Consider the following 72,089-nt stretch of genomic DNA (forward strand, 5'->3'; position numbering starts at 1 on the left):
TTAGGTAATAGCCAACAGATGTGAATTTTATTCACAGCTCATGTGAGAAGTGACAAATAAAGAGAAGAGAGCACTAAACCGTTTATGCATCCCAGCAAGCTTGTTATAGACACTTTGAATGCAGTTATTGAAGGAAACAGACCAGCAGGCAAGGATTGACTGGCTTTTCTATTACTGTGTCTGTGTGGGAGATAACTTGTATCATTGATCGTAGTGTAAGACTGGTTAGGTTTAGGTTACTGCTGTGCCATGGTAGTGTGAGGATATTTACGGGGTGATAAATATTAAAATAATATTTTCATAAAAATGATCAAAAAATAATTTAATAATTTTTATTATATAAAAAAAGTATATCTTGGCACTGTTTCCCTGATTCATGATTTAAAGCTGAGAATTGCCCATTATTTTAATTCTCCTAGATCCTAGAGTAAGTTCCATTAGAAGATTTTACTTAACACATTAATCACCAATTATAAAAATATAATTTATTGTAATAATAATATTAATAATAATAATGTAACATGAGTGACAATAATCAGTGAATATTTAGGTATTACATAAGTATACAATATAGCAGTGGTTTAACAAAATATAGACGGCTAAAAGCAAGTTATCCACAAGATTTACGACCGGACATTTCACTTAGAAATCAACCTAACACAGAACACAGCATTTCACAGCAGCACAGAGTAAAGCAATAAAAACTTTGTCTGACAGTCAAATCACACCGAATTAACTCTTTCACTGCTATCTACAATCCTCATAGGCAAGATATTCTATTATATTGCGACTTTACAACTACAATAATTCTCATACCATTCACCATTCCTATGTCCATCCAATAAGAATAATTCTAACCAGGTTTACGTTTGCAGAATTTTAACTTTTCTAATCAAGATTTGTTATCCTTAATATCAGAACAAGTCAATACCTCTGGATAAAAATTTGGTATGCTAACATTTGGCTAATTTACCATTAATATATTGTTATCTTTATTCCACCTGCAGGAATTGAATTTTTATAACCTTATATTCCTTAGCTAATTATGATTTCTAATAATTGAAATCTGACCAATATTTATCCAGAGATATATTCCTGCTATTAGTAAAATTGTATTAATTTCATTAAATAAAACCAGCATAATTACCAGTTAGGTTGTAGATTTTATATCAGATGTGTAGATATGTCCCAGGAATTTTGAATGCAATTATAATGTATAGAGAATTGTATGGGAATAGAAAAGTTTTCCAGAGTTCTTAAGTTGTGTTAGTTGGAAACAAACAAACTAAAAATTAGGTGTGTCCAGCTTTGGCTCCAGATGTCAGCCCTTAGATGTTAGGTGTGATTTTGAGTGAGTCTAAGAGTGATTATTAAGTGTCAGAGTGTTTTAGAGTGAGTGTATTGAGTCCAGTCCAAGAGTCAGAGTGTAAGTATGAATCCCAGAGTCCCTCTCTCCCCTTTGTCCTTACTTTTTAAAGGAGAAAATTCTCTGCACGTCACTAGTTGATAGGACCAATAGGGAACTGTGGGCGTGTCTTCCCTACAGACTATCATGTAGATTTTGGTCAGTAGATGGCGCAATTACATCACTGAAAATTCTTGTCAGGGGGTCCATTTACCTTTTTGCATAATGGATTAACTAAATGTCGTGATGCGTTTGACATCATTTTCATTATCTCTTATGATATACATCACAGAAGCTGTCATCTTCAAAGTGTTTGGTTCACTCTTACCCAGACTTGTGACACGTTCTAACCTTAATTTCACCCTTCCTTACAATGGAACTAGTTTTTTTAGAAAGTAAAATTAATTACTTAGTGTTATCTGTCATTAGTGTCTGTCTGGTTTTCTTGTGTGAAACTGTAGTTAAGATTACACATATTCCGCTAATATTAGTAAATAGCATGACATTTCTTAATTGATATTATATCCATGAATATTCTATATTATTAACTTTATATATATATATATATATATATATATATATTTATATATGATTAATATAATATAGTAAATTATGTGTGGATATTGTGTGTGTGTGTATACATATATATATATATATATATATACATATATATATATATATATATATGTATATTTGTCTCTGGGTTGGTGCATTCAACCCCCCTGCTGTAGACATCATGCCTTATCTCTACTAAATATTTAGATACGTCGCAGTCCTTAGCTCAGACGTGAATAAATAGCGTTACAGAAAGAGACTTACTTCCTCCCAGTTTACAGACCGCACGGGCTGAGAAGAGACAGGATGCAGGCAGCTGAGCGAGAAGGAGGAGGAGAGAGAGCTCTGCAGCTTAAGACTCCCATCAGGATCAGCCAGCCCCAGGTAGTCACCTCCCTGCAACCAAAAGGTACTGAATCAGGGGGGGTGCTTAAAGGACCACTCTAGTGCCAGGAAAACATACTCGTTTTCCTGGCACTAGAGTGCCCTGAGGGTGCCCCCACCCTCAGGGTCCCACTCCCGCCCGGCTCTGGAAAGGGGTAAAAACGTACCTTTTTCCAGCGGTGGGCGGAGAGCTCTCCTCCTCCGATCCTCCTCTTCTCCTCCCCGTCGGCTGAATGCGCACGCGCGGCAAGAGCTGCGCGCGCATTCAGCCGGTCACATAGGAAAGCATTCATAATGCTTTCCTATGGACGCTTGCGTGCTCTCACTGTGATTTTCACAGTGAGAATCACGCAAGCGCCTCTAGCGGCTGTCGGTGAGACAGCCACTAGAGGAAATAGGGGAAGGCTTAACCCATTCACAAACATAGCAGTTTCTCTGAAACTGCTATGTTTATGAAAAAATGGGTTAACCCTAGAAGGACCTGGCACCCAGACCACTTCATTAAGCTGAAGTGGTCTGGGTGCCTAGAGTGGTCCTTTAACATTATGGAAGCTGCAATTTGTGTGTTTACCAGTGTGTATGTTTAGGTATGTATGTATCTGTGAGTGTCAGTGTGTATCTGTGAGTGTCAGTGTGTATCTGTGAGTGTCAGTGTGTATCTGTGTGTGTCAGTGTGCATCTGTGAGTGTCAATGTGTATCTGTGAGTGTCAATGTGTATCTGTGAGTGTCAGTGTGCATCTGTGAGTGTCAGTGTGCATCTGTGAGTGTCAGTGTGGGGTGCTTAACATTATGGAAGCTGCAATTTGTGTGTTTACCAGTGTGTATGTTTAGGTATGTATGTATCTGTGAGTGTCGGTGTGTATCTGTGAGTGTCAGGTGGTTGCAATAGGGCTAGCTGCGGCTGATAGGAATGGGCTGCCGCTCTGTTCAGACTCCCCCTCCTCCTGTTCACCGGGAGGAAGTGAACTTTAATTACTTTCTTTGCTTTCAACCTTTGGGTCAACATACATCTGTGAGCAAATATTTTCCCACATCAAGATCATTTTGAATCCGCATCGAAGATATCTCACAACTGCTCATTCAGAAATCTACGTGAAACTTAAAGTTACACAGTATGTTCCTGACATAGAGGAACTAAGCAAGGGCAGGGATCTCACAAGTTTGTTCTGTAAAAAAATGGAAACATTTTGTTGTTGTATGTTCTTTGTTATTACGTTTTTTAAAATTTTCTCAACAAGTTTAAATGTAATTAGAAATTACATTAAAAAGAAAAAGAGGGGGGGGGGCGTGGCTACCAGCGATACCGAGCGGACGTCTCTGAGCAGAGCTCCGCTCAGGCCGGGGAAATATACCCAACATAAAGCGACAAAAAGGCAGAGAATCAGCCCAAGCAAAGGATATCCCCCCACAGAGACAATGGGGCGCAAGAATAAGAAAGCTCAAGGACCGGCCGGTCCCCGCCAGCCAGATATTAGAAGCTCCTTCGAGCGGCCGACAAACATACAGGCCACGAAAATGGCGCCAGACTCGCGCCGCACACACGCGGCATCTGAGGCCTCGCAAGACGAAGAGGACTCCGTACCTTCCCCCCGGTCGGAAACACCATCTTACCTACCTGAATCGGAGGAAGATGAAACACCCTCCACAAAAGGGGACATTAAAAGACTCCTCACAGAAATGAGAAAAATATGGGGAGCAGACCTCAAGCGAGTCCAGACAGAAGTGGGGGAGGTGAGCCGAAAAGTCCAAGCACTGGAAAACCGTGAGTCAGCCAGGGAAATTGTCCTAGAGGCCAGAGACACACACCTAAAACTACTCACCTCTCAAGTGCAACAACTGAAACGCTCGGTGGCCACAATAGAGGCAAGGCACCGGAAAAATAACCTCCGCTTCAGGGGGATCCCTGAATCAGTGACTGATGAGCAGCTCCTTCCCTATGCCCACAAGCTGATAGCAAGTATGGGAGTGAGGGGTGATGCAGACAGGCAGCGGTTCTCCTCTGCAATCCGGGTGCGGAAATCGGCGGCAGCCCCAAGCGGAGCACCCAGGCACGTCATCATGGTGACACTGGATATAACCACAAGGTCAGATATAATGGCACGTTCCAGAGAAATGGGGGTAATTACAAATGAAGGACACAGGGTGGCAATATTCCCTGACATACCATTCACCGTTCTCGCAGAGAAGAGAAAGCTAGCACCTATAGCCAGGAAAATGAGAGACTCAGGAATAAGATACCGCTGGGGGTTGGAGGGTTCCCTCCTAACCGAAATAGAGGGAGACAGTATGATCCTGACATCAGAGGATGACCAAGAGCCCTTTCTGCAAAAGTTGAGGATGGCACCAACACAGGGAGTCCCCTCACCCACCAAGAGACCCGAAACAACAGAGGGTCCGACTGAGAACGACCGTACGCAGAGCAAGCCAACCAGCTTCAAAGTGAAGAGACTAATCCCAACACACAAACCCACAGAACCAGAACCACAACCATCATCAATGAAGAAAAACCAAACAAAAACGGTCACCAACAGAGACTCCCTATGGTGAACAAACCTGACCTGCTGGCCCACCAAAGATCGCCCGCTGATCCCGAGGAAAACCACAGAGGCAAATATGATGTCTATCGGGTGCCCCGCTAAGTACTGGACAGACACCCATAAGGGACAATCATAACAGAGACCTGCATAACCCTCAGACTTCCTATATACACCCCAAATTAACCTACCTAAATACACTGCATTACTAACAAATGACATCACTAACTATACTACATAAGTGTATAAATAGCATTACTACACATATAGCATCGCTAGACATGCTGCACTCTCAAACATACCGCATAACTTGCCACAAATTTATTATAGAGTTGCCAAATATGTTACATATCTACATAGACAGCAGCACTTCACAAGTCACAGTGTTAGACATACTACAGTGCTAGATAGATGGTGCTACAAAGATGATGCATAAGCACACTACTGCACTACTAATATATTGTACTACTGAATACATTGCATCACTATGTTAACTACATAACCGCATATACTGCATAAATGTACAAGTTGATATCTTCAAAATAAAAAAAATACAAATTGAAAAAAAAAAGAGAAATGAATACGATTAGTTGTTGTTAAAACTGACCTTTATTTGATGTTATCATTAATAAAACATTTAACATTCTTAACCATGCATTCTTCTGACTATATTGCCGGCACACCAAGGGACGTCAAAGTTTTACTTCGGCACACCACTACCTAAAGGTTGCCTACCCCTGGTCTAGGGCAACTCCATCAGATTTTGGAAGAGTAGGCCATTTTTGACTTTTTGCATCATCCTCAACACTTTTAATGCTGAATATCCTAAAGCCTCTAAGCACTCTTATACAATGAGATATGAAAAGAATACCATTTCTGTAATGAAGGCTGTTCCAGTCTGGTTGTTCCCTGTGTTAGCTGACTCTGAGAGTGGAAGGGAACCTTTCAGTATTCCGTTGAATTGATTACAGTCCAGATATAATAATAGACATCAGAGTGATTTTTATTTCTTTCAGTGGGTCCTTTGTATCAACTGTCAGTTCTTATTCCTTTTGCTGGGAGAGTTCTGCCTGTTGGTAAAAAGCAGAATATTAGCTGATACTCTAAGCCAATGAGCTAAGCCGTGCACTGCATATTCTAGCTGAGGAGCACTAACAGGAGTCCCTTTTTAGGAACTTTTGGCTCTCCAACATTAATCGTAGAGACAGAGAAAGGTGCCTGTGGACCCCATGTAAGTCAAAAATAGCTGCATTTTTTTTTGTTTTGTTTGTAATTTATTTTCTCTTCTGTGTCTTATCACATATGTTAATATTATCATCAGCACGGTATTTTACCGACGGGTTCTGAACTCTACTCGATGCTGTGTTTACTAGACTTGTGCACCGTGGAGAAGTTTATTGATTCTATGAAATTCCTATGATTGCACCACACGAGGCCCTAGCCAGGGCCGGTTTAACATAGGGGCTGATGGAGCTGCAGCTCCAGGCCCAGGCCCATGGAATAGGCCCATTTTTACACACTACTCTTAGGTTTGCCACCTGACTGGTATTTTACTGGCACAGCCGGTATTTGAGGCTGCCTGGCCGTGCCGGTATTGTAGTAATACCAGCAATACAAATGCAGGTATTTTTCTCAGAATAAATGGAGATTACGCTGCAATACCAGCACCGGCCAGTAGGGGTCACTGTGTGTGGAGAGAGGCAGGTATAGGAAGTTACAGCATATCCCTTCCTCTCTCTACTACTCACTGATCCATGAGGGAGCAGCAACACAGCACAGAGTCCAGACAACAGCTCTACAGTAAGTGAGGGATGGGGGGAAAGATAGTAGGGAAACATGGGGACACTGAGACACTAGGGGACACATGGGGACACTCAGACACTAGGGGACACCCAGACACTAGGACATATGGGGACACAGACACTGGGAGACCTGGGAACACAGACACTTGGGGACACTGGGACTGTAGGAGACACTGGGACACATGGGGATGCTGAGACACATGGGGACGCTGTGAGACATAGGGACATTGGGAGACACAGACATTGGGACACGGAGACACTATGTCCCAATTTCTCCCAGTGTCCCCATGTCCCCCAGCCAGTGTCCCTAGTGTCTCAGTGTCCCCAAGTCACCCAGTGTCTGTGTCCCATGTCTCTCAGTGTGCCTAGTGTCCCTATATGTCCCAGTGTCCCCATGTCTATGTCCACAACTGTCCCCATGTCTCCCAGTGTCCCCAAGTGTCTGTCTCCCAGCCAGTGTCCCCTAGTCTCCCAGTGTCCCCTAGTCTCCCAGTGTCTGTGTTCCCATGTCTCTGTGTCCCTAGTGTCTTAGTGTCCCCATGTCTCCCAGTGTCTGTGTTCCTAGTGTCTCAGTGTGCCTAGTGTCCCCATGTCTCCCAGTGTCCCTATTTGTCCCAGTGTCCCCATGTCTATGTCCACAACTGTCCCCATGTCTCCCAGTGTCCCCAGGTGTCTGTCTTCCAGCCAGTGTCCCCTAGTCTCCCAGTGTCTGTGTCCCCATTTCTCCCAGTTTCCCTAAATGTCTCAGTATCCCCATGTCTCCCAGTGTCCCCATGTCTGTGTGTTCCCAGGTCTCTCAGTGTCCCCATGTCTCTCAGTATCCCCGGGTCTCACTGTGTCCCCAGTATCCTAGTGACATGGGGACACACTGAGACATTGGGACACTGGGGGAGACTAGGGGACTGAGCGACATGGGGACACTGACACTGTGATACATAGGGACACTGAGACACTGGGTGACTTGCGAGACTGAGACACTGGGAGACAGGGAGACATTGGGAGCAATCCATCTATACAGCAGAATTAAACTGTGAGTAGTTTGTTGGTGATTTTACAGAATTTTCTCTGATGTCACTCCTTGTGATTATACAAATGATTAAGGCTGGTATTTTTTCCCAAGAAAGGTGGCAACCCTAACTACTCTTCACATACTCTTGCTTAAAGGAGCACTACAGGGTCAGGAACACAATCATGTATTTCTGACCCTATTATGTTAAAACCACCACCACCCTGGCCCCTTCTTTCCTCCCTAAGTATAGTAAAATATAACTTGTATTCAAGTCTGCAGCTGCTGGCTCTGCCTCTGAACTGACTGTTTGCTGACATCATCAGAAGTGGTGGTCTGAGCAAATTACAATACTTGCCCATAGGATTGGCTGAGACTGTTAACTAGGCAGATCAGGGGCAGAGCCAGCACAAGTCCAACATAGCCCTGGCCAATCAGCATCTCCTCATGAAGATAAATTGAATCAATGCATCTCTATGAGGAAAGTTCAGTGTCTGCATGCAGAAGGTGGAGACACTGAATGGCAGTGCTGCACACTAGGCAGTACTGCCCCAGGAAGCACCTCTAGGACCATCTAAGGAGTGGCCAGTGGAGTTATTTTCTCTGAAAAGACAGTGTTTACTGCAAAAGGCCTGAATGGAATGATTCTACTTACCAGAACAAATACAATAAGCTGTAGTTGTTCTGGTGACTACAGTGTCCCTTTAAGTTTGGAAGCTTAAGAGGGATGTATGGGAACAAAACCTGTGTGGACTGGCTGACAATAAAATTAGTTTAGGTAATGCTGTTGGTCTCTCTAACACTGTGGTATGTCCCCTCCTTTCTTCTACACTCACTACATACACATTATCTCTGTCTCAGACTGTATACCAGGAACTTCTGCCTGCTAGTAAGAAGATAAGGAGACAGGTGGACCAGCGAGTGCTAGGGGACAGTCCTTAGAAAGCATGGAGTGAGCGCATCATAAGACGCATTTATGTCAAGCTCAGAATGCTGCCTGCATAGTATGCCCTTAGTTGGCCAGCCTGCAGGATTGGCGGGCAGCCTGACATGCATTCATGCCAGGCTGTCCTTCAAATTCTTTGGACAGACATGCCCCCTTTTTGGGCATGTTCTCCCCTTTTGGCAGGTCTGGTGACGTGATTCGCACCAGTGGCCCACCCTTTTACCCCGCCCATTGACTTCCTGCTTCACTGGACACTGCTGTTAGGGGGTATGGATTTATTTGAAAGATGAAAGCATAAATTGTTTTCTTATAGCTGCATCCTATGAGTTTCCCTCCAACACCATCTCCATCAGATACATGACGCTTGAGAGGTATGACCGTTTTAGTGTTTTTGGTCGATAAGATTCTGTAAATAGGCCCATCATAATTGTCAGCACCAGGCCCACTGGGCTCTTAATCCGGCCCTGGCCCTAGCTGACATCAGGAAGGGGAGTGGAAGCAAAGCTCCTAGTGCTCCCTTCCAGGTAAGTTAAAACCTTTTGTTTTTTTGCAGGTTAGAGGGGGTAACCATTGGCGGATCCAGGGGGGGGGCAACGGGGCAATTGCCCCCCCCGAGATTCTCCCCTGCCGGCTAGTGCAGGGCTGGCATTGCCCAAGTGCCAGCCCTGCAATGTGCCTGCGGACCGGGGAGGGAGATCACTGATCTCCCTCCCCGGTCTGCAGGCACATTACTGACAGCCGACCGGAAGGGGAGGGAGAGAGGACCCGGGAGCTGTTACCAGCAGCTCCTCCGGGTCCTCCTCTCGCGAGATTTGGAGCGTTGCCGCGGTTACCACGGCAACGCTCCAAATCTCGCGAGAGTGAACTCTAGCCCTGGAGCGCGGGCTAGAGTTCACTGGAACCACTGGACCACCAGGGATTCCCCACTGGGACCACCAGGGATCCAGAAATGTCCCCCCTCCTCCTCAATAAAGGTAAGAAGGGAGGGGGGACATAAATATATTTTATTAAATACATTTTTTTTATTTTTTATTAAAAAGCCCTCCTCCCCTCCCCCCCATACACACTGCCCCCATACCCACTGCCCCACATACACTGCCCCACATACACACTGCCCCCATACACTGCCCCACATACACTGCCCCCATACACACTGCCCCACATACACACTGCCCCCATACACTGCCCCACATACACTGCCCCACATACACTGCCCCCACATACACTGCCCCACATACACTGCCCCCATACACACTGCCCCCATACACTGCCCCACATACACTGCCCCACATACACTGCCCCCATACACACTGCCCCCATACACACTGCCCCACATACACTGCCCCACATACACTGCCCCACATACACTGCCCCCATACACACTGCCCCCATACACACTGCCCCCATACACACTGCCCAACATACACTGCCCCCATACACACTGCCCAACATACACTGCCCCCATACACACACTGACCCCATACACACACTACACACACTGACCCCATAAACACACTACACACACTGACCCCATACACACACTGACCCCATACACACACTACACACACTGACCCCATACACACACTGACCCCATACACACAAACACTGTCCCCATACACACACTGTCCCCATACACACACTGTCCCCATACACACACTGTCCCCATACACACACTGACCCCATACACACACTGACCCCATACACACACTGACCCCATACACACAGTACACACACTGACCCCATACACACACTACACACACTGACCCCATACACACACTGACCCCATACACACACTACACACACTGACCCCATACACACACTGACCCCATACACACACTACACACACTGACCCCATACACACACTGACCCCATACACACACTGACCCCACACACACACTGACCCCATACATACACACACTGACCCCATACACACAAACACTGACCCCATACACACAAACACTGACCCCATACACACAAACACTGACCCCATACACACAAACACTGCCCCCATACACACACTGTCCCCATATACACACTGTCCCCATACACACACACTGTCCCCATATAAACACTGTCCCCATACACACACTGCCCCACAAACACTGTCCCATACACACACTTCCCCCTTACACACACTGACCCCATACACACACTGCCCCACAAACACTGCCCCATACACACACTTCCCCCTTACACACACTGACCCACAAACACTGCCCCACATACAAACACTACACACACTGACCCCATACACACACTGACCCCATACACACACTGCCCAACATACACTGCCCCCATACACACACTACACACACTGACCCCATACACACACTGACCCCATACACACTGCCCAACATACACTGCCCCCATACACACACTGACCCCATACACACACTACACACACTGACCCCATACACACACTACACACACTGACCCCATACACACACTACACACACTGACCCCATACACACACTACACACACTGACCCCATACACACTGACCCCATACACACACTGACCCCATACACACACTGACCCCATACACACACTGACCCCATACACACACTGACCCCATACACGCACTGACCCCATACACACAAACACTGCCCCCATACACACAAACACTGCCCCCATACACACACTGTCCCCATACACACACTGACCCCATACACGCACTGACCCCATACACACAAACACTGCCCCCATACACACACTGTCCCCATACACACACTGTCCCCATACACACACTGACCCCATACACACACTACACACACTGACCCCATACACACACTACACACACTGACCCCATACACACACTGACCCCATACACACACTACACACACTGACCCCATACACACACTGACCCCATACACACAAACACTGCCCCCATACACACACTGTCCCCATACACACACTGACCCCATACACACACTGACCCCATACACACACGTACCCCATACACACAGTACACACACTGACCCCATACACACACTACACACACTGACCCCATACACACACTACACACACTGACCCCATACACACACTACACACACTGACCCCATACACACACTGACCCCATACACACACTGACCCCACACACACACTGACCCCATACATACACACACTGACCCCATACACACAAACACTGCCCCCATACACACACTGTCCCCATATACACACTGTCCCCATATACACACTGTCCCCATACACACACACTGTCCCCATACACACACACTGTCCCCATACACACACTGCCCCACAAACACTGTCCCATTTACACACTTCCCCCTTACACACACTGACCCCATACACACACTGACCCACAAACACTGCCCCACATACAAACACTACACACACTGACCCCATACACACACTGCCCCCCATACACACACTGCCCCACAAACACTGCCCCCCATACACACACTGCCCCACAAACACTGCCCCCCATACACACACTGCCCCACAAACACTGTCCCCATACACACACTGCCCCACAAACACTGTCCCCATACAACACTGTCCCACAAACACTGTCCCCATACACATACTGCCCCGCACACACTGCACACCTATACACACACAGTGCCCTACACACACTGCTGCCCCCCCATACACACATTGCCCCAAACACACACACAGTGCCCCCCATACACACACTGCCCCACACATACATACAGTGCCCCCATACACACACTGCCCCCTAACACACACACTGCCACCCTTACGCACTCACACTCACTTCACCGCTCACACACACACTGCACCTTTCACACACACTTCACCCCTAACACACACCACTTCTCCTATGCCCTATATCCCAGCAGACCCCAGGTAAGTTGTCAAACTGTTCTTAAACGGTTCTTGACTACTTACTCTGGGGTGGGATCTTGGCACTACTGGCACCATAACTACTACACTGAGCTGTAGTGGTTATTGTGCTAGGATTATTATTTTTAAATAATCTACAAGTGCCCCTCCCGAGATCAGGCTCTGGATCCGCCACTGGGGTAAACCTAATTAATATTGTCCAGTAGGGCATTTTACACAGAAAAGGTTCTCCACTTGAGATCATTATAAAATACAATTTGTTAGTTCAAACTATTTACATTTTTGTAGTTTTTTTTTTGTTAAACATTATATTTAATACAATGTTAGGACTGATGTGTTTTAAGTGTAGTGAGATTGTATGTGAGATTCTGTATGTCTCTGTAAGTAATAGGGAGGGGAAACGACCCGGTAGGGATGAATTTTAATGTCTTAAGGGTCTAAAATTGTATGAGGTATTAAAATATGAGATTGGGTGGGCCTCTTGTTGCATATTCAATTGAACTTTGATAGCCATTGATCCAGTATATATAGTTTTGTTTTTGGTGAATTTAATATAGTAAAACTGATTTATTTTTCTATTTGAATTTGGTAGAGCAGTTGGGCTTTTGCTTTGTTTATCCCCTTTTTTATAAAATCAACAGCAGATACAGGTATGTGTGACAGTTAAGACCTGATTTTCTTAAAGGGACACTATAGTCACCTGAACAACTTTAGCTTAATGAAGCAGTTTTGGTGTATAGAACATGCCCCTGCAGCCTGACTGCTCAATCCTCTGCCATTTAGGAGTTAAATCCCTTTGTTTATGAACCCTAGTCACACCTCCCTGCATGTGACTTGCACAGCCTTCCATAAACACTTCCTGTAAAGAGAGCCCTATTTAGGCCTTCCTTATTGCAAGTTCTGTTTAATTAACATTTTCTTATCCCCTGCTATGTTAATAGCTTGCTAGACCCTGGAAGAGCCTCCTGTATGTGATTAAAGTTCAATTTAGAGATTGAGATACAATTATTTAAGGTAAATTACATCTGTTTGAAAGTGAAACCAGTTTTTTTCATGCAGGCTCTGTCAATCATAGCCAGGGAAGGTGTGGCTAGGGCTGCATAAACAGAAACAAAGTGATTTAACTCCTAAATGACAGTGAATTGAACAGTGAAATTGCAGGGGAATGATCTATACACTAAAACTGCTTTATTTAGCTAAAGTAATTTAGGTGACTATAGTGTTCCTTTAACCCCTTAAGGACACATGACATGTGTGACATGTCATGATTCCCTTTTATTCCATAAGTTTGGTCCTTAAGGGGTTAAAGCTTTTTTTTTTCTTTCTTCAACCTATATTATTAAATGTCACTATATATCTATAAAATACTAGACTGGAGTTTCACATGGAGATTTATCAACAGGAAAATCAGTCTGCACCTAATGAAATGCCAACACAGAATAATAATTACAATTCTTTGATGACCCATAGTTTTTTTTTTTTATTTGTGGACATGTGCGACTTACATTAATGTTCATGTTTTTTTGTAACTATCCACACGGTGAAACAGATGCAGATAGCGCCTGTAACTATTAAGGCCACTCGAGATGCATTGGCAACTGTCCAATGAAACGGTCTATAAATTGTTACTTCGGGTTCTGAAACAAGAGTTTAAACAACGATATTTAAAATTACAATCATGTATATATTGTGTTGAAAAATTCTGCAGCACTGTAGAATAGGTAAATCAAGACAAACTATTCTAAAAAAAAAAAAACATTTGATATTTGGGACCAGAAGATGAAGTAGGCCCTGTCTAAATGAGCTTACAATCTAAAAGGATGGGAGATAAATACACTCGGGCCTATGGATTATACATGGACCATGGAACTTTAATTTGATTGGCTCTATTCACCATCCTTATGTGAAAGATAAAGGTGTCCGGGGAAAACCTACAACCTGCCTAGGGCCCAGTTGAATACTAAACTTTTTGAGTATGGGATTCATGAGGGAAATTAAATGACAAAATAATTTTATAAAACAGGGAGAGAACATAGAAACATATAATGTGACGGCAGATAAGAATCATTCGGCCCATCTAGTCTGCCCAATTTTTAAAAATACTTTTATAAGTCCCTGGCCGTATCTTATAGTTATTATAGCCTTATGCCTATCCCACGCATGCTTAAACTCCTTCACTGTGTTACCACTTCAGCTGGAAGACTATTCCATGCATCCACTACCTTCTCTGTAAAGTAAAGCTTCCTGAAATTATTTTTAAACCTTTGCCCCTCTAATTTAAGACTATGTCCTCTTATATAGTCTCCTCCTTTACTGTGTTGATTCCCTTTATGAATTTAAATGTTTCTATCATATCCGAAGGGCCGGATTAACATAGGGCTGATGGAGCTGCAGCTCCAGGCCCAAGCCATGGAAAAGTCCCATTGATTTAAAAAAACAAACAAAAAAAAAACACACTACTCTTAGGGTTGCCAGGTATTTCTCAGGTATTTCTTAAGGTTGCCAGGTATTTCTCAGAAGTATTTCTCAGGTATTTGAGGCTGCCTAGCCGGTGCCGGTATTACAGTAATGCTGGCAATACAAATGTCAGTCTCAGTATAAACAGAGATTACTCTGCAATATCAGCGCTGGCCAGTAGAGGTTGATGTGTGTGTGTGTGTGTGTGTGTGTGTGTGTGGAGAGAGGCAGGGATAAGAAGCATCTCCATCCCTGCCTGTCTCTACTCACTGATCTGCGGGGGAGCAGCTCTGCACAGAGAGTGAAGACAGCAGCTCTGAGCCTGCAGAGACAGCCAACAGCTCAGGTAAGTGAGGGATGGGGGTAAGGCTGCAGGGAGACATGAGGACACAGACACTAGGGAACACTGGGAGACACTAGGGGACACTGAGAGAAATGGGAACACTGAGACACTAGGGGGCACTGAGACACTAGGGGACACTGGGAGATGTGGGAATATTTATGGGATGATAATATTAAACAGTCGAGAATTGCCCACTATTTCAATTCTCTTAGATCTTAGAGATCGTTATCATGTAAGTGAAATGTATTCCATACAAATAAAATCACAATTTGTTATAAAAATATATATCATTTATTGTGACAAATAAAATAATAATAATATTAGGCAGCATGCATGATATTAATCAGTGAATATTTAGTATAACATAAGTATGCAATACAATGGCAATGTTTAAACACGTTCCAATGGCTAACAGCATCAACTGTCAAGACTTTAGATATTTATGAGGGTACTTCACAGACAGATAGCTAAACTTCCAGCGAAAAGCCATAAAACCTTGGCTAACAGTTATATCAACTGAGTAACCCTTTCAATGCTGGCTAGATCCTCCTAGGCATAATATAACAATTAAAATAACATTCAAACCAGCTCATTAATCATTTCCTGGAACCATCCAATAAGAATAATCTACCATATTCTATAAGCCGAATTTTAATTTGCCTAAAAAGATATCTTATCTTAATTAGAGCAAATCAATACACCTGGATAAAAACAGCGGTATTCTAACACGTGATAATATCACATTAATATATAATTATTCTTAATTCCACCTGCAGAATGGAATGTTTATAACTATATATTCTTTAGTTAACTAAGATTTCTAAATTTTGAAATCTGACCGTGATTTATCCAGTCATATATCATGCTATTAGATTTTTATTTTATTTTTTTCTATTTTTATCAGGACGTTGTAATTTTTTTTTTTTTTTTTAATTCTTTATTTTTGATGTGCAAGAGATAATAAGCATACTTGTAATGCCACAACGGCGGTTACAGGCATTTGAATACAAGCATAGTAAAACAGTGATGTGGCATTTAAAGAAAAAGCACAATTTTATAGAATTTATAATGCAAGCTGAGTAGAAGCTAAGTAAGTATGTCCAACGTGGTGGGTCACGTTAAGGACCGCAAGCTTGAGACATTAAACATATGTTGCTTCTTAATTATGTAAGGGTTTGCTTTACAAGGAGGTCAGGTTCGCTTAATTATACAAGAAGAAACAATGAGAACCGATTGAACAGAAACTTAGTATGAGTATTCAGTCTAGCTAGACTATTCCTTAGGCTCAGATAAAAGGACATGTCACATTTTGTGTCAGCTGTTCACTAAGTGCTGCTGCTGGATTGTGGAAGATTGACAGGGTGAAACATTAACTTTGTTTGTACGCCATGGGTGTTATACCCCTGGGTGCTAAGTAAAATAATATACATGACATTAATGTGTTATAACAATACAGAAAATGTATTAATGTGTTATACTGCTAGACAGAATGCAGGATGGAGTTAAACAATATAATATAATATATCCACTGGGGAGCTAGGCTAGTAAGATGATTGCTTATAGTGGAGTAGCACCTCTGTATTCCCCACACCCTGAGTGTGAAGCCTGACCCCATGGGACCTGTGAGATACAGTTTAGCCGATGCCTATCTGTGGCAGGTTATTGTCCTTGGATGGTATGAGTCCATTCTGGTGACAGGTACTGACCCGCTTGTGATCGCAGTAGCCATCATGAGGCTGCAGATTCCCATGCTGGGTGTGTGGCTGCCACTTGTGACGATCTTGTCTGGGGTGCAGCTCCCTTTTGGTTCGATGTCCAGGTGAGTGCTGTATGCTCTCTTCAGTCCCCCTCTCCGGCTTTAGGTAGGTCGGGCAATTCTGCGTGTGTGGCAAGCATGCGGTTGGCTGATCGCCACGTGGCCGGTCCCTATCTCTACGGCTCCGGGCTGTAAGGGGAGCCGGTGCCCTTTGTCCGTGGATCCCCCATCTCCCATCGGCGGGATCGTAAGCCCCCGGGGCTTCCGGGTAATGGCTTACCCCTCGGGTCAGTGGACTGTGGCATGGAGGAGTCTCCGGTTGGGCCCCCGGCCCGGAAGAGTGACATGTAGCGGTGGCTGCTGTACTCACAGTTGCCATTTCGGGAGGGGTGTGAGTGGATCTCCGCTTGGCGAGGCGGTCCCAGAAGGCCTGGCAGATCGCCTCGAACCTTGCATCGAAGGCCTCTATCCAGCTCTGTCCCATCAGGCTGGTTTGGTCGCTTTGGGGTTTCAAAGTGGCGGCCATCTTAGATGAGCCGCGTGGCTTACAGGATTCTGTTTTTCAGGCTTTATGGAGCCGGCTTAGCTGGCCCTGTGGGGACCGGGATAACCCCCACCGGTCCAAAGGGGGGGATAACGGAGCTCGGAGCGGTGTGTTGTGCGCCTCCCGGCAGGAGATCGGCCGCGTCTCACCACCGGTGGTCCGCCAGCTGCAGTAGGCCTCAGATGTGCTGTCCCGCGGTCCGTCCGACCCAGGCTCCCCACTGTTTGCTTGATTGTGGGATGTTGGTTTTAGAGTTGAAAAACCTGGTTTGCTTTTTGTTTTTGCCAGATTTATGCTGTTTTCATGTGTTTGTGGCTCATATAGTGAGGAGCTACAGGCAAACACGTCCAGCCATGTTGGAGATCAGGCCCCGCCCCCCGCTATTAGATTTTTTATTAATTTAGATCAATTAAATAAAACCAGCATAATCACCAGTTAAAGGACCACTCTAGTGCCAGGAAAACATACTCGTTTTCCTGGCACTAGAGTGCCCTGAGGGTGCCCCCACCCTCAGGGACCCCCTCCCGCCCGGCTCTGGAAAGGGGAAAGGGGTTAAATCTTACCTTTTTCCAGCGCTGGGCGGAGAGATCTCCTCCTGCTCTCCTCCTCCGATCCTCCTCTTCTCCTCCCCGTCGGCTGAATGCGCACGCGCGGCAAGAGCTGCGCGCGCATTCAGCCGGTCACATAGGAAAGCATTCATAATGCTTTCCTATGGACGCTTGCGTGCTCTCACTGTGATTTTCACAGTGAGAATCACGCAAGCGCCTCTAGCGGCTGTCAATGAGACAGCCACTAGAGGACATAGGGGGAAGGCTTAACCCATTCATAAACATAGCAGTTTCTCTGAAACTGCTATGTTTATGAAAAAATGGGTTAACCCTAGAAGGACCTGGCACCCAGACCACCTCATTAAGCTGAAGTGGTCTGGGTGCCTAGAGTGGTCCTTTAAGTAGATGTTCTCATCAGATGCTCTTAGGTAACTAAGTGTCAAGGAGTGTTTCTTGAGTTGTGTCCAAGAGAGTTTGAATGTTCGTCCCAGAGTGAATATCTGTCCTGGATTTCTTTGAATGTCCGAATCTGAAAACCCAAACGAACTCTCTCTTCCCTTTGTCCTAACTTTTAAAGGGCCAGACTCTCTGTACGTCATTAGTTGATAAGGCCAATAGGAAACTGAAGGTGTGGTCAACCTGCAGATTGCAATTTAGGTATTTGGTCCATAGAGGGTAGTATCGCCTCACTAAACCTTCCTATCCAGGAAACAGTTAACTTTTCCTGATGACGATTTTGACGTCATTTGGCTTATCTAAAATGACTACCATAACTTAAATTTGCTGTCAGTTCAAAGCGTTTGCCTCAGTCTTTGTGGCAACGACTTTGATCGTAATTTCTAGGATTGACATGTCTAAACTCAATTTCACCACTTACTTACAATGGGACCTTGTAAAATTTAGAAAGTAAAATTAATTACTAAGTCTTCTCTGCCAGTAGTGTCTGTGTTTAAAATTATTTCTATTCCATTAACATTTAAACAGAGCATTCCATCCCCCTGCTTCATTGCTTATCACTTGGCTTGCTTATATAATGCATTCCTTAGCTCAGACTAGTGGCTGAAAGCAAGAAAATGTATGTGTAAAGGATCCTGCTATCCGTGCAGCACTGATCCTTGTAGCGTCTCCCGAAATCCAAGCTGAAAAGAGTCATTATAGCTCCCAATTCCCCAAACATGAGTCGAGACTTCATGAAGGGGTAAAACAAATGTGTTTATTGATAGCCAAAATCAGCCCTTTTATGATGGTCTCCCAGCAAGGGAACTCCCACATGGGACCTTGTGGAAGACTAACAAAATATGCAGAACCAATCAGTATACAGTACAATTCTTATACACACCCACAGGAAGAGTGTAACCCCTCCTCTGTATCCTGGAGATAATTAGCTTAAGTGGTTGCAGAGAACCTAATTATCTCTGGGCAGAGAGAAACATGTGCTTTTTACCTTTTAAGAAAACTGTATTAAAATCAATAACTCATGTTTCGCTGAACGAAGTCCCCATGTTCCACACACCCCCAGATAGCTTGGATCTGAGCGCATATTATAGGCGAATAGCACTCAGATCCCACGAACACAGTTCTCAAAAACGTCGACTGAAGCTGCCCCATGCCTTACTCCCCTAATATATAGGCTGCCCCCACCATGCCATACTCCCCTAATATATAGGCTGCCCCCCATACCATACTCCCCTAATATATAGGCTGCCCCCCATCCCTTACTCCCATAATATATAGGCTGCCCCCCATCCCTCACTACCCTAATCTATAGGCTGCCCCCCCATGCCTTACTCACCTAATCTATAGGCTGCCCCCCCATGCCTTACTCCCCTAATCTCAAGGCACCCCTTCATGTAACAATGCCTTTAGCTTCACATCTGGGAGCTGTACACCAAATGTCTTTACAAAATATTAGAAGACCCCTGTGACGGAATGCTTGCCACCCCAACTGGGTGCCTCCGTCAAAAGATGCTACTAGTGCTTGCCAAGGACCATCAGCACCGCACTCGACACCACAACCACAGCCAACCACACGAACTGCCGCAGCTTGGTCTGGAGTTTCGCCGACCTCCACCCACTCAGGACCCAAGACCAGGGTTCAGCTTCCAGTGGGTAGACCTCTCTTAGATCCAGAGAGCAGGAACCAGGAACAAGAACAAGAGCGTACTCTGGGGAGTATTGTGATATAGCAATGCCCAGAGTGTAGGCAATTCTCCAATCCCCCAAACATGAGCCGAAACTTCATGAAGGTACAAGATTATCTGTTTAATCAGCACCAAAGGGCTTTCTTTTATGCAAGTTTTCAGGCCAGAGGCACACCCCCATGACCTGGTGGTAAACTGTGACAAAAGGGACACAAACCAATGGGAACACTAATTAACAAAATACCACTCCCACATACACAGTAAAATCCCTCCCCTCTATCCTGGAGATAATTGGCTTAAGGAGCTGCAGTAAACCCAATTATCTCTAGGTACAGAAAATATCTCCATTTTACACTAACAGTAAGATACATAAAAATACATAATTCCTATTACATTACACAGAACCCCCAGCTCGGATCTGAGCGCCCAATATAGGTGAACGGTGCTTAGATGCCACAAACAGAGTAAATTTGCCATGGGGTTAAAGTTTTGCAAGGGCTGATGAGAGATTGAGGAGGGACAAAGCAGCCAGTTTAAACTGATCTGGCAGTGTCCCTGGGACAACGCCCTGCTGGAGAACAATGGGATAGGTATTAAAGGGGAATGGGAAGAGGCACATTCACCCCTGGAATCAAAGGGGCAGAAGCAGTCTTTTAAAAGTCACAATATGCCCACATATAGTTTTTAAAGGGCCGTACACCCCAGGGCCATAGTCATGAGGCAATCAGGCTCCTCCAAAACCCAGTGACAAAAGGCAGTTTGTCACAACCCCAAATGTGACAAAGCTGCTCTAACTTAAAGCAACAAAGTGAACTGTTAGTGTTGGAGTTTTACCTTGATGTTGGCAGGTGAGCTTACACTTTACATTGGAATGTGTTACTTTACTGTGCGTTAAGGTTTGGGCTGGCATGCATGTGACTATTTGTTTATATGATTACCTTTATTGCAGTATTCTTCTAGGTTCACAGTTTTGGAGATGGTACTGACTGGGTTCTGTGCAGTACAAGTGTAGCTGGCATTTGTATCAGAAACATAAAGGAGTCCATCAGTCACATTTATTTTACTGCTGCTTTGGCTGTTCCAGGTAATGGTCACATCAGATACATCAATTTTACATAAGAATGTGTTTACACAGGTCCCATTTCTAGCAATGTAGTCAATCTCAATATCCTTATCTTCTAATTTTCCTGGAACAGATATATAAAATGTTTTTAACTATTAATTTACTGGACAGTAAACTTAAAGACCATATCTAAAACGAATGTATATGTATGGTTTAATTCTTAGATTTTTTTTTTCTTGGAGAATGAAATACGGCAGATCCATAGAAACTTTAAACAAAGTGTAAAGCCATTGCTGATGCAGTCACAGACTCTGAGCACCATAACTCACCAACCACAGTTCTTTGAAATCATTGATTTGCCCAACGGATGCCACCTTCAGTTACACTATTAACACCACAAGACATATATACCCGCTCTTAATATAAATAAAAACAGATGTTAAGAAGAATGTAGAATTGGTGTTGTGAGGATCTGAACCTCGTCACTGGTTCTTGGAGGAGCCTGCTGGCCAGCCTCTTACCCTGTGACTATGGCCCCTACAATAGACCTGGCTAAAATACTTTAAAAGGCTCTGTTCATGTGAAGTATGTACTTTTGTACTCCAAACAGAGAGACCGACCGTTAACACTAATTCTCTGGAACTGTTTTGGGCATGGGACCATGTGCACGGTCGATCAAAAATAAGACTTCCTGGAAATTCCTGAACCCCTGAACTGATCTGGGTGATTTTTGGATATGTTGGTTACCCAGATCAGGGCTATCAGGGGATGTAACATTCCCCTGAGTATAATCACTAGCTCTTATAAGAGCCTTTTCTGCTACGCTCTCTGGACTAGGAGAGGTCTACCCACTGGAAGCTGGATCCCAGACTTGGGTCCAGGATGGGTGGAGGATGGCGAGAACCCCAACCAAGCTGCGTCGGTTCGTGGGGTTTACAGTGGTTATGGTGTCTGGTCTAGTGGTTGGAGTCCTCGCAAGTACTAGGAAGCAGCGATTGACGGAGGTACCCGTTCGAGGTGCCAGGCGGTCCATCACAGAGGTTATTCTGAGAGGCCATAAGCTTTCCTGAAGAGGCACTTGATTGAGGTGGGTAGAGTCTAATGATGGTAGGCAGGCTATTCCAAAGGAAAGGAGCCGCCCGCGAGAAGTCCTACATGCATGAATTGGCTGTACGGGTGCGAGCAGCAGACAGGAAAAGGTCATGGGCAGAGCCGAGAGAGACGGAGAAGGGGCATACCGAGGGGTGTATCTATCACGAGGCAAACAAGGCATGTAAATATGTGTATAGTACTATTAGTTTTGTGTTGTAGTTGGTCTCTTTTGTCCCATGAGACTTTTTAATGATAAGCACTTTTATTAAAAGTTATATTTTATCTTATTAATATTTTTCTTTAGTATTCTGTTGCTATACCAGACATTGCATCCTCCCCTCCTTTCTTCTTTTTTTTGTTCTCTATTTTACTACAGGGGTTATCCCTCATCTAGGAGGCATTAATTATATCTTTCTCTCTTCCTTCTCTATTTTTCATAGTGTATTGAAATAAACAATCAATGTTTCGACCCTCCTGGGTCTTTATCAAGATCGATCTTGATAAAGACCCAGGAGGGTCGAAACGTTGATTGTTTATTTAAATACCCTTTAAAAAAATAATGTTTCAATGCTTTCTTATGGGGATTTCAGTGACGCTGGAGGTCCTCACATAGCGTGAGGACGTCCAGCGATGTTATAACTCACTTTTCGTGTTCTATGAACATGGAAGTGTCCTCTAGTGGCTGTCTAGTAGACAACCACTAGAGGAGGAGTTAACCCTGCAAGGTAATTATTGCAGTTTATAAAAACTGCAATAATTACCTTGCAGGGTTAAGGGTAGTGGGAGTTTGCACCCAGACCACTCCAATGGGCAGAAGTGGTCTGGGTACCTGGAGTGTCCCTTTAAAGTTGATTGCTAGTTTTATGGAACTTACACGATTGCATATGAGATTGAAAATCACGAATCGCTGGATTTTTTTATATTATTTTACTTTATCCTTAAAGTGGTGGACCCATCCGAAAAGAGTCCCCTCTGCCCAAATTACTGGCAGGTCAGCCTGGTGTGAAGACATGTCAGGCTGCCTATCTCTCATTTAAGCTAGACCACTGAGGGAAAACCCTGCAGGGAGATCTGATCTACTGCCCTCTGCAGTGTTCTAGTGCCTTATCAAAAGGGTAAGCACATCTAATGATACACTTGTTCTATCCATGTTGGGGACAGTTCCCTGTGTCCTCAAAAGCAGTACAACAGGGAACTAAATTGAGACAACGGGACACGACCTGAAATTTGGGACTGTCTCACCAAAATTGGGACAGTTGGGAGGTGTGGCAAGATTTGAAAAATAAAATTTAATGTGGAAATCCTAACCTCTTCATCCTGTTCCCTGTCAATCATTGTTATAAGTTATGTCCCTTGTACCTGGCAGGCAGTATAGAGAAAGCATACAAAGAAACCATATCTCTATGTCTCCTCTTCATTAGCAATGTTAGCCAGGCTTTGTCTTGTCTGAACTGGATTAATATGTCATTCGCTAAATCTTTAACAAAAATGTAAAAGAAAACAGAGCATCTCAAACAAAGGTTAACACAAATGATTTTCAATGGTTTTTTTTTTTTCTTCAGTGGTGTAAATGCCAGAGAAATGTCAGGTTCCCTTCAAGCTGCAGTGGTTTTGGTGGTTTGGGTGTCCATTTAGTCTGCACGAATATACAAAACCTGTGTCCTTCAGTGTCCTCTCAGTGAGGATGGTCAGTCCCAGAGCAAACAATAAAATCAATACATTCCTATAATCCAAGCGTTTATTCTCCTTATTGAGCTCTATAAACAACAAAGTGTCCACATTACACTAATACATTAATTGTCTCAGCAATTAGGACTACGGTGTGGACACGTTGTTGTTATAAAAGCCCTCAGGGGGCGAATAAAAGCTTGGATTGTATTGCTTGCTTTAAATCATTGTTGGACTGTCCTGTTTGAACAGGGGCCCACATTATGTAGATGGCATTCGCTCAGCAACAGATTCTTCAGTTATAACATTGCTCCAGTCTCCAACTTTCATACAATGTGAGACAAAATCAATCCTACAAAATCAGTTCATGAGTTATTCCAGTGTCTTTGTGTTGGGGAAGTCAGTGGTGCTGACGGTAACTGGTTTATTGAGAGCATTTTCCTGGGTTTCAGATATACGAGGTTCCTGTTATAATTCAGCCCCTGGAATAGCCCTGACCCAACCAAGTGATAAGAACTGCTGTTACAAGCATTCAACTGACTACTACAGCTAGGAATAAGGGAGATATATCACATGCAGTAATTTCTGTGATATCAGCGTATTAATGAGTTACAGTAACTTACTGAATACTCGGAGATCGTACCGTTGATCACACTGTTTGTTTCCTGGGTCTGTGAGTATATTCGCTCTGTATTCTCCCTGGTCTTCACTGGTTAGTTTAGTAAAGTGTAAAGACCCATCAGCCGTTCCATACAGTCTGCCTTTATGCCGGTTATATCGAATGTCTATATGTCCACCTGGTTTTGTTGTAGCAAAATGATTTCCACCACTAACAAACACCCAACTGATGTCTTTAATTCCAGTCAGATTCACGGGTAGAATGACATCTCCTCCCACTGCGCCAATAACTGTCCTTTTATCTCCACATAGCACTGTGCACAAAACACCTAATAAAATAAAACAGTTTGTATTTAAATTGTTATACATCATTGCAATATATTGGTTTTACTAGATTTTGTCAGTCACAACAATAACCAATAACTAAAGAAAAAGGCAAATATCTCTATAATAACCATGGATAAGATACATTTATTAACTTTTTGTGTAATTTCTGAATGTGAACCACTTATAACTGATGGCGTATTCACTAAACTGTGTATTGTGATGGCGTGAAAACCATATTTGCAGGATGCAAGTCAAAGTAGCCGTGCTGGGAATATATAACGGAGTTTGGGATTTTTACTAATTCTTCGTACATTTAGTAAAGTCAGTTTTCAGTTTACGACCATTCATTCGATTCTTTATGAATAGCTGAAATGATTACCTGATTGGACCCATATGCATTATATAACTAAATCCGGATTATTTTGCATATTACGTGAAGATTTAGTTCTATCAAACGTCATATCAAACCTTTCTAGTCTCCCAGCTGAAATTCTTGTATTATATTGCCTTACAGCATGCCCTTATTGTATTGCAATGTAACAGATTATTGTATATAGATTGCAATATGTCCGGGCAGGTGAGCTCACACTTTAATGGCCATTGCAGTGATACTGAAAACAATGTATTTAAATATACATAGGGATTTGGGATAGTGGTAACTTCTTTTTTTTTTTGTGTGTAAATTACTGAGGATCCTAACATTACTAACAAAAATTCAATAAACATCAAAGTATAAGTTAAACACAACATAATTTATAACATAATGTATAATTGTCCCTTGTAGCACCCAGGATTAATCTACCATCGGTCTAACTCAATCTTCCTCCCCCTGTCTCTCACTCTCTTTCTGTTTCACTATAAATGTATAAATATTATCTGATGCTCAGTATGGATTATTTTCTAAAACGAATGCTAACCCATAATACACTTAACACTTAGCTCATTAAAAACCCACCTGTTTGTAGAGAAAACAACAGCAAACCCCAGTAATATAAGCACATCATATTGTAAGCAATTCATATCTTCTCACTGCTGTGAATCGTTTACTTCCCTACTCTCTGTGCTGTCCTGTATGACGGAAGAGGGAGCCGCAGTTTATCCTTAACCCCTTAACGCCTGCATGACAGTCACGCATTAAAATCCCAGCTGGTACCAAGGAGCCCCAGTATCTTTGGATACCTGAGAGTCCCCTCTGTCAGCTGAGGCCACAATTAGCACCCCCAGTCCCAGACTGACAGACCTGCTATGTGTAGGGCTAAAAGGGAGTACTGCACATGGTTCTTTAAATTCAAGTTTATACTGCAGGTGAGCGATCATCGTCAGCTACGGTGATTTTGATGTCACTATTGACATCGGCAGAGGAATAGGGGCAGGATTAGGAGTTGGATTAAATGTAGGGTTAGTGGTTAGATCAGGGGAAAATATATACATGGGGGTATCATTGTAATTGAGAACAGTAGCAGAATACAAATATGATGTTTGCAGGAGTGGGACAGGCGTCTGAAAAAACACACAAAAACATTTTGGCCAAGCTCTGTGATAAAATGGTTAAATTAAAAGTGTCAAAATGCTATTAGTTAAGTAGCGTGGGTAGCAGATTCGGATTCTGTCACTACTATAAAAGTTGTTATCTCAGCATGCCAAATTTTGCAATCTTTTAGCTTTAATCACATAGTTCACTTCTTGCAGTATTTGTTTTATAACTTAGAATATAAATTATTTAAATCATAGACATATTGGCCAATTTAACAATCAGGACATTAGTTTTCTTTAGTTTCACTTGTTGTGTAGAAATTATCTCGTGTAACACCGAGGAGTATTTTTCATTTAGATATTTTTACTTTATCATGTTTTATCCATGTTTATATTATGTCATAGAAGAGAAAGAATCAATATATCACTATAGTGTAACATCCAGGGACTAAATCAACTTATATAATGCTTATAGCCAGCAGCATACATATGGTACGATACAGTAAAATAAGTAAATGCTTATAGAGGTATCTCAATATCTCAGCCAACTGGGGGTTTCCTCAGGCTGACCAGGAGAAGGTTGGCAAATGGAATAGAGGATAATTTCCCCCTGGGCTATTAGCATTGGAGGGCTGGCAAGGGGATGTGGTCTGTGGCTTCTCATCATTCTACTGAGTACAATATCAGACGGTGCATTGAGATGCCTGTTTGCACGCTACTGTGGAGTTGCAGGCTGGAATTGTGCTTGGTCTTTGCTCTAGCACTGTGTAAGTGTGCACATTGGCTGGTGACCTGCAATGCATATTACCCAGTGCACTATAGTATTAGGGCTAGACAAGGCTGCCAGACTGAAGTATTTACTAATGATAGATTCATTTAAAAAAATGTCTGTCATTGGCAATAATGGAGTCACAGGAAACCGAATGTGCGCCTCTAAGGCATGGGCAGATCTGTGTGAATGCTCAGTCGTGTTGTACAGGTCAGAACTATGAAGGTTGGAGACATTACACCTTACAACTACAGAAGCCTTCATTTGGAATGTATATTGTATGTTCTGCGGAGTATGACCATCCGCTCTCAGATCTGAGCTTCAAGGACAAAAAAAAAAAAGGCCATTAATTTGTACTTGCCCCATAGGCCAAACCTTGTCCGCCCTCCCTGAAGTTATTACTGAACACAGGTAATTATTTCTACATAATAGAAACGTGATGAAACTGTTAACTAAAATCTCCCTTCCTCTGCACACAGTCAAGAGGAAACCGTGGTTTATGGCCGAACATACACTTGTAGCCACCAATGGGGAGACAATACAGACTCTGAATAAGGACACTCTTTATGATATTTCTTGGCTACATAATCCTAACATCTATTACTATGCAAAGAATATTTTTGCACAAAGCCACTCTTTCATTTGACCAATAATTGTAGAAACGTGCTTACAAGTAATTTAAAGGGACACTATAGCGTTAGGAATACAAAGCTGGAATACAGTGCTCCTATTCTTAGCTAGGTACAGGCCCCTCAACTTTTTAAAATAAAACAAGGGATTTTTAAAATTCTCTGCACTGCTCACCACTCTGCCTCCCATAACGTCATCACGGAGGCATGGTCTCCTCTGCGATGGTCCAAATAAATACTCCTCATAGAAACATTGGGGACCTGATGTACATGTGTGGCGAGTGTTGTGCACGCATCCAAGCTTCCCCATAGGAAGGAATTGCAATCTATTCTTTACTATGAGCTTTTGTATCATGTGACCAAGTTTTACTCAGTCACTGAAGCAGAAGGGTATCTACTGTCAGGAAGAAAGTCACTAGAGGTGTATTTAATCCTATAACATAAACATCTAAAAAACTGAAATATTTTACATTGCAGAGTTACAATGACAGGACCCCACTACACCCAGTCCACTTTATTTAAATTAAGTAGTCTGGGTGTCTTTAGTGTACAACACCACTATTTTAACTCTTAAAACACGATCTGGACTATATACTACAGGCCCACTGACGTAGCAGTTTGCACGTATCTTGCCGATACATTCACACAGAACTCATACATGTAATTAAAAGAGGAAAACCTCTAGGCAAGCTCTACAAATTCAGTTTTTAACTCTTCCACCCCTGCCAGAGTCCCCATAGTCCATAAACCTTTCTCATGTTCAAACCTCAGCCCCATTACAGTGCTGCACCTAAAATGGAATCGACAATGAAAGATTTTAAATTATTTTAATTAGAGTGGCAATCCCCATCAATGCACATGGCTTTACCACACCTCATAAAAGTAGACTTCCAGGCAGCAGTAGCATTTATTTTTCAGGAGAAACACTTTTGCAACAAAAACCCACCTACCTTTAAATCCAATAAAATATCCAATTGCCTTTTATACCCTCTCTAGCTCTAAATCTTGCGTGCTGTCCATCCTGTGTTGAAAGCTTAAACACTCCTATAATGGAAGGTAAGATCCTAATAGCCAGAGGCGGCTCTCTAATTAGGTGATTTAGGCGACCGACGAGGGCCTCGCGCTGGCTGGGGCCTCACGGCCGCCTAAATCGCCATAGGGCAGACTTACATGTCGGGCTACTCGGTCCATGATCGAGGATCCGACATCAGGAGGTGTCCCAGCCGATTGCCCTTTATGCCGCCGGGTGCGAGGCCCCTTCAGTCTGCCCAGAGAGCCAGCCTTCAGTCGGCAGCTCTGCTGGGTGTGAGATGCAGACTGAAGTGTCTCGCGATCCCCAGTGACTTCTCACGTGGTCTGCACACCCGGGAGAGCTGCAGAACGGATAGGAAGCCCACCGGACCACCAGGTTGTCAGGAGACTGGACCAGCAGGCAAAGAAAAGGTATTACTATTACCCCTCCTTCCCGCACACTGCCATGTCCTCCCTCCCTGACACTGCCGCTTGTCACCCCCCACTCTGGCCCTTGTCGCCTCCTTACTAGGCCCTTGTCACCCCCTCACTAAGCCTCATGTCACCCCTCTCTCAGCTCCCTATCACCCTCCCTGACAGAGCCACCTGTATTTAATTTTTCAAGATTCTTTTGTTTCAGGTATTGTACCGGAGGATTGGAGGAAGGCAGATGTTGTTCCTATATTTAAAAAAGATTTAAAATCCTTGCCTGGAAATTATAGACCTGTGAGATTAACTTCTGTAACTGGGAAAATATTTGAAGGGATAATATTCAGGAATTCATTGGAAAGAACTTTGTTATTAGCAATAATCAACATGGTTTTATGAAACATAGGTTATGTCAAACTAACCTAATTGCATTCTACGAAGAAGTAAGTAGAAGTATAGATCAGGGTGTTGCAGTGGATGTGATCTACTTGGATTTTGCCAAGGCATTTTAGACAGTTCCTCACAATAGGTTAGTCTTCAAACTAAAAGAAATTGGTCTAGATGAATATTCTTGTTCTTGGGTAGAACAATGGCTTAAGGATAGAGTACAACGTGTTGTCAATAATGGTAAATTATCAGGCTGGACAAAAGTGGTAAGTGGTGTCCCTCAGGGTTCTGTTTTGGGACCGCTTCTATTTAACATATTTATAAATGATCTTGAAATAGGCATTGAAAGCCATGTTTTGCCAGGATTTGGATAGATTGGGGAAGTGGGCACTAAAATGGCAGATGAAATGTAATTTAGAGAAATGCAAAGTTATGCACTTTGGGTTCAAGAATGCACAAGCAACTTACACCCTAAATGGTAGTGAATTAGGGATAACAACACATGAGAAGGATTTGGAAATTGTTATAGACAACAAAAATTAGGCAGCAATATGCAATGTCAATCTGCAGTTGCTAAGGCCAGTAAGGTTTTGTCATGTATAAATAAATTCTCGGGATGAAAATAGATATTGCCTCTTTATAAATCGCTGGTAAGACCACATCTTGAATATGCTGTGCAATTGTGGGCACCTGTTCTAAAGAAGGATATCATGACACTAGAAAAAGTGCCGAGACGAGTTACAAAATTAATAAAAGGAATGGAGAATTTTAGTTACGAAGAAAGGTCAAAAAATGTAAATCTATTTAGTTTGGGAAAATGGCACCTCAAAGGAGAAGTGATACAATTATACAAATATATACAGGGCCAGTACAAAACCATTATCTTGAAATCTATTCATAAACAGGGCTATACATAGGACACAAGGTCACACATTTAGGAGGGAAGAAATTAGATTTCATCTAAGGCAAAGAAAAGGTTTTTTTTTACAGTAAGAGCAATAGTAAATCCATCATTTTTTGCAAGAATTAATTATATACTTTAAAAAAAATATGCATTTTATGAACGTAAAGATAGAAACATAGAAACATAGAATGTGACGGCAGAGAAGAACTATTCGGCCCATCTAGTCTGCCCAATTTTCTAAATACTTTCATTAGTCCCTGGCCTTATCTTATAGTTAGGATAGCCTTATGCCTATCCCATGCATGCTTAAACTCCTTTACTGTGTTAACCTCTACCACTTCAGCTGGAAGGCTATTCCATGTGATGTAGATTAATTTAGAAATAAACAAATATGTTTAAATGTCTATCTGTTCCTGTCCAAATCTGAGATGATTAAATTGCGTATACGCAGAAGTAAGCTCACACTGACACATGGAGTTCAGGTTAAAAGCACTTCAGAAAATTTAATGCCATCTAGTTGGAAAACAGTTATGCAGACCTTTTTAAAGGCAAAATGACATCATCATTGAATATCAGATAATAACAAATAAACATCATTAATTGGATTAAATGTTATGTGACTATATCAGTGTCCACCCATCAATTTTATTAATTGGCTCAGGGGTTTGAGTGACTAGCTAGGTGTCCTCCCACTGGGAGGTGGTATTGTTCTGGACAAGGGTGTGGACAGAAGGCTCAGGCGCCATTTTTCCCAGCATGAGTTTTACTCGGTGGAAAGGGGGGCTTGAGCGTCATTTTACACAGTCAGTGATGTCAATCTTGTGGTCAGGTGCAAGGTTCTTTTATGAATAGAACATTTCATTAGTACAGTGTTCTCATGGCCTTGGCTCTGGCCTTGGTTATACTTTGTTGCATGTTACAGGAGATTCAATAATTCCGGAGTCAGCTATGTCTTTATAGAAAATACAGTCTCTGTTCATTGTATTAAATGTACTGGGAAATTCTGTCATGTAATGTAGTTTAAGATGGAGAATCTGTCAGGTAATGAGGACAAAATGGAGGGTTTGTCACAGTGTGAGGTTAAAATGGAGTTAGTACAATAATTCAGTACAAGTTCAATAAAGATTTTTAATAATTCTACATCAGTCCCCCCTATGAAATGTTAAATTCTAAAAGATAAACTTTATTGGTTAGTCTCAGAAGACAGGTTAGCCCAAAGGCACAAAACCCTATGAAGTAACGGTTCTTGAAGTCTTCTTAGTTCTTCAGAGGGACATCATAAATAGACAAGCTTACATTACCATATGGACCTGTGTTATCTGGAATATAGGCACAACAAGTCATGGTGACAGGTAAACGTTGTTGGTTGCAATAGATATAATAAATGCAAATCAAAATATTATGATTATTAGCAGTGACGGTTGGGAAAATGGACTCAAACTTTCCTTTTACTGCAAAATCATCTGGTACCCCCCTTGGCACACCTATGGCATCAATATATATATATATATATGTGTCAAACTTTCCCTTTAGAGGGGTGCTCCTCTTTATGTTCTGAAGCATGAATGTGGTGTGTCAAGAGTACCTTGTCATGTATTATGTGTATGGACATAATAACCTTGGCTAGGGCGCATTTGCTTATGCATTGTAGTATTAAACCTGTCCCACGCTACATCAGCGTAGGTGGACTCGGATCATTTAGTCAATATTAATATCACCACAAACTCAGGATGGGCAAATAATCCTGAGGGAGCTTGGCGTTTGGATCTCTTTAGCTTCACGAGGTCTCCTTTTGGGGTCCTCGGCTTTCCATCGATGGCAGGTGGTCAGGCATTATTATGGCCATCAAACACCTACTTGTTGGTATCTTTTTTTTCTTTAGAGTCAAAAGTGTATCAAAATCAACAAATGTTACTTCTCATGTTGCAGAGAGAGAGAGAGTCTTGAATCTGGAACGATGAATCCACTGAGTGATCTCTGCAACTTTCACAATGCACTATTGGGTATATGGTCTTGGTTGCCACATTGATGACCGGCTAGGCTTCTGGCCATCCTGACAAAATGTCTATTATAACTAGTGCATATTTGACCCAGTAGCTCTTTGTCACCTGGATTCTGAAAGGGATATTGAGAGTTAGCTAGGTGCTTAGGAGTATTTAGGGATCAAAGAGTTCATGAGGGTCTTGGATAGGTATAAAGTTCCATGGGCTCACTGCCCAGTACATGTTTTTGGGTAAACAGAGCTTGAGAGTGTTGGAGTACAGCCCGTCTTCAAGGGTTGCCCCTTTCTGTTTTTCCAGCTTTGTATTTCTTCAGGGTCAGCAGCTGCTTGTCATTCTTTCAGAAGCTTGAGATCTGTAGGTAGGATCTACATGGTGAGTATAGAAGTTTCTTTAGAGGACACCATTCTGTCCACTTCCCTTGGTGCACTTGTGGCTTGGTTGGCAGCTTTTAGTCAGCTGAGTGGTGCTTCTTATTTTCCAGATTGATCCAAAATAATGTGCTGCACCCAGGGCATATCTTGAGTCAGTGTAGGTATTGGCATGTCTTCCTTCAGGCATTTTGTATGCCACTGAGAAGGCTGTCAATTCAGCGTCTTGAGCAGATGTGGGTGAGGAAAGTGAAGATGCTTGACGTACCTGATCTTCTGTAGCAACAGCAAATCCAGTATGGTACCTTTCCTCTTTATCCGCAAACAGAGTGGAGTCAGGATCTGGTAAAGCTACTGCATGCTCTGTTGAAAGGTGTCTTGTTTCTTCTTTCATCTGTTCAAAACAACCATGAGGAGCAGTAGAAGAGGTTTCCTCACCTATTTCTGTGTGAGATTGGGGGGTATTTGTCTTTCTGCTGACCCCCCTCTGTAGAGAGTTGTGAATTGATTGTTCATGTTTTGTTCTAATGAGTCAGGTTCCTTTCATGAGATTTCTGGGGACTTAGTGAAGAAAAAAACATGAGGGACAGCCACCTCCCTTACAGGTGTCTTACTTCCATGGGAATCTGGGTCAAGACCGCACTATTTCCTTGAGAGTGCCCAAAACAGTTCTTTCATGTCTGAATAATTTTTCGTTAGTGTGGTATTCCCCCCTGGGAAGTGGCGGAAGAGTGGCCAGAGCAACTTTCCTTCAAAATATAATGTTGTCAGGTAGAGGCAGAGTTGTCTATGGGTGGAGGAAATTGGTAAGGAATAAGAAGGGAGGAAGCATATAAAGGATATAGATATGGTGGTGCGGATATGGAAGAAAGAGAAGTGGATAGAGTGAGAGGGGAAGAAGGTGGAGTAGGAGGAGGAGAAGGTGGAGTAGAGGGAGGAGTAGAAAGAGGAGAGAGGAGTAAGAGCAGGAAGAAGGAGTAGGAGGAGGAGAAGGTGGAGTAGAGGGAGGAGTAGGAGGAGGAGAAGGAGGAATAGAGGAGAAGTAGGAGGAGAGAGGAGAAGGTGGAGTAGAAGGAGAAAGTGGAGTAGAGGGAGGAGTAGGAGGAGAAGAAGGAGAAATAGAGGGAGGAGTAAGAGGAGGAGAAGGAGAAATAGAGGGAGGAGTAAGAGCAGGAGGAAGGAGTAGGAGGAGTAGAGGAGAAGTAGGAGGAAAGAGCAGAGGGAGGAGTAGGAGGAGGAGTAGAGGAGAAGTAGGAGGAGAGAGGAGAAGGTGGAGTAGAGGGAGGAGTAGGAGGAGAAAGTGGAGTAGAGGGAGGAGTAGGAAGAGGAGGGGGGAGTAAGAGCAGGAAGAAGGATTAGGAGGAGGAGAAGGTGGAGTAAAGGGAGGAGTAGGAGGAAGAGAAGGTGGAGTAGAGGGAGGAGTAGGGGGAGGAGAAGAGGAGAAGTAGGAGGAGAGAGGAGAAGGTGGAGTAGAGGGAGGAGTAGTAGGAGAAAGTGGGGGACTGTAGATGAAGGGGAGGGATCGGTGGGAGGAGTAAGCGGGGGTGGGCAGGTAAGGGAGCAGACAGGTGATGTAGCAATGGAGGATACATCTGAAATCAAGACTAGGTAGAAATGCAATGGAGGCTGTAAATAGCCCATGTACAACAACTATTAACTGGCCCTATGCTTTCCCTAGAGAAAAATAATAAAAGGCTAACATGCTCATCTTGTCTCCACAAGCCTCGAACGTTTCACTCCGTGGGTGTCCCGCAGCGGCTAGCCCACCACATCTCCCACACCAGACTTGTGCCCGTGGAGACAGACGCTATCCCTGACTCTCGTTCTTTATTTTATTAATTTATATCTAACATCTCAAAATGTAATTCCTACTTATATCACAAATATACATTATCACAATTTTTATGTCTCGCAAACGGGATAAAATTTATTCTACTCTTTACTGATAATGTATTTTTAAAACATGCAAAATAGACAAATAACATTGTTTCCTGCAAAATAAATGGAAAAGATAATGGAGATTTTGTTAAGCTTATAAATGGCTATACATTAATCCACATTTCTTGTTCTCCAGTTCCTGGCTGTTAATGGCAATGTACAATGTAATAGAGCAGCAGAAAATGCTAGCAGAATGCTTGGTTGCATAGGGAGAGGTATTAGCAGTAGGAAGAGAGAAATGCTCATGCCATTGTACAGAACACTGGTGAGACCTCACTTAGAGTACTGGATACAGTACTGGAGACCATATCTTCAGAAGGATATGGATACCTTAGAGAGAGTTCAAAGAAGGGCTACTAAACTGGTTCATGGATTGCAGGGTAAAATTCACCAGGAAAGGTTAAAGGATCTTGACAGGTATAGCTTGGTGAAAAGACGAGACAGGGGAAATATGATAAAAGCATTTTAAATACATACAGGGAAACAACACAGTAAAAGTGGAGACTACATTTAAAAGAAGGAAAACTACCATAACAAGAGGACATAGTCTCAAAAATAGAGGGACCAAGGTTTAAAAATAATATCAGGAAGCATTACATTACTGAGAGGGTAGTGGATGCATGGAATAGCCTTCCAACTGTAGTGGTAGAGGTTAACTCAGTAGAAGTGTTTTAAGCATGCGTGGGATAGGCATAAGGCTAAGCACTTGCTGCTAGGAACAGATCTAGAATTAATATACTATAATGCCCAAAGTCTCAATTCCTATGCATATGCAATAATAAAATATCTGGGCTTACAACAAAAATTATGTTAGTCAGTCTTTAAACTTGGCTTATTCATTTGTTAATAGTTATGCTTATAATGTTAACTGGTCAAGAAATCTTTGTTTATTAGAAACTTTTTATAGTAAATGTTCTTTAAGATAACCCCTCTTCCAGCATGTTATCAATTTTTTTTTTTTTTTTTACAAAGTTCAAACACACTTGTTCACAGACACTTTCCTGATATAGGGAAACTAATAGTAGGATAATTTTAGTAATTGTAACTTTTTATTCATAATATGTGGGAATTAAGGAAGACAGCATGTCTTAGGATAGGATGAGCGTGGTAGAAGTGGATCTCGAAGTGACACTATATATGGGCGTATATATGACCTCACTAAGGGCAGAGTGAGGGCAGGAGCCTGGGCTGACGTGTCTCTTTAAGGACAACCTTCTTTTGTTCTAGGGGCCATTTTCTTTTAGGGCATTTCAGCTGACAAATGAAAGCATTATACATTTAACAGCCCGTGAAGCTTTGGAATAACATGGTGCAAAAAATAAACTCACGGGATGCAACCAACCTCCCCCATCATTCACCAGCTATTAATCACTCAACACGTCCAAATACATATACCACGCCACGGAACCTGCTGGCGTCGCACAAATGGCAGCAGCAACAACACACAAACCCTAGAAACCTCCTATACGACACATCACTCCTATGTAAGTAGTAAAATACACAATTAGAATATTTCCGAGCAAAAATTCCATTGCTAAGTCTTATCAGTAATAACTCTACGAAACACAAATCTGAATCTGCAAGCACGCAACCCCCCCTCACAGAAAGCAAGAGAGAGAGGAAGGCGGGTGAAGTGGGGGAGAGAGACTGCCAGCAGAATCTCTTTAACCATGTCAATGCTGTACAGTAACAAGACAGAAGGATAGCCACGTTACAGGTATTGCAAAAGCAAAGAGACACAAAAGCACAACATTTAATAATACTCTCAGTGAAACTCAATACAAAACCCCCACCCTCTACCAGGGTAATGGCTAACACAAAATACAAAAACAATTATTATAATATACATATATTCCTATCCCTTTGTGATTTAGTTCTTCCTCAGCCCAACCTTCCTGCTGAATAGCATTGCTACTCTGTCAGTAATCTACGCCAGCTTTCTGGTTGTAATCTACCACATGTAGGCACAGCAATTTTACACACTTTAGCAATCTCTATCTTCAACTAGATCACACGCGCTAGCCAGCCCTTATTGGGCTTTTCTAACCCTGTTCCATTCCCCTCCTATACAGGCGTCCCAGATATAGGGGAAAAAGGTTTTAAACAGTGTCTACAATGGTGGACTTCTCACTCGAGAGGGGTGGGTCCCCCCAAGTGCGTCTTCCCAAAACGTAGACTAGTCACTGAATCCGCCTACCCGAGGTGGTAGACACGGATTGGAGCGAGGTGAGAAGTGTGTGACCAATCACTTCTCTGTCAAGAGGAATAGGAGTGGATAGAATAATAATAATATAGGAAGTATAGAAAGGGGAAAAGGCAAGGAAAAAATCCTTCGAGACAGACACAGGAGTTTGAATGACTCCTAATTAAACAAACAAAACAATAATTCAATTGAAATACAGTGCATGCATCACAGTTCAAATAAAATCAACAGTAAACCTTTCCTTTACTCGTGTGCTTACTCCAAAGTCACCTCCCTCAACCCCGTAGTGTCCCCGCTCGAAGAACGACTTCCTTAAGTCTCACTACCAAAGGCCACGGAAAACAACTGACACCGGTCCGAGATCCGTTAGCCTCCCTCGTTACAGCAGCCCACTGAAAGTGGACACCTCTATCCTCACTCTCGTAGTGCCCCTATGAAACCCACTCATAAGTCCCACTACCCCGTGGTGATGAAGACAGCAATGCCTGCCCGAATCCACACACCACAAATAAAAATTGGAATGGCTCCAGCCTAGCGCTCAAAGCTGGAGGGTACCACCTCTCTGCAAGCAGAGTTACGTGCACAATGAAGCTAGCTAGGCTATCAAGGTGACACAAAGAAGGATCCCCAGGAAACTATGAGTCTACACAATCTCCACAGACCCAACTCGCCTCTTTTTCCATACAGCCACAGCCACGAGGCTCCTAAAAGAGGTAAACAGGCAAAGAAGATCCCCAGGAAAACTTCCACAGGTCAACCCCCCTTTTTCCCTACAGCCACAGACACGTGGCCCCTAAAAGGAGTAAAACAGGCAACAGGACTCCAGGCAAATCCCCCGGGTCCACCCCCCTTTAACCTAAAAAGGGGTAAACAAACAAACAGAAGACCCCAGGCAAGACCCCCGCAGGTCCACCCCCCTTTATCCCAAAAAGGGGAAAACAAACAAACAGAAGACCCAGGCAAGTCCCCTCAGGTCCACCCCCCTTTATCCCAAAAAGGGGAAAACAAGCAAACAGACACTCAACCCGGGCACTTAAGCTAAAATAGGCCAATACAAACACACCCAGGCAACAGATAGACTAAATGCAGGTAAACAAGTGAGTAACGAGACACCGGGCAAGATATTACCTGTCTTTGATGTCCTCCCGGGAAGCAGTCACAGACACGTGGACGGGTCAATCAAAGGGGCCGGAACATACCGGTGGCTCTGCAGAAGTCTCTACCGTGTACCTGGAGGTGATCAGTCTCCTTTCCTACCCCCAGGATTCCCCCGTCCAACAGTATCTTCCTTAGGACGGCTAGCCGGCCAGACATAGCCCGATGCCCCACGTTCTGGGCGCCAAATTGATGTAGATTAATTTAGAAATAAACAAATATGTTTAAATGTCTATCTGTTCCTGTCCAAATCTGAGATGATTAAATTGCGTATACGCAGAAGTAAGCTCACACTGACACATGGAGTTCAGGTTAAAAGCACTTCAGAAAATTTAATGCCATCTAGTTGGAAAACAGTTATGCAGACCTTTTTAAAGGCAAAATGACATCATCATTGAATATCAGATAATAACAAATAAACATCATTAATTGGATTAAATGTTATGTGACTATATCAGTGTCCACCCATCAATTTTATTAATTGGCTCAGGGGTTTGAGTGACTAGCTAGGTGTCCTCCCACCGGGAGGTGGTATTGTTCTGGACAAGGGTGTGGACAGAAGGCTCAGGCGCCATTTTTCCCAGCATGAGTTTTACTCGGTGGAAAGGGGGGCTTGAGCGTCATTTTACACAGTCAGTGATGTCAATCTTGTGGTCAGGTGCAAGGTTCTTTTTTGAATAGAACATTTCATTAGTACAGTGTTCTCATGGCCTTGGCTCTGGCCTTGGTTATACTTTGTTGCATGTTACAGGAGATTCAATAATTCCGGAGTCAGCTATGTCTTTATAGAAAATACAGTCTCTGTTCATTGTATTAAATGTACTGGGAAATTCTGTCATGTAATGTAGTTTAAGATGGAGAATCTGTCAGGTAATGAGGACAAAATGGAGGGTTTGTCACAGTGTGAGGTTAAAATGGAGTTAGTACAATAATTCAGTACAAGTTCAATAAAGATTTTTAAAAATTCTACATCACATGCATCCACTAACCTCTCAGTAAAGTAATACTTCCTGATATTATTTTAAACCTTTGTCCCTCTAATTTAAGACTATGTCCTCTTGTTGTGGTAGTTTTTCTTCTTTTAAATATAGTCTCCTCCTTTACTATGATTCCCTTTATGTATTTAAATGTTTCTATCATATCCCCCTTGTCTCGTCTTTCCTCCAAGCTATACATGTTAAGATCCTTTAACCTTTCCTGGTAAGTTTTATCCTGCAATCCATGAACCAGTTTAGTAGCCCTTCTCTGAACTCTCTCTAAGGTATCAATATCCTTCTGAAGATACGGTCTCCAGTACTGCGTACAATACTCCAAGTGAGGTCTCACCAGTGTTCTGTACAATGGCATGAGCACTTCCCTCTTTCTACTGCTAATACCTCTCCCTATACAACCAATCATTCTACTAGCATTTCCTGCTTCTCTATTACATTGTCTGCCTACCTTTAATTCATCAGAAATAATCACCCCTAAACCCCTTTCCTCAGATGTTGAGGTTAGGACTCTATCAAATATTCTGCACTCTGCCCTTGGGTTTTTACGGCCAAGATGCATTTTCTTGCACTTATCCACATTAAATGTCAGTTGCCACAACTCTGACCATTTTTCTAGTTTACCTAAATCATTTGCCATTTGGCTTATCCCTCCTGGAACATCAACCATGTTACATATCTTAGTATCATCAGCAAAAAGACATACCTTACCATCAAGACCTTCTGCAATATCACTAATAAAAATATTAAAGAGAATGGGTCCAAGTACAGATCCCTGAGGTACCCCACTGGTGACAAGCCCAAGCTTCGAATATACTCCATTAACTACAATCCTCTGTTGCCTGTCACTCAGCCACTGCCTTACCCATTCAACAATATTGGAATCCAAACTTAAAGATTGCAGTTTATTGATAAGCCTTCTATGTGCAACAGTGTCAAAAGCCTTACTGAAATCGAGGTAAGCAATGTCTACTGCACCACCCTGATCTATAATTTTAGTTACCCAATCAAAAAAAATCAATAAGATTAGTTTGGCATGATCTCCCTGAAGTAAACCCATGTTGTCTCTGATCTTGAAATCCATGTGTTTTTAGATGTTCAACAATCCTATCCTTTAACATGGTTTCCATCACTTTCCCCACTACTGAAGTAAGGCTATAGTTGCCCGACTCCTCCCTATTACCTTTCTTGTGAATGGGCACAACATTCACTAACTTCCAATCTTCTGGGACTACTCCTGTTAACAATGATTGGTTAAATAAATCTGTTAATGGTTTTGCTAGTACACCACTAAGCTCTTTTAATAGCTTTGGGTGTATTCCATCAGGTCCCATTGACTTATTTGTCTTTACTTTTGACAGTTGAAATAGAACCTCTTCCTCTGTAAACTCACGTGTAATAAATTACTCATTTATCCTTTTTCTTAACTGAGGTCCCTTTCCTTGATTTTCATCTGTAAATACCGAACAAAAATATTCATTGAGGCAGTCAGCTAGACCTTTATCCTCATCTACATACCTTCCTTCTTTTGTTTTTAATCTAACTAATGCTTGTTTTACTTTTCTTTTCTCATTTATGTATCTAAAAAAAGTTTTGTCCCCCTTTTTTACTGACTGTGTATTTTCTCTTCTGTGTGTGATTTGGAAGCTCTTATAACTTGCTTAGCCTCTATCTGCCTAATCTTATAGATCATTCGGTCTTCCTCACTCTGTTTTTTTTTATAATTACTAAATGCTAACTTTTTGTTTTTTACTATTTTGGCCACATCTGCTGAGTACCACAGTGGTTTCTTGAATGTTTTGCTTTTACTGACAAGCCTAATGCAATTTTCTGTTGCCTTCAGTAGTGCAACTTTTAAATAATCCCATTTCTCTTGGACTCCATTTAAATTGCTCCAGTCTGATAATGACTCCTTTACACATAGTCTAATTTTAGAAAAGTCCTTTTTTCTAAAGTCTAAAACTTTTGGTTTTTGTGTGGTGTGACTCCGTCACAGTTCTTATATTAAACCATACTGACTGATGATCACTGGATCCTAAACGTTCACCTACAGTAATATCTGATACCAAATCTCCATTTGTTAACACTAAATCTAGTATGGTCACTTTACGAGTTGGCTCTTCAACGACTTGTTTTACAGACAATCCCAGTAGGGAGTTTAGAATATGTGTGCTCCTGGCACAAGCAGCTATTTTTGTTTTCCAATTCACATCAGGAAGATTAAAGTCACCCATGATGATAACTTCCCCCTTCATTGTTATTTTAGCTATTTCTTCAACTAGTAGATGATCTAACTCTTCAATTTGTCCTGGGGGCCTATAAATCACACCTGCACGAGTTACTGTGTGATTACCAAATTCTAACGTAACCCAAACGGACTCTATGTTCGGGACAATTGGATTGATGTTTTATCACCTTTTTGCCCCCCCTCCTAGTTTAAATACTTCCTAGCAAAACCTCTGAACTGCTCACTGAAAACATTTGTTCCCTTTTGAGAAAGATGCAAACCATCTTTTTTGTACAGTTTATTTCCATTCCAAACAGAGCTACCATGAGAAATAAAGCCAAATCCTTGCTCCCGACACCATTCACCAAGCCACAAGTTAAAGTCCCTAATACGCATCCACCTGTCATTCTGAGTGTTATGCACAGGCAGAACTTCAGAGAATGACAGTGTGGAAGCAACCTGCCGTATATCATTGGCAAAAACACTAAAAACTTCCTTAACCTCTGAAACCTCATTGCAAGCCAAGTAATTTGTCCCTAGATGGACAAGTACATCCAATTCCCCTTCCTGCTTGGCTTGCTTAACAATATTACAGATACGTCTCCTGTCTCTGTGAGCAGTAGCTCCGGGAAGACACCTCACAAGACCACCATTGTCCATCTCCACACCTCTTATGATGGAATCCCCCAACAACAACTGCTTTCTATTAGGCCTCACCATAGTCTCCAAGCATGTCTCCATAACACCACTAGCCTCAGTGCCTCTCTCCACAACACCACTAGCCTCAGTACCTCTCTCCACAACACCACTAGCCTCAGTGCCTCTCTGCACAACACCACTAGCCTCAGTGCCTCTCTGCACAACACCACTAGCCTCAGTGCCTCTCTGCACAACACCACTAGCCTCAGTGCCTCTCTGCACAACACCACTAGCCTCAGTGCCTCTCTGCACAACACCACTAGCCTCAGTGCCTCTCTGCACAACACCACTAGCCTCAGTGCCTCTCTGCACAACACCACTAGCCTCAGTGCCTCTCTGCACAACACCACTAGCCTCAGTGCCTCTCTCCACAACACCACTAGCCTCAGTTCCTCTCTCCATAACACCACTAGCCTCAGTGCCTCTCTGCACAACACCACTAGCCTCAGTGCCTCTCTGCACAACACCACTAGCCTCAGTGCCTCTCTGCACAACACCACTAGCCTCAGTGCCTCTCTGCACAACACCACTAGCCTCAGTGCCTCTCTGCACAACACCACTAGCCTCAGTGCCTCTCTGCACAACACCACTAGCCTCAGTGCCTCTCTGCACAACACCACTAACCTCAGTGCCTCTCTCCACAACACCACTAGCCTCAGTTCCTCTCTGCACAACACCACTAGCCTCAGTTCCTCTCTGCACAACACCACTAGCCTCAGTGCCTCTCTGCACAACACCACTAGCCTCAGTGCCTCTCTGCACAACACCACTAGCCTCAGTACCTCTCTGCACAACACCACTAGCCTCAGTGCCTCTCTGCACAACACCACTAGCCTCAGTGCCTCTCTCCACAACACCACTAGCCTCAGTACCTCTCTGCACAACACCACTAGCCTCAGTGCCTCTCTGCACAACACCACTAGCCTCAGTGCCTCTCTCCACAACACCACTAGCCTCAGTGCCTCTCTGCACAACACCACTAGCCTCAGTGCCTCTCTGCACAACACCACTAGCCTCAGTGCCTCTCTGCACAACACCACTAGCCTCAGTGCCTCTCTGCACAACACCACTAGCCTCAGTGCCTCTCTCCACAACACCACTAGCCTCAGTGCCTCTCTGCACAACACCACTATTCTCAGTACCTGCGCCTGTCTCCGTGACACCATTACACTCTGAAAGTGCAGAAAATGAATTATGAAGAGCAACAGACTGTGCAATATGCCTTTTATCCACAACTCTAAGTCTACCAGATCCTACAGTAATCCATCTGCCATTCCTAGTATGTCTCTGCGGCAGTGGCTTGGCAGCAGTTCCAGCCTGAGTTTGTTTACCAGATAATTTACAAATCTCAGACTTCAAAAATACAATCTCCAGCCGAAATTAGCTTTAATCTCCAAAACCCGCTGCCAGTGCTGTTACAGTAGCCAGTTCATTGTGGGCATTTTCCTGGCATCTGAAGAGTATTATCATGGATAAGACTCAGTTGAATAGCATGCTCGGTGCCCAGGAATCAAGAACAAGACATTCAGCACAGTATCCACATTAGGAATAGCGAGCACATGTCACATGCCAATCACTACACCTGGAATTGATTAGACATAATCGTCAGCTCCAATATTTACCAACTCAGCTGAGTTGAACTCAAATTATCTACTTTCTTATCAACAATCCCAGGTACGGAATAATTGCATCAGAAATCTCATGTAGTGAAAATCTGGGGTAAAATTAATTTTATCCTGCTGTCTGCAAGCTGGTAATGGTTATAATAATTTCTGCATATTAATTTGCTGATACTTACTGAATACTCTGAGAATATACAGTTGATTACACTGTTTGTTTCCTGTGAATATATTTGCTGTGTAATCTCCCTGGTCTTCACTGGTTAGTTTAGCAAAGTTTAAAGACCCATCAGCCGTTCCATACAATCTGCTCTTATTGCTCTTATTTCGAATGCTTATATCTCCACCTGGTTTAGTTGTCGCAAAATGAATTTTAGATGACACCCAACTGACGTCTATGATTCCAGTCTGATTGACGGGAAGAATTAAATCTCCTCCCACTGCGCCAATAACTGTCCTTTTAACTCCACATAACTCGTCTTCACCCAAAATTACCTAATAAACATGAAAGTAGTTATAATAGATTTAAAAAGTTCCATATCATTGTAAATATCACTCTTTTTCTGCGTTTACCAGTGTCATGTATAACAAGAGACTACATAAATAGACAGATATTTCTAATAATCATTTAATGAAAATATTTTATTACACTATCAATCTTTTCTTTTTTTTTTTTTTTTTACTCTTTGGGTAGTCTAAACTGTGTATTTTTTTTTTTTTTTATATTCTTTATTTTTGTTGTGCCGGGAAATACAAGCAATTGTTGAACGCCACAATAGCAATATCAAGTACATGAAAAACATATCAGGAAAGATTTGCCTGGCATTCCTGTATTCAGCACATTTTTGTGTGATATATAAACAATCTAAATCAGTATGTAGTGTAAAATGTTCAGGATAGATATACATGCTGACCTGGTAAAACAATAGGGTAGTATGGCTAATTTTAAGCAAATTTAAACAAGCTGAGAACATCCACCTGGCACAGGCAGCCTCTGCCTGAAAAGTATTAGGCTAGCTAATAGCAAGGCATGAAATTTAGCATGTCTAGAGGTCTAATAGCATATGAATTGGCTAAAGTAAACAACAGTGGAACTATAACTCTTATCTGGTTGACAGCCATATTGTAAGTATCTAAGTATCGTCCATGCTTCATCCAATGCCACGGGCACACTTCAGTAGGGAACGTGATTCACTTTGTGCTAGGAATTGCCAAATGGTGCTTCCACTGCCTCTCAGCCATTTTGGGGGGCCCTCCCGGCCACGATGAGCAGTCCGTGATTGTGTCAGCTTCTCCGCTCTCCGAGTCCAGGCCCGCTCTGGCGCCAGTGCCTGGGGATCACAATCCCGTTCCAGGCCTGGGGTAGGGTCATCGTCCCGCGGGACTTCCACTACGCTTGCTGTCTCCCCAGGCTGTGGATGATTGATGGGTATGACGTCCATCTTGGCTTTGCACCCGGAAGATGAGCGGGTCATCATGACTCTGCCTGGAACCTGGCATCAGCGAGATCCCAAAAAATCCTATCTTGTATATATCTGTTTGTGTGGTTGCTAACTGGGAGGCAACCGTGGGATGCTGTTTTTGCGGTTTTGCACGGATCACTTTTATACTGGTGGTTTGCAAATTTGCTATTTAAAGCTACTCTGCCTGGAACCACCTCATTCACGGGTACTGTACGTTGTTGTTCGTGCCGGGAGTCATTCCGTTTCCAGAAGGCAGTGCACACTGCGTCAAAGGCTACCAGAAACCTGCTTTCCCATTGCGACATCGGGCAGAGGGTTGGTATGGTGGCCATCTTGATTATTCCACGTGTACCCGCTGTGTTAGGGTAGATAACCTCCGCGCCTCTGAAAGTGCACTAGCTGTGCCTGGTGGGGACCGGGATATCCCCCACCGGTGAGGGGAACAGGGCAGTCGCTGCAGTTGTAGCGGGCGCCAGCAGCTCCAGTCCGGGAGATCGGTCGCCTCTCCCTACTGTGGAGCACCTCAGGCGCTTAGGCCACAATGCCACTCCGGGTCATAGGTTGCCATCAGAGGGTTCAAACTTGCCCGCTGAGGCTCTCCAACACGCTGAAGCTGTTGAGTATTCAGTTTAGGGCATCTTGAGGTGAGATTTCCATTAATAAAGTCACGGTTTTTAGTCTATTTGTGTGGAGCTCTCATACAGCACGTCTGTACAGCAAGATGGCCAGGCCCCGCATCCCTAAACTGTGTATTGTGATGAACTGACCGGAACTGAACCAAATTTGTAAGATGTAATTCAAAGCAGCTATGCTGGGAAAATAGCTAAATTGATTGTTTTTTTTTCCCAGCTGGTCATTCTGCATATATTTAGTAAACTCCGTTTTCACTTCACCATTATTAGATTTTTAATGAATTGCTGAAATGACCCGATTTAGATCCAAATGAAGTATATAACTGAATACATCGGAACTTTAACAGTAATTGAGACAATTACAAAATGTTACCGGAACAATAGGTTGATGAGGACCCTGCTCAAACAAGCTTACAATCTAGAGTACATGGGGTATAAAAACACAATAGGAAGAGCATCGAGAGGGATAGAAATCAAGAGACAAGGTGGGAAATTAGCAGAACTGGAGGTGATAGTGGAGTGTGGCTCTTTAAAACTCACCTGTTTGTAGGCAGCACAAAAGCAAAATCCAGTAATACAAGCACACCATATTATAAGCATGTCCTACTGTATAGCTGCTGTAAACAACAAATCAAGAACTATTGTAAAGAAGGAACTACAAAAAAAACACAGTTAAACTATTTCATTGGCTGATCAGATTAGTGTAAAATCCTGTAACATTGGGTAGTTTCTACTTTTTATGAACAGTAGAAGCGCCACCTAGTGGCTGTTTCTTTTTGCTGTACGGAGTTAATATTTGTTTTCTTTGTTTAGATTTGCTGTACTGTCCCAAAGTGGGTTATATCCATATAGCAGTAGGCACTAGCAGCCAGACACCCTCTGAAAGTTATCCACATCCCAAATTACTTACAAAACACCCCATCTACTATTAACTGGAAATACGCACTATTAAATTAACAACGTAGCACTGTAAACGCTTCATGACAATAAAAATAGACAAAGTATAAAAATCTAAATACCAGATGGAATCTTTACAAGTAAATATACAGCATGCTCTTCCAGCTTCTTTGGACCACAGTCCCTTCACATGTTATCAGCTGCTGCAGATATACCATGAACTCTCTCTGCCATCACATACAAATTCCTCTGCTACCTCTTGTCTCATCTTCCCAGTTTAACGTTTAGATTGTAAGCTCACGGGCAGGATCCTCCACTTGTTGTACAGTGCTGCAGAATGTTGGCGCTTTATAAATACCAGTAATAAATAAATAAATAAATAACGGACACAAATTAGAGCCGGTATATCTGGAATTAGAGGAACAGATCAAAGTACCAAACCGTGCGAAAATAATCTAAATGTAAAACCTTGGGTCGAAAAAAAGTAAGAATCAGTTCAATCATCACGATTAATTCCAGATCCGTGACAATAATATGTCTCCAGTGAATATAATAAGTATGATGGAAATAAAGCGCACTGATCTGTATCAATATCACAACTGGCACAGTGTACTGCTGCCATAAAATACTGACAGCAGCAATATTGTATCAAGTGTTATTACAATATAACCAATGATTCAATGCGGGGGCATCAATTGTCTCACGTGGGTTGCAGCAAAATGAGCAATTACTCATAGATCACAGATACAGATCTACAGTAATACAATCTCCTCTGTGATCTGGAATAAAAAAAAAAAAAACACCCATAGTGCTTAGGCTCGCTTAGGTGCTTATATATATATATAGTCACAGCTCCCATTGTCAAATTACCGGGTTATTCAGTAGTGAGAATTGTTAAGTCATTTAATGTGAATGTCAAATTTAGGGTCAAAATAGCTAAATTAAAAGCATAGCTGACTTGGAGAGATTTTCCCAATTTGACTTTTTTTGGCCTTAAATTTGAAATTCTCTTTTAATCCCGAAAATTTTCACTTTAGTGATTGACTTTATATATGTTATAAAGAAAAACATAAAAAAAAACAAAAAATGGTTGTTAAAGGAACTCTCCAGTGCCAGGAAAACAATCAGTTTTCCTGGCTCTGCAGGTCCCCTCTCCCTCCCACCTCCCCAATCCCCAGTTGCAGAAGGGGGGAAAACCCCTTCAGTCACTTACCTGAGACTCCCGCCGATGTCCCTCAGCTGTGGTTTCGGGTCGCCGCCGCTCCTCCCAGTCATTACGTCGGCCGGTGGGCGAGACTGATCCCGCCTGCCAGCCGCGGAGACCTAATGTGCATGCGCGGCAATTCCGCGCATGCGCATTAGAGCTCTTTAATATTTTTATTAGTGATATTGCAGAAGGTCTTGAAGGTAAGGTATGTCTTTTTGCTGATGCTACTAAGATATGTAACAGGGTTGATGTTCCAGGAGGGATAAGCAAATGGCTAATGATTTAGGTAAACTAGAAAAATGGTCAGAGTTGTGGCAACTGACATTTAATGTGGATAAGTGCAAGAAAATGCATCTTGGACGTAAAAACCCAAGGGCAGAGTACAGAATATTTGATAGAGTCCTAACCTCAACATCTGAGGAAAGGGATTTAGGGGTGATTATTTCTGATGACTTAAAGGTAGGCAGACAATGTAATAGAGCAGCAGGAAATGCTAGCAGAATGCTTGGTTGTATAGGAGAGGTATTAGCAGTAGAAAGAGGGAAGTGCTCATGCCATTGTACAGAACACTGGTGAGACCTCACTTGGAGTACTGTACACAGTACTGGAGACCGTATCTTCAGAAGGATATTGATACCTTAGAGAGAGTTCAGAGAAGGGCTACTAAACTGGTTCATGGATTGCAGGATAAAACTTACCAGGAAAGGTTAAAGGATCTTAACATGTATAGCTTGGAGGAAAGACGAGACAGGGGGGATATGATAGAAACATTTAAATACATAAAGGGAATCAACACAGTAAAGAATGAGACTATATTTAAAAGAAGAAAAACTACCACAACAAGAGGACATAGTCTTAAATTAGAGGGACAAAGGTTTAAAATAATATCAGGAAGTATTACTTTACTGAGAGGGTAGTGGATGCATGGAATAGCCTTCCAGCTATCCAGTTTAAGCATGCGTGGGATAGGCATAAGGCTATCCTAACTATAAGATAAGGCCAGGGACTAATGAAAGTATTTAGAAAACTGGGCAGACTAGATGGTCCGAATGGTTCTTATCTGCCGTCACATTCTATGTTTCTATGTTTCTCTCCATAGGAAAGCATTGACAATGCTTTTCAATGCTTTCTTATGGGGAATTGAGCGTCGCTGGAGGTCCTCACACAGCGTGAGGACGTTCCGCGACGCTCTAGCACAGGTTTTCTGTGCTATGGACAAGGAAGTGCCCTCTAGTGGCTGTCTAGTAGACATCCACTAGAGGTAGAGTTAACTCTGCAAGGTAATTATTGCAGTTTTTTATAAATATAATTACACTTGCAGGGTTAAGGGTAGTGGGAGTTGGCACCCAGACCACTCCAATGGGCAGAAGTGGTCTGGGTGCCTGGAGTGTCCCTTTTAAGGGATTAAAAACAAGGTCCCAAGAATTCTGAATTGGTGATTGGAGTCTGGATCAGACTCTAGTGTTTAACGCTCTCCCCGGAGCACAGGTGTCTCTGTTATCTGATAGACCAGTGATGAATGTGTCTGGAAGGTGAGATTTAGGCAAAGCTTAGCAGTCAAGACCTTGTTTCAAGGTTGAGTATATAATTATACAATGTGTATATATGTATTTAGATTTTTTTTAAATTTATTTTTTATTGTTATTGTATCAAATTAAATTAGAAAATCGTTTCAAGGATGTTTTTTAATATTTTACTGAATTGAATGTATGGCTTGATTAACGTGCACAAATACATACAGTTTAAGCAAGTACATTTCTTGGAGATTATATTAGACGTTGAGCTTGTTTTAACATACATTTTATAGGCATTGCCTTTGTAGTAACACTCCCTTTTTTAATTTCTTTTATTTTTTTATTTTTTTATCTTTTCATTACTAATTTTGACTATTTACTAAATTCCTAGTGCAGTGAATGAAAAGCTGAATTGTATAAATGGTCAAGCTGTGCTAGAGAATTTTACCAGATCAGCAATTTTTGTGTAAATTTTGCCTTTCAAATGTCAATTAATTGCAATTCAGAATTTAGTTAAGAAGTCCCTAAAATATTATTTTGTAAATAAATGAATGCATTTGCAATAAATTGTAGTATGCGATATGCGCTATATTTATATTTGGCATCACTGATTGATTTCGTATGTCTGTGGATGATCGGTTTCTAAGGTTCTAAAACCCTCGCTGTAGTTTGCATGTTATGACAGCAGTTGTCCTTGACATTAATGCGAGGGTTGTCAGATCTATAATGTGTTCCTGGACACATAATAAGTATTCATACAGGCACCCTGTTATATGTAACGTTGATACAAGACAAATAGCATTATTTGCTAATGTGAGATTCAAAAGTGTAGGCCAGAGTAGCTGATCTGACCGCATAGCAGACTTGGAGAATTTTTCCATCTCGGCTATTTTGACTTTCACATTTGTAGTAATTTACCGTGAAAGAATCAAGGTAGTTTCTATGGGTTTCCTCCTCGATTTATTTATTGTAGTTTAGCATTTACCTTTTACTTACTAAAGGGAAGCACTGTTCATGTATCACCATATACAGGGCTGGCACCACCTTAAATGGGCAATCCAGGCATCAAAACAATTGTATCTAAATCAAGTTGTTATGGTGCCAGTAGGCCCCAGGCTCACTGTTACCTAAAGGGAATAAACCATTTTAAAGCTGCCTCCAGCGCCAAACTCAATTCTCTCACCCCCCAGGAAGCGCTGAGTGGCACCGGGCACGGTCACCCCTGATTGGCTGAGAACAGTCAGCTGACGCTCTCAGCCAATCTGTGACTTCCCATTCACAAAACTGGCTTGGAAAGAGACTTACCTTTTCCAAGCTAGTTTTGTGAATGCAGAGTCACTGATTGGCTGAGAGCGTCAGCTGACTGCTATCAGCCAATTAGCGTGCCAGGCGGCACTGCAGGTTTTCTGAAACTTACATTTAAAAAGCCTTATACCGCCTGGGGCGGAGTTGAAATCGGCGCTGGAGGCAATTGTGGGGTTAAGCCATTCGAGAATGGTTTAATCCCTTAAGATAAGAGTGAGCCTGGGGGCCTCCTGACGTCATAAGGTACCATAACTTCATGTAGACTAATTTGTGATGGAGCCTAAACTGTCCCTTTAAATGAGGCATTTGCCTTGCACTTGCACTTGCATTAAGGGTGCATACTACAGCTCCATGGGCTGCTGTGTGGGCGCAATATTCGCTCTGGTCTCCTTCAGCATCCCTTTCTGCAGAGAGGGAACATGTGGTCCGTATCTACAGCATGGTCCCTGGTGCATCTCTGTGAGTCAGAAGGAGGACACATGTGAATGGAGGAAGCAATGTGTGATTTGGCTTACTAGAAATTTAAATTACACTCTTCACTCACAGGACCACCAGCGATCAAGTCTCGTTAACTAAAATGTAACCAACAAGAATGAGGTCCTAAACTTAATTTTAAAAAAAATAATGCAAAAAGCAATGGGATATAGACTGGCACAGATCTAGGAAGTGGAGCACCAGGGCAAATGCTCCTCCTTAAATCCCAGGCAGATACCCATGTCAAGTACATGTAATTTATGTTTCCAAGGAATATGGAGTGAGGGCATATTATTATGTCTTTATTTATTATGATATCCTGGCTAAGCAGCATGAAAGTCGGATTCCTGGGAGTGAGCACGCTCTGACAGGACTCTTCAGCTAAGTGCGGGGAGCTGTAAGAGGCAATCATGTTACGTTATAGCCCTACCACTTGGTGCCAAATAGCAGGAGTCCCAGCTCACTCCCAGAATTCACACGTGGGGGAAAGTGACAGTGTGTAGGGGAGATGTACACAAGGCCGAAATGTTGTATGTCTTTTATGGGTAATATGCCCCAATAAAGGTTGTTTGACACTTTTCTGCTTACACTGTTGGGTTGCCTGTTTTAATTATTATTTGGCTCTATGTACCGGGGAGTAGTCTGACTATGAAACCACACCAGTGTCACCATGATTACTTAGAGAAAGATATCCCCTGGACTGCAAGGAAGGGGAGGCATGACTGCTGCCCTGCAGTAAGGGGGTGGGAGTATGAGCAGGGGCGTATTAGCCGCGAGGGCATAGGGCAGCACAAAACCAGGATACACCACTGAGTATGAGGGATACATAGTTGCCAAGATGGTGGGATATAAGAAGGAGAGTAGAAGGGAGGGTACTCACCAGTCTGGAACAGTTTTCACAGTTTCAGAGCCCTTTAGAGAGGATTTAGTTACATTCACTCCAGTGGATTAAGTTAGTTGCAAGCTAGGCCTTCCCTGCAAGATGGCTTTGTCAAGGGAGGCTTTGCTGGGGGTGCTGCAAGCCTACCTGGCTTCCAATGGATCCAGTTCTCTGGCAGAGCTGATGGCCGACCTTCCCCAGGACTGGATGGAAGTGGAGCAGCCGGTGGTGGAGACCCCTTCTCTGGCCCGCAGGAAGAGGCCGGGGCATTCTAGGCCTCCTTCCCGCCTTTTCCCCAGTCCGGTGCGTAGAGGAGGCGGATCGGAGGCTGGGACCAGCGGGCAGCAGCCGGCGCCGGAGCATGGAGATGGTGATGGCGGATCCCGGGCTTCCAGGAGGCAGCCGCGGGTGGTGAGAGCTGCGGCAAGGCGGGCCCAAGATGGTGGTCCGGCGGAAGTGACGCAGCGACGTCTGATGTCCGGGCGGTGCGTGGAGACGCCAGAGGTCACGAGGGGCGCGTACGTGATGGACGCACGGCGCACAGTGTGGACGTCACAGGCCCCACCGGAGAAACCGGAAGTGAGCGCATATTCGGCGCCGGAGCCATGGGGGAGCCCAAGACCGGGATCGGAGGGCTGTACAGCCCAGGAGAAGGCTGGGGGCGGGTGTCCTGCAGCAAGTAGAGCCCAGGACTCGGGGACTGCTGGCCAGGAGTCCAACATGGCGGAGAGACAGCAGCCAGAGGAGGCTGCAGGAGGACTCGGAATCCGGATCACAGGAGGAAGATGAGGACGAGTTGGACCGGAGGACGGTTCCCAGACCTTGCCAACCTGAGCAGGCTACCGTGGCAGCTCCATTAAGCGTGGGACCGTTTTCAGGAGTCTGCCCCGGAAGCAGAACAGGAGGGTCTTCGCTGCCCGGCATACTTATGGGACCTGGTTTCGGAGGGCTGATGTCCTTGGTGTCGGAATCGTTGTCGGCTGCTACGTGGAAGGCGTACAGGTCGGCATGGTTAGGTTGGGTGTCGTGTGCGGATGGGTCCGATTGAATGTCATCGGGGTCAGCCCGGTTCACAGTAAGGTTACGCTATATGAATAGGCTCCTGGAGGAAGGTCAATCATGCGCCTCGGCAGAGAGCTCTGTCATTTTTGTTTCGTTTTTTTTAGGCTGGCGGGACATAACGAAGGAGTTTTGTCTGCAACGGGTTTTGCGCGGTTGGAGGAGTCGGAGGCGTCCGGACCGGCCGCGGCCGATTTCAGTGGACCTGTTGTGGCAGTTGATGGGGGCATTACCGGGGGTCTGTGGCTCGGTCTCAGAGAGTCGGCTGTTTCAGGTTAGTTTTGCGCTGTGTTTCTTCGGTGCGTTGCGGGTGGGGGAGCTTGTTGCCCCCAATCGCAGGTCGGTTTCTCCACTCCTGCTGTCAAATGTGCGTTGGGCGGATGGGTTTGTGGACCTGCATATTTGCAAATCCAAGACAGATCAAGCCGGTGCTGGTGTGTGGCTCAGGGTGGGGAGCTATGGGGGTGAGTTTTGTCCGGTCTGGCTCTTCCAACAGTATATGGCAAGTCGGCCAGCGTCTGCCTTGTTGTTGGTGCATGCGGATGGGTCCCCGCTTACGCGTTTTCAGTTCATGTCAGTGTTGGGGAGAGCTTTGGTGGACTGCTGGCAAGATCCAACCGGGTTCTCGCCTCATTCCTTCAGAATCGGGGCCGCGGTATGGGCTTGGCGGGTTCGGTGGTGCAGCGATTAGGCAGATGGTCTTCCAGGAGATTTCAGCTGTATGTCCGACCGCATCTGTTATAATTTGTTTCAGGTTGTGTCCCCCGTTATGTATGGATCTTGGGGCATTCGTTTATATACTGGGCAGCTCGAAGGGCTCAGTCTCGCTCCTACGGACGGAACCTAGGGATCTCCACGGACATAGCAAGGGGTGTTTGGGGTCTGTCCTGGAGGCAAGTCTATCCGGAGTGCGTGGCCCTTAGCAGGTTCGTGTCGGGAGCTGTTACAATTTTGATTCATGCGGGAGGTAATGATTTAGGGAGGGTTAGAACGGTGGATCTGATGCACTCTGTCAAGCACGACTTGGCCCGGTGTTTGGCTCTATTCACAGACTGTACTCTGATTTGGTCGGAGATTGTTCCCCGTCCTGGCTGGCAGGTCTTGCCGCATGCCAAGGGCCTGAAGCGGAGCAGGTGCAAGCTCAATATGACGATCTCTTGGTTTGTGCGGCGGCTTGGTGGTGTGGCGGTCCGGCATGTGGAGCTGGAAGGGGACAATCAGAATTTGATGAGGGCAGACGGAGTGCACCTGAACCAAACAGGATTGCGGGTCTGCAATCGGGTATAGAAAAGGCGCTGGCTGCGGGGGACGCGATGCCAGAAAAGGAGAGGGAGGGCCAGCATCGCGTTGGCGGAGTTCCTGGCCAGCGCATGTAATGCACGGAAAGGATTTGGGGAGTCGCAGCCTGCTAGGGCTGATGGCCGAAGGCAGGCTGTACGAACTCTGGATAAAGACTTGGAGTATCTGTCTGTTGGGTAGTCACCCCAACAGCTGACAGGTGGAAATGCTGGCTGTGTTAAAGTTTAATAAAGCTGTGGCCGTTGTCCTTACCCAACAATCAGGTGTCATGTCGTTATTGGGGGGTAACGGGTTTGGTATTTGGGTCAACAGTCAAGATATCCCCTGGACTGCAAGGAAGGGGAGGCATGACTGCTGCCCTGCAGTAAGGGGGTGGGAGTATGATGGATACATAGTTGCCAAGATGGTGGGATATAAGGAGGAGAGTAGAAGGAAGGGTACTCACCAGTGCAGAAGGAGCAGTCTGGAACAGTTTCCCGCCCGCCCTCCCCGTTTTTTCCCTATGCTATGTGATGGTTTCTGGCTTGTGGTGTTGTTTGTTTCTGTTCTTGTTTTGTCACAGCTATGGCGCAGTTCCTGGCCAGCGCACGTAATGCACGGAAAGGATTTGGGGAGTCACAGCCTGCTAGGGCTGATGGCCGAAGGCAGGCTGTACGAACTCTGGATAAAGACTTGGAGTATCTGTCTGTTGGGTAGTCACCCCAACAGCTGACAGGTGGAAATGCTGGCTGTGTTAAAGTTTAATAAAGCTGTGGCCGTTGTCCTTACCCAATAATCAGGTGTCATGTTGTTATTGGGGGGTAACGGGTTTGGTATTTGGGTCAGCAGTCAAGTCATTACTGTTGCATGATGATGTAATCAATACTACAGTTAATGTTATGTACCCCTGAAAAAGAAAGTCAATTCCATGTCCCTTGGATACAGAGCTCCCCAGCAATCAATCAGGTGTGACAATTTCTGTTTAATTTTTTAGAATGATTTGGTGAAGAGACTGCTACAATGCCTTGAAGTATCCCACTTTGGGTCTGAAGGCACATCAAAGTCTCGATCAACCAAAAGTGTTCCAGAGCTGAATTTTTCACGCTGCTGAAGTATTTTGGCAAGATTTAGCAGTTTTATTTTTATGTGAGTAAATACATGCAAAGATATCAGGTTGTGGTGTCTTCAAGGAAAAGAAAATGACCATATAGGTCAGGTTAGATAGCCGTGTGGTGAAATGAAATAGATTTATAGAAAAACAATAGCAATGGTGGCCTTATGGTTATTGGGCATAATATATGATGTTATACCTGCTTTCAGCCATTGTGACCGATACTTATTGAAAATTAGTTTCCTGTAGAAAAACTATCCATTTAGAGCAGTTTCACACTGATTGAGGGCCTCTTGCCACCAACAGCCCAGCTTTTGCTGGAGGTATGGTTAAAGGACCACTATATTGCCAGGAAAACATACTCGTTTTCCTGGCACTATAGTGCCATGAGGGTGCCCCCACCCTCAGGGACCCCCTCCCGCCCGGCTCTGGGGAGAGGAATGGGTTAAAACTTACCTTTATTCCAGCGCCGGGCGGGGAGCTCTCCTCCTCCTCTCTGCCTCCGATCCTCCCTTTCGGCTGAATGCGCATGCGCGGCAAGAGCTGCGCGCGCATTCAGCCGGTCTCATAGGAAAGCATTTAGAATGCTTTCCTATGGACGCTTGCGTGCTCTCACTGTGATTTTCACAGTGAGAATCACGCAAGCGCCTCTAGCGGCTGTCAGTGAGACAGCCACTAGAGGATCTGGAGGCTGGATTAACCCTATTATAAACATAGCAGTTTCTCTGAAACTGCTATGTTTATTAAAAAAAAAAAAAAAAAAAAAGGGTTTATCCTAGAGGGACCTGGCACCCAGACCACTTCATTAAGCTGAAGTGGTCTGGGTGCCTAGAGTGGTCCTTTAATAGTATGTGTAACAGAGAATGTGTTTGTGTGAAACAGAGAATTGGCAGGTAGTATTTGTGTGCACAATAATGAATGGGCAGTTAGTGTATGTATGTGTGTAATAGAGAATGGGTAGTTAGTATGTTTGTGTGTGTAACAGAGAATGGGCAGTTAATATGTTTGTGTGTGTGTGTAACAGAGAATGGGCAACTAGTGTGTGTATAACAGATAATAGCTAGTGTGTGTTTAACAGAAAAAAAGCAGTTAATGTGTGTGTGTAAACAAAAATGGTAGTCTCTATTACACACATACAGACACTACTCATTCACCGTCATACTCTAATTACCCATTCTCAGTTACACACATACAGACACTACTCATTCACCGTCATACTCTAATTACCCATTCTCTGTTACACACATACAGACACTACTCATTCACCGTCATACTCTAATTACCCATTCTCTGTTACACACATACAGACACTACTCATTCACCGTCATACTCTAATTACCCATTCTCTATTACACACATAGAGACTCTACTCATTCAGAGAACTCAGTATCTGATTCAATAGTATCAATGAGTGCTCTTTGAATGATATAAAAAATACAATATATTGCTGTTGATTAGAGTAGAGACAGCGCAGTTGTAAACATTCTAATTGCTTTGCTGCTAAACTGCTAAATAGTACATTTTGGGGCCTGCTCTTCATATCTGAGAGTCAAATAGAAGCGTCTAATAGTGCGCTTACAGCACAGTTTGTTTTACTGCTAAATGGTATATTTTGGGGCATGCTCTTCATATCTGAGAGTCAAATAGAACCGTCAAATACTGTGGTTACATCGCAGTTTTACAAATTTATTTTTTTTGTGCTGAGCGGAGGTCGGACGACCGGGACCCAGTATGCCTGATGTAGAAGTTAGGAGTCACAGCGTGGAATGGATTAGCAGGGTCTGGTGCAGGGTAACCGCATGCCACCAGCGTTTGTGAGGCCACATACCAGGACCCTGATGCAGCTTCAGTAAAAAGAGTACTGGATACCAGAAGCCATCACCAGACTGATCCGCAACTTGGAACAGAATGTGACATTCACTGTAGCGGCTGTGCGCGCTTTCGGCGTTCTCACCCTGCTGCTGCTCGTCTGTCTGCGATGGTTACTTAATCCACCAATCAGTGTGTTATGAGTCAAATTACACAGCGTGGGAAAATTCCAAAGAACTTTCCCACGCTGTGTAAAATGACACAGAGCACTCTGATTGGTGGATTTCAAACCAACCAATCCGAGTGCTGTGACAGGTAAATGTAGAGACTTACCTGTCAGTCTCTTCATTTACATGTCAGAGCACTCTGATTGGATGGCTTAAACACACCAATCAGAGTGCTCTGAGCCTAATTGCAGGGCGGGGCAAGGCTTTATAAGCGGCACTTCGGCACTTCAGCACTTCGGAACTTCGACACTTCGGAAATTCGGTAATTTCGGAACTTCAGGACCTTCGGCAATTCGGTACTTCGGCAATTCGGACATTCTGAAGTACCCGAATGTCCGAATTGCCTGAAATTCATCCGAATTCATATTCGGACCGAAACGAATTGCACATGTCTACCTCTTACACATGCTTGTACACTAACTACCCATTCTTTCTCACACACATTGGCTGGCGCTACCATAAAGCAGGACATGCCGCCACTTCAGGGCACTCTGGCATGGGGGGTGCAATGTCCAAGATACAGGTGAGAAAGAGTGTGCAGAATTCCCCCCTCCTATTGGTCATGTTTGTGTAGTTATATTTGGGGCTTTTTTAATAAGTCTGATACATTTGTCAGACTTGTATATTTATTAGATTTTTCATTTGAGTCATATCCTTTATTATTTGTTTTTTACTCTTAGAGAAGCATTTTTAAAGTTCCATTTATTTAATTTATAATATATCTTGCAACCCTACTAGTTTTAAAACTATGAGCCTTATTTTATTTCTGTAAATGGAGAGTAATTTTAGCAGCTGGTGCAAAATTTGCCAAGTGGAATTTAAAAAAAAAAAAAATGGTTAAAATTGTGAACCTGGGTGATGTGTTGAAATTCTTCAGGTTCTCAGTTTTGACATGGAATTAATTTAGGTCAACTGTTGTTCTAGAAGCTAGTTGGACTACAGATTGATGTAAATTAGCTATTTGAAAAATGAATCTACTTTTTTTTTTTTTTTTTTTGTCAAAATGACAGGTTCGCGGACTAAGAAGCTTGAATTTAGAAGGTGTGTTGTATCCCTTGACATTTTCAAGGTAGGAGCCTAATTTTCTTTCTGTAAATGGAGAGTAGTTTCAACTGCTGGCAACAATTCTCACAGGCTGAACACTTGAATATTGCAACAAAAAGATACAATGTTTCTCACACGAACAGTCAATTTAACTATTTATTTCCTGCATCGAGTAACCCCAAAAATATTCTTAACCAAGTTTTACACTGCAGATAATTAACTTTTCTGATTAAAGATTAACTATCCTTAAATTCAGATAGGTCAATATCTCTGGATAATAGCTTGATATGCTAAACTTGGCAATTTACCAGTAAATATATACAGGGCCAGCCTTGGGGGTGTGCGAGCTGTGCGGCAGCACAGGATGCCACGCTGCAGACACAGCTCACATGTGAGCGATATACATACATAGCAGGTCCACCCACCCGGGGGAAAATTTCATTATTCTCCACCCGGGAATATTTAAAAAAAAACAAAAAACTAAAAATGCAGCAGGGGAGGAGCTAAACTACAGAGGCGGGGCTAAAAGTGCAGCAGGGGCAGAGCTGAAACACCTGCTGCCCGTAACCTCTGCACTCTAAGCGGCAAGCATGAAGGAGCCCCTGCTCCCCCAACTACCAGGTTCCAGGAACTGCAATAGAAAAAAAACAGATAGCAAGTGGATAGTGAACTCAGAGTCAATGTAAAATATGACAACACGTATGTGCACAGTGTATAAAAATATATAAATATAAGATGTACATACACTTATCAGGGAATTATGTCAATATTTCTAAAAGAGAAAAGCTCACATAGGGCAATACAGTCACAATAAGCTGCATCAAGATATTCCTCCATAAAACAGGCACTCAAAAAGCTATAATAAAATTCTTACATCGATGCAGCTTATTGTGCTTTTTATATGTAAGAATTTTATTATTGTTTTTTTTATTAAATGTATAGATTTTACCTCTAATTATTGCCTATTTTCTTCACCATATGGACACTGGGGAAGAACACAGCAGCTCATATCCCTCATCTTTACATCCTACTCATTCCTATATACCTGAGCCAGTTTTTATACAGGCTCATAAAAATGTGATTAGGATGCAACTACAGTATATATAAATTATAATTGATTTGGGGGTATTATACAGACTGTATTGCCCTATGTGAGCGTTTCTCTTTTAGAAATATTGTTGGACATAATTCCCTAATAAGTGTATATATATATATATATATATATATATTTTTTTTTTTTTATATATATATACACTGTGCACATAAGTGTTGTCATATTTTACATTGACTCTGAGTGATCTATCCACTTGCTATCTGTTTTTTTCTATGTATTTTGTGAAATTGTCTGGTTGGTTTCACAGTGGTTTTAGCAGCACTACTGAATTGGTACTATAGTGCCTCATTATACCACTATACTTTTTTTTTCTTTTGTGTACCAGGAACTACTCCTTACTGCAGCCCATAATGGAAAGAGGTGTGTTTGACTGTCTGTAACTATGTGTGTGTGTGTGTGTGTGTGTATGTGTGTAACTATAAGAGTGCGTGTGTGTCTTTTTGTAACTTTGTGTCTGTCTGTAAGTGTATGTGTGTGACAGTTTGTAAATGTGTGCAGGTGAGTGCCTGTGTGTGTGTGTGTGTGTGTGTGTGGCTGCCTGCAGCTCTGTGTGTGTCTGTCTGTAACTGTGTGTGTGACTACTGAAGTAAGCTTACTGGACTATAGTTGCCCGACTCCTCCCTATTACCTTTCTTGTGAATGGGCACAACATTCTCCAAGTTCCAATCTTCTGGGACTACTCCTGTTATCAATGATTGGTTAAATAAATCTGTTAATGGTTTTGCTAGTACACCACTAAGCTCTTTTAATAGCTTTGGGTGTATTCCATCAGATCCCATTGACTTATTTGTCTTTACTTTTGACAGTTGAAATAGAACCTCTTCCTCCGTAAACTCACGTGTAATAAATGACTCATTTATCCTTTTTCTTAACTGAGGTCCCTTTCCTTCATTTTCATCTGTAAATACCGAACAAAAATGTTCATTGAGGCAGTCAGCTAGACCTTTATCCTCTTCTACATACCTTCCTTCTTTTGTTTTTAATCTAACTAATCCTTGTTTTACTTTCCTTTTCTCATTTATGTATCTAAAAAAAAGTTTTGTCCCCCCTTTTTTTTTACTGACTGTGCTATTTTCTCTTCTGTGTGTGATTTGGAAGCTCTTATAACTTGCTTTGCCTCTTTCTGCCTAATCGTATAGATCATTCTGTCTTCCTCACTCTGTTTTTTTTTTTTATAATTACTAAATGCTAACTTTTAGTTTTTTACTATTTTGGCCACATCTGCGGATTACCACAGTGGTTTCTTGCTTTTACTGACAAGCCTAATGCAATTTTCTGTTGCCTTCAGTAGTGCAACTTTTAAATAATCCCATTTCTCTTGGACTCCATTTAAAGAGTAGCTGGGCACGGAATGCGGTCAGACAGTGAAACATATAGGTGTCACCGTCTCTGCCAAGGAATCCAAAGGATAGCTGTTGTGGGTCCTTGTAAATTATGGTCCCCAGGGCAGTGGCCTTTCTTACCCTGTGGTAAAGAACACCCTCCTGGTGTTCTGTGTGTTCCTGCTCGCCCTTAATCAGCGAGAGTGCAGGAAACGGATATCCTTACACAACCTCTTCAAATTAAAGGAACTCCAAATGCCACAACAATAGAGTGCACTGTAGTGGTTATGGTGTCAGGATACAGCATCCACAGTGAAGAAACCGGAATGTGTTTAATACCATACAATTTATTCATTAAATCACCACAGAACCACAATAAGAAAAAATTACATTGTTATGTAGCCACATTATTCTAAAAGACCCAGTATAAAAACTCAGTAGAGGAATGATATGCCGCCTCTGAAGGGTTGCCCACTCTTGCGGCAGGCTGCTGTGAATAGAATTGGATTCACTGTTTTTGTTTTTTGTTGGTTGTGTTTTGTTAGCCACCAAATATCCACCTTGCTGTAGGTACTTACGGGAGTCAGTATGTGTACATTCGGCATATAGACCCAACCAATGGGTTTTACCCAATACATGATACAGTCAGTCTGCAGGCAAGGCTGATTAATAACCTCCGCTGCCATTGTTATTAAAGTGACAGTCTCATAAAATGATATTTCTATATCGGTTCCATCCAAAGTTTCTGAATATCGTAGCTGTTATAATCACACCATTATTTAGATAGATCTATACATAACATACATATATGGATCTCACATCTCTTACATTTCAATGGTAGACTAGCCCTCGTATTTACTGGCAATTAACCCTATAAGTTATGGCATGTTGTATTAACTGTTGTTTTATACTTTTTTGAGGATTGGAGAAACTTTTTAGTTATTTAAGCGATTTATTGTTACACACATTGGTTTTCAGAGCGGAACATACATTTTACAGCGGTTTTCATGTATTGGTTATTACAAACATGTTGACAATTGTAAATTGGAGCAGAGCCCTCTCCGACAATGTTTTCCATGAGATTTCTGCGGACCCATCCGCGCCTGGTAAGCGTGTCCTTGCCGTGGGCATGATTAGTATTTGTAACTGTATTCGCCAAACAGTCGTACGTAACAATACGAACATTAACAGTAACTTTTATCATAACTGAACTGTTTCCCGTTATGGATTTAACTGTGTGAGTGCCGGCATCCTACTTGATACCTCATCTATAGATAGGGGTTATATAGGACCCTTCTTCCCATTTTCATGTTGCTGGGGGCAGTGTAATGTAATTGCTTGTAGGCCGTGATGTACGGGCTGTCTATGTCTAGGTGCGCGTATTGCAGGAGCGGGTGTGCAATCCCCCCTCTGTGTGTGCATCTCGTATTGTCAGTTGTTCTACCGAGGGTCTGTCATCTGTCATGTTGGATTGTCTCCCCCGTCCCCCTGAAGTAATTTGAGCAGTGTCCCTAGGACATTCGAATATAGAGTGTGACTCGTAGTCTTGTCAAAGTGTAACTCAATTCTGTGACGTGTTTGCCTGTGGGTGTGTGTGCAGTCACTGGTTTAGGCCTTCTTTCCTCCATTCGGGTTCCCCCCTTTCTTCGGTTTCGTTCCCCCCTAACCTTTTCCCCTTATGTCCTTTAATGTTTAAAAACTTGTAATGTCTAGTCATGTCCTGACAGAATGCCCATCTGTGGTCTGTTGTGTCTTGGTCGCTGTGGAGACTGGAGTGTTATATAGCTCTATTTGTACATGGAGCGGGCGGGCTTCCCCCGGAGTGTCCCACCCAGGCCCTGCTACACCCCCACCTGCCCCCCGCCCCTGGCAAAGTCGAATGTTTGGTCTTTAATGCACCCCGTTCCCTCCCTGCCCCTCAACTATGCCGTCAGAGAGCCATTTTGTCCAGTGGTATCAAATCTGGTGGTATCGTTGAATCTTGCCTGCCGTTGGGTCTCGCCAATTGGTGGTATCTGAACTGTGTAAGGAAACTTGAGGGGTGGAGAAAATGTTTGTCTTACAGCTGCTAATACTGTAATTGAAGTTACTTATTTTGTTTACATTATTTTAACTTTGTTTAAAGGGACACTCTTAACCCTGCAAGTGTAATTATTGCAGTTTTTTATAAACTGCAATAATTACATTGCAGGGTTAACTCCACCTCTAGTGGCTGTCTATTAGACAGCCACTAGAGGTCACTTCCTGGGTTCTAGCACAGGAAACCTGTGCTAGAGCGTTGCTGGACGTCCTCACGCTGTGTGAGGACCTCCAGCGTCGCTCAAAACCCCATAGGAAAGCATTGAAATGATTTTTCAATGCTATCCTATGGGGAGACGAAATGCGCATGCGCGGCATTGCCGCGCATGCGCATTAGGTCCCCTCGGCCGGTGGGCGAGATCAGTCTCGCCCACCAGCCGACGCAATGAAGAGGAGGAGCGTCGCGGAGGCGGAGACAGCGACAAGGGACATCGCCGCTGCCTCAGGTAAGTGACTGAAGGGGTTTTCACCCCTTCAGTAACCGGGGATTGGTGGGTGGGAGGGAGAGGGAACCTCCAGTGCCAGGAAAACGGATCGTTTTCCTGGCACTGGAGTTTCCCTTTAAACACTTTCTATTAGATTTTTAAAAATTGGATTTGTTACATATAACAAAGGGGCAGTAGAGAGGAGCGAGTGTGCGACCTGTGCGGCACAGAGAGTGCCCCTCAAACCCCCCACCCAAGGCCACCTTTTTCGGGGTCTTGTACCAGTGTGTTAACATCTTGTATCCCGATTCCTGGTATTTGGTACTTATCGAGGCTTTATGCGTGTTCACGAAGACGTCTTGCCATTGATCTTCTGTCAGTGAATTCCCCAGGTCTGTCTCCCAATATTTAGTAAATAATGGAGTTTAATTTCCACTTCGGGTGGGAAGAATCATTTGATAGAGGATTGAAATGCAGTGTGCTGGTGTCTTGATCACATAGTGTTTCATAGGCGGTCAGTTGTCTGTTCGCTGATTCCAGGTGTGGGATGGATTTAACATGTCTCGCCAATTGGTGGTATCTGAACTGTGTCAGGAAACTCGAGGGGTGTAGAAACTTTTTGTCTTACAGCTGCTAATACTGTAATTGAACTTATTTATTTTGTTTACATTATTTTAATTTTGTTTAAACACTTTCTATGAGTTTTTTTAAAAATTGGATCTTATATATTAATTTCATATAGATGATATAAAATGCATTTGTTACATATCTAATAGACTTTAACATTTGATTGATACACATTTTGGGCGATTGGCAATTGTCCGAATTTCATAACTCTGAATCTCTACATACGAAACGCCAGATGAAAAAAAACAATGTTTTAATTTTTTTTTATTTTTTTTTACGGCAAGTTGATCTGAACAAACCAATTTTTTCTTTTTTTGCACATGACTAATATCTACATTATTATCTACATGTCTTAATAGAATCCACCTTGTGAATGACTATTACTATTTTTTATTATTGTTATTTACATAGATACTTTAATCTGTCTTCCCAATAAATATACTAAACATCATACAGTAAATGTGCTATGTACTGTTGGACTTTCATCTTATTTTTCATGTTTGTTTCAGGACATGTGTCTCCAACAGGAACGGTAGAAGCCTTCAAATTCCTGAGTTGGAACCCACTCGATCAGCATAACCAGATTCTCTTGTGAGAGCCAGCCCTCTAGCTATGACCGAAAATGCTGGGCTACGTGGGATAATCTCCACTCAGCACGCGGAAGTAGACCCTGACCTCAGTGATGACTTCGAGAGGACAATGAAGAAGAAGAAGAAGAAGAGAAGAAATGAAGATTCTGTACTTGTTGGCAGACTGCATTACTTACATAGCTCCATGCATTTATTTTGGAACGCTAAATGAATTTATATGTAGCAAATAATTAAGAGAGTAGGGGACTCGGTTTGCTATGAACTGCTCTTAACACTGCTGTAAAGATAAATATACATAATATAATAATCCAATTGTCCTAGCTCAGTGGTTAGTACGGTCTACAATCTTATTGAATCTAGAATTTTGATTCAGGAAGCTCAGTTCAGCCTTTCATCTTTTCACGGTCAATGAATGAGTATCTTTTGAACTGGGCAATCCATAACATTCAAACCCCAAGATGCAGTTGAAAATTAGCAAACACTAAATGTATCATTCTTGTTTGAATAAACTGATATTAAAATAGTAGCAATGTCCATCGCTCATTGAGTGTTTACAATAGTAAAAAAATGATGTTCGCAATGGGGAGAGGAAGTCAAAAGAACAAGGCATTTTAGGGAGGTAATTACATAGAGTGCGTTTAATACCTTCCTTACCAATAACGTGTTTAAATTAGTTTAATTGTTATGCACGCATTTCTCAACATGATGTATACAAGACTGCCACTCTTACATAGCCATTGGCATTGCTGGGTTGGGCATTTGAGGGCTGAAGTTCTGGGTGTGGGACTCTTTACACCTGAATCACAACATGTAGTAGAGCGAACAGGAGAATATTAGTGTGTTTTTGCTTTTTTGGGGGGGATTACATTTTACAGAAGACAACTTCTTCTCAAAGCAGCCATCTGATATAAGAAATAGACCCCTATTTTATTGCTATTCAAGGCTACGTAGCAGAGGGGGTTGTGCTCCTTAGGTAACTAGCAGGTGGTAATGGAAAAAACAGAACTCCATACTTTTGCACAGTGGAAAAATGTATTTTGCTTCAGCCACTTTGTCCTAAAAAAAAAAAAAAAAAATTACAGATGGTCCAATTTTGGCAACCTGAAGGATCAGTTCATCCAAATTTCGTTAACCATTAAGGTTTCTGGAAAACTAAACAAACAAACCAAAAGGGCACAAAAATGGGCCAGCGTACTACAAAATATATACATGATCTAAATATTATGTATTGATCTTTCAGTACACTGGCTCATTCTCCTGTCATCTGGTCCTCCGATAAAGTGAGAAAATGTAACCAATAAAGGGGAAAAGGGGAGGAGCAGTAAAAAACATACTAAATTTATAAATTTATTAAAGATATAATGTGTAATGATTTTATTTTACTGCTCCTCCTCCTTTTTTCCCCCTCTATTGATCACGTTTCAGTTGATCTGTGAATAAAACCCAACATTTAAACTGGGTGTTCCACAACATTCGGTGGCTGTCCAGTATTCATTAAATATCACTTATTTCCATCAATCAACAATTTTTTTTTCTTCTACCATGGGCAGAATTCCGAATCACGAATCAAAGTGAACCTGCTTGTCCATTAGCGATTGTTTGGTTCGTGATTGGCTACATTTTCTCTTTGCATTCAGAAATACGAACGAGCACCAAATCGGCTTAAATTTGGATGAATTGTAGTTCGTAAGGAAACAAATTTCTAAGGTAGACCCTTCTATTGGGTGGCATGACGATTACATTGAATACCTGACTATGCCTTCATTGAGCTCCTGGAGAGCCTTATCGGCAGCAGTACACTGTTCATGGCTAGAGAGGAGGGCTCATAACTTATAGAACCAGGAGGCTGGATGCCACGTTCTGCCTACAGTACAGCCAACAGAAAGGTGGACGACCTATGTCTAAGCCAAGGTAGCACTCTCCGGAGAGTTCAATATAGCTCTCAAGCAGGATCCTCCAGTTCTCTGTTGGACATAGTGCAGACAGGGAACAGCATCTGGAGGACTCCAGGTAAGAAGTCGAAGTATTCTACTTCTTACAATGGGGGCACAAGGACACTTCTGGCACCATAACCACTATCACAATCTGTAGTAGTGGTTATTTTCCTTGGAGTGTTCCTTTAAGCCCCAAGCTGTTTTTGGAACCTAGTAACACTTGTATAAAGAATATATATATTTTTCTAATCTGCCATTTATTGATCCTCTAATACACACATCATTGTCTTCTGTGAACCAACAGTTTCGTTCTTATGTTATAATGTATGTACTTAGAAAAACACCTCGGCAGGTGTGCTCTCTTTGGGTTTTAGTGGTCTGGTTTTATTTTCTAGTTTAGTCCATGTTATTGCTTTTTGCAAGCAGTGTAGGCATCCTTACATTTTACATGATGCATTTGATCCATTTTACTTACATGTTTTTAAATGTCTTTTTAAATTTATATTCTCTTCCAAACTTGATACGCTTATTGCAGACAAATTTGCTGTCCAGTGTCATCCTGTAGCTCCTAATATAATGTCTGTGTTGGTGGGCAAGGGTAAATGTGGCATTTGTGGGCAATATGGCAACATATAAAATCTAATACATACAGTATATATGTGAACAGTAAACATAAATGCAAGGATGGCAACATTTTGAATATAAATAATAAACTAATTTGAGATTTATTTTGTTTTCATTATTCATTAAACACAATCACCACCACCACCTATTATTTTCTTTGTCCTCTTTCTCCTCTTTGTCAAATCAACTTCATTTTAATAAAGGAGTTTTAGAGTATAGATCATGACTCTGAAGTCTCACTGATCAGTTATCTGCCATTTAGGAGTTAAATCATTTTTATTTCTGCTTATGCAGCCCTAGCCACACCTCCCCTGGCTGTGACTCACATAGTCTGCATTAAAAAATGGTTTCATTTTCAATCAAATGATAACTTACTGTATACATTTTTATCTCCTGCTCTGCAAATTAAAGTTTAATTACACACAGCAGGCTCCTGAGGGTCTCGAAGACTATTAGCAAAGCAGGATGTCAGAAATTCTAAATTAAACAATGTGCAATAAAGGAAGTGTAAACATTAGAGGACTTTCCAGGAAGTGTTTAGTTAGACTGTGCAAGTCACATGCAGGGAGGTGTGGCTAAAACAGCATAAACAAAGTGATTTAAATCCTAAATGGAAGAGAATTGGACAGTAAGGCTGCAGGGGCATCATCTATACACCAAAATTCTTCATTAAGCTAAAGTTGTTTTGGTACAGGAAAGGTTCGATGGTTGAGTTCAACAATGATAAAAAGGGTTAATGCGCTCTTAAGCAAATATGGATGCCCAGGTGATATTGATTAAAGGGATAACGCCTGTAAAAGCATTCATAAATAAGTGTCATAGAGGGGAAAGTGTTAATTAGCCGTTAGCCAATGCTGCAGAGACAGCAAGGGTTAATGAGTGCCCAGTGCAGTCCATAAAGGGTTAATACGTTGTTGAGCAGGTCTTGCTGCCCAGGTGTTATTGATCTTCGAAGGGGTGGAGACAACAAAGGGTTAATGATTTTGCTGCACCCAGGTGTGATCGATTTCTGATTGGAAGGGGGTGGAGACCAGATCTATAAATCAAATTCATCCTGGGGTGGGTGGGTATGCGGTGATGAGGAGGAGGACGTTTCTTTCCATCATTTTTACCTTGATCAGTGGTTCAGAGAGGATCTACCCCAGTGTGATCTGTGTGTTTCAGGTAAGAAATACTTCCTTTACCTTTAGTAGATATCATAGTCTAAAAAGTGTTTTATTAACCATTTGTGTGCCAGACGGTAAGACAGTTATTAACCGTTTGTGTGCCAGTGGGGAAGATATATTCTAGATTAACTGTCTGTGTGCCACAAATTATTTATATTAACTGTTTGCATGCTGGGAAGGTATAGCTTTAATTGTTCATATGGTGGAGGGATATAATATTAAAGGGGAACAGACACGTTCCACAATTTTTAATGTTTGATTCCCTATATATATATATATTTAACATGTATTTGAGGTAAAATATATATATATATCATGAGACTGGGTATTTTCATATTCGCTCCATGTCCGCCATTGTTTATTATATTTGGCATTTATATAGCGCCAACATAGTCTGCAGTGCTGATTATAAGCTATTAGCTTTATCTGAGCTCTTTCGTTTGCACCTGGCAGTCCACATGGACGACTTCTCCTCTTCATTTGCCATGTTTGACTTTTCTGGGCTGGGTTATGTCTTTTGCTAAATCTTTTAATATTTGATTTTAAAAGGAAATGAAGATATGCATGGAATAGAGTTCAATATAAGTTATGGGTGACTTTTTCCCCCCAGTATTTTATTAAGTGGTGTAAATCCCATATATGTCACAGGCTCAGCTGCCATTTAACTGCGTGCCTGTTGAGACACATTATATTTAACTGTGTCCTTACCAGTGTGACACAATATTAAAGGGAAACTCTGTCCAAAAGTGCTTTTTTAAGGTGTAGAATTGTTGCAGAATAAAGTGCATAGTGAAAATTAAAGGAACACTATTTAGCTTGCTTGCCTCCATCTTTAAAGGTAATAAAACTTGCCTTATTTTCAGTGCCGCCCCGATCCGCCTCCTTGCTGACATCAGAATTTGGTTACAGCCAATCCAATGCTTTGCTATAGGGAAAGCATTGGATTGGCTAAAATTGGCAAGGAGGTGAGATGGGGGCTGGGCCAAATGCCGGCTTGGCTAATTAGCACCTCCTCATATAGATGCATTGAATCAATGCCACTCTATGAGGAACGTTCAGCGTCTCCATGCAGAAGGTGGAGACACTGAATGTCAGTCACACTGTGCAGCACTGCCCCCAGGAAGCACCTCCAGCAGCCATCTGAGGAGTGGCCAGTGAAGTTATCACTAGGCTGTAACGTAAACACTGCATTTTCTCTGAAAACGGTGTTTACTGCAAAAAGCCTGAAGGTAATGATTCTACTCACCAGAACAAATTCAATAAGCTGGAGATGTTCTGGTGACTATAGTGTCCCTTTAAGTTTCTTTTTCACTTTATTTTGTAAGTTCTATTAGGATAACCTGTTTATCCTGTTATCCAAGAAGTATATTTTAAATCCCACCAGCCTCAGCCAGAATCTCTCTGTGCATGATAGTTGTTATCCAGCAGTAACCAGCATAGTCTCACACTCAATGTGATGGAATGTAAATGTCCAGAGTTTGTGTGTGTGTGTGTGTATATATTCTCTGTACTTAGAAAAGGGAGAGGTCTAAAAACAGAACCAGGTCTTTTTTGTTTATGAATTTGAGTTAAAGGGACACTAAACACAAAAACAAGTTTATCTTAATGAAGCAGTAAAAAAAAATTAATTAAAAAAATGTGTTTCACCAACAGAGGCTTTTTCACAAGTGTTCATCAATTAAGAAGTCACACAATGTTTCTCAGAGCCGCCCTGCTGTTCCTCTATGTCCATTGGAAATGTTGGACGCTATGCTAAACAACCCCATTTATTCTACCCTTTTCAATTTACACAAAGTATAGTCTGTATAGTTTAGCGATCTAAGAGTCCCAGAATTCTTTCAATGCAATAGATGGCCAGATATTCACAAAAGTTGCAAATCGGAAACATCTGGGGCAGAGTCTACCTGGTAGATGATGGTAAAAATCCTTTTGAGAGCAATGATTGGTTGGGATGACCAGGAGCATAATTTGGGATTGGAGATGTCTGGGCCAGGTCAGACTGTACTGTAAGATATTCGGCATTAACTGTTAAATTAACTTTGTCAATATTTTTTGTTTTTACATCTAGGTGGAGAAGACAATGAACACTTGCTGAGGAACCTGAAGAAAGGATCTTATGATAGCAGTATATCCATACAGCTCTTTTCTTGGATGAATATTGATATATCTTCTTTTAAGGAAATCAATACACAACATTTTCTGGGCCTTCAGAAGGCAATGTTCACCAAAGACCTTTCTTAAACCGAGAACAGATATTCACACTATACAATGGAGCATTAAGATGGTGCAGGGTACGGACCACATCTCTCACTGCAAACTGAACTCCGCGAGTGGCAGGTAGAAGATTACTGAGCTGGAGGTCTGGCCTTCGATAGTCCTACTCATCTTCAACCTCAGTAAATAGGAAAAAAAAATATATATATAGCATGCTATGAAACCTTCAAATACATGCTGGGATGGTCTTTATTGTTTTAGTCATGTGAAACTTGTCTTCTGTATTTAAGGATGTGAGTGCCGTCAGGCCCCCGTTTAAAAAAAAAAAAGTAGGGAGAATCACCTGCTTTTGCCAATTTTTTTTTTCTTTCTTTACCTGTCACCTTCAGATCTAATACCAAAAGGGTCTGAGTTTATTCTGACTTATAGATCATCTCTCCTACCCAGCTGGTCCTTGAGTGATGAAAGGACTGGAAGAGTCCCTTTTCTGTCCCTTTCATCTTTTGACTACGCAATGACCTGGGTTAATTTTTATGGTGCTGGTGCTCCATTGAATATTGTCTTTTGTTCGTGGTTGTTATTTAACAATTTAATAAATATACTCCCAAAGACAACATACATTTATTTCTGTTGGCATGTTTTTTGTTTTTTTTTGGTGGTATTTGGCAATAAAAACGGCTTTTTGAGTTGCCATAGTGCCTATGGAAATTGAATTTTGGCTGACCTGACCAGCTTCTTCTAAAGGTTCGTGGACCATTTATGTGGCTGCCTGGAATTTAAGGTATTCTTTATATCATCCGTTGAGAGCGGATCTAGTTGTACTTTGTGCCTTCTTACATTAATACAGCTTTTAGTAAAAATGCCGAATCTAGTTGATTGCCTGGTATTCTTATTTCTTGAGATTAATGTTGTTACTATACTACTATTGTTCTGCTTTTGCATATCTCTTGCAATTCACTATTTGCGATTTCCAGGTCCATTTCATATCATTGATTTCATGATCAATAATCCTACCGATATGTGCTTAACCTGACCCTTTCTTTTTCACTTTTTCTACACAGCTGATTCACTTTTTAACAGGACTTGCAATAGAACGTTATCCTCCATAGTGGGGGTCATTAAGTTTGTGCAATTATTAAGATTGTACAGAAATGTATCTCACTTGAGCCTACATGGCTGTTGGCACTGTGGTGTTTGATCCAAGATAATCATGCAGCTCTTATGGTTACATTATAGTCCGTTTAAAGGCTTTATATAGGGTGATAAGAAAACTC

General features: G+C 42.7%; 1 protein-coding gene across 1 annotated transcript; it reads right to left on the minus strand.

The window, feature by feature from the left end:
- Positions 1 to 13,966: 13,966 nt before the first annotated feature.
- LOC134582657 (SLAM family member 5-like) lies at positions 13,967 to 26,046 on the minus strand. Its single transcript, XM_063439311.1, has 4 exons — positions 25,973 to 26,046; positions 24,696 to 25,019; positions 21,188 to 21,436; positions 13,967 to 14,097 (listed from the first exon to the last, which is right to left on the minus strand). The coding sequence occupies exons 1-4, from the start codon at positions 26,019 to 26,021 to the stop codon at positions 13,967 to 13,969; spliced, it is 753 nt and encodes a 250-aa protein (XP_063295381.1). The 5' UTR covers positions 26,022 to 26,046.
- Positions 26,047 to 72,089: the final 46,043 nt, after the last annotated feature.

Source organism: Pelobates fuscus, chromosome 13 (assembly GCF_036172605.1).
Source record: "Pelobates fuscus isolate aPelFus1 chromosome 13, aPelFus1.pri, whole genome shotgun sequence".
In the NCBI taxonomy this organism is placed as follows: Eukaryota; Metazoa; Chordata; class Amphibia; order Anura; family Pelobatidae; genus Pelobates; species Pelobates fuscus.

Excerpts from the sequence above, each read along its gene's own strand:
- LOC134582657 (XM_063439311.1), bottom strand. The coding sequence starts at position 26,021 with ATGATGTGCTTATATTACTGGGGTTTGCTGTTGTTTTCTCTACAAACA. Across the intron at positions 25,020-25,972 it reads GTTGTTTTCTCTACAAACAG|GTGTTTTGTGCACAGTGCTA; the intron begins GTGGGTTTTTAA and ends TTATTTTATTAG. Across the intron at positions 14,098-21,187 it reads AGAAGAATACTGCAATAAAG|AACCCGAAGTAACAATTTAT; the intron begins GTAATCATATAA and ends CTCTTGTTTCAG.